The following is a 72,089-nucleotide window of genomic DNA, read 5'->3' as shown; positions in this document are numbered from 1 at the left end:
GGAACGTGAGCTTGGCTTGACTGAGCGACGACAGGCTCTCTCTCCGGTGAAGCAGGAACAGCTGATGAGACGCTGGCGGGCGCCGCGCGCATTCGCTTGATCACATTCGTGGGGAGGGTAGGTCTCCGGCCTGCCATCCATGTGGCCCCAGGCAGGGACCGCAGCTCCTCCCGAGCCCCGCCCAACCCCCCCAACCCGGGGGAGGCAGAGGGCAGCAGAAAAAGGTGCCCCAGAACCCTGCAACCCAGCTTGGACGTGAGTGTGTGGAACTAAAGTGCACTGAAGGGGGGTGACACCTCCAGGAGCACAACCGCTGGCTGATGGTGTGTCCCCCGGACAGTGCCCCCCCTCGCCCTAAATGTCTTTTTGCAGTTAAAACTGGGTGGTGATCTCTCCACCAGGGCCAGTGGGCGAGGCCACAACTGACCTCAGCCCCAGGCCTCAGTGAAGGAGCCCACCCCCGGCCCTAAATGTATGTGTATGTGGCTAAGTATGAGGAACTTTGGGAGATAGCCAATACTCCGAGGGGTCCAGCAGACAGAGACATCAATGGGAAGGCTCCGTCTACTGGCCCCCCCGGAAGGAGCCCCCAGATTCCTAGACAAGTGTGTATGACTAATGCAATTAAAACTGCAGAGCATCCCACTTGGAAGGGACGGAACCACTTCCCAGTAGCCCCGGTCCCTCCATCAGCAGGACGCCCCTTGCAGACCTAAGTGGATGAATGCGGAGAAATGTAGTTGGAAAGCAGAGCACCAGGGTCCGCAGAGCCAGGTTCCCGACTGGCTCTGCTACCCATCCCACCACCCCCCACAACCCCCAGCCAGGAAGGGACAGCCGAGACCCAGGGACCGCAGTACTACTGCCCAGGCGCCACACGCAGCACAGCCAGAGCCATCCTCACCCTTCTTTCACACTTACCCATCCTCTCGCTCAAGTATGCCCATGCTCGCCCCGTGTAGTGCTACACTCAAACCCACACCCATACTCTGCGGTTGTGCATTGAGGGCCAGCCTCCGCCCAGGGCCCAATAAAGGTTCTAGCCTGAGTAGTCCGCCAACCCCCCCTGCAACAGGCCCGAGCAGTCACCAGAGGGCATCGGACCGCTAGGGCAGGCAGCGCCCCACCCGAGCAGGGGCAGCGCCCCAGGGGAGAGACACCCTTCCGGGCACAGGCAGGCACCCCCAGAGGGAGTCCCCTGGACGCATGTCACCCAGGTCTCCACCCCCAGGTCCGCCCCCGCACACCGGCAGGGAGGCCCACCTCCGGCTCCCCGGAGACAGGCACACGCCAACCCTCAAAATGGTCCCACCCCGGCACAGGGCCGCCGGTCTCAGCAGCCACCACACCCCCACCACAGGGGACCCATGCGGCCAGCCATGAGTCCACCAACCCGTTGTCCTGGTTCCTTAGGCAGACAGGCACCCCCAACCACTAGTCACCCCACCACCACTGTGCCAGACATGACGCAGTACCCGAGCCCCACGCATCCTTACCTGGAAATGGAATCAATCAGAGTATAGTTTTGGTCATTGATTTGATGAAGCAGACAATGTGTCTAAGGTGGTATAATCTAAAAAGCTGTTCAGGTACTGAGTAATGCTTAATTTTTTTTTAGTTTTCCAGTTCATGAGGATGATTTTCTTTGTGACACAGAGGGCAGAAAGAAGTGTGTGTGATGAGTTTGTCTCTAGATCAAGCCCACTTAGATCTTCTAGAAGACAAAGTGCGGGGGCCGCTGGGATTGGACACCTTAACTGGGTTGACAGGTGTTCACATACTCTTTGCCAAAATTGCTGCACAGGTGAACATGACCAGAATGCATGTAGGAATCTGCTGTGTTATCGGTACAGTGAGGGCAAATATTTGAGTTTGTGAGACCCATTTGGAACATCCTTTGTCCTGTATAGTGAGTTCTATGAAGAATTTTGTATTGTATTAGTTGTAAATTTGTATTTTTCGTCATTCTAAATAAATTAGAACATATGTTATTCCAGAACGTGTAATTAGTGGTGATATTGAGATCAGCTTCCCATTTAGAGATCGGAAGGCTCACTGTCTGGTCTACATTGGAAATTAAGATATATATTTTGGATATTGTCCTTTTCCCTGATATATCAATAAATCGCTCTATTACTGGTGGTGGTTGCATGTGGATGGTAGTATTCTTACTTTTTGCATTAAGTATTGACTTTAGTTGTTGGTATTCTAGGAAATTGGCACAAGTGATTTCATAGTGGGACACTAGTTCTTCAAAAGAGGTAAACTTGTCTCTTGTGAAAACATGTTTCAGATGTGTCATCCCTTTGATATGCCAAGTTGGAAAGTGTATTGCCTTTTTGTTTTGTATGATGTCTGGATTGTTCCAGAGAGGTGTGTTTTGGCAAAGAGTAAGCGAAGACCCATTAATTTTAAGAAACTCCCACCAGGCTTGCAGAGATGCTTTTATGCTAATGTTCTGGTAACAACTATGATGTTTGATTTTGGTGCTGATAAAGGGCAGATCTGCAACTTTAATATTTCCACAAAATGTTTGTTCAATGTCTATCCAGGAGGAGTCACCTGGCATGGGTTTTATCCATTTGTGGATATGGTTCAGTCTATTGGCAAGAAAATAGTGGTGGAAGTTAGGTAGTTCTAGGCCGCCGCAGCGTCTGGATTTTTGAAGAGTTTTTAAACTAATTCGTGGTGGCTTGGTTTTCCACAAAAACTGTGAGATGTAGGAGTCTAATGTCTTAAACCACGCCTGAGCTGGCTGTGTTGGAATCATTGAGAATATGTAATTAATTTTTGGCAGGATCATCAATTTTATGGTGGCAATTCTTCCCATAAGTGAAATAGGTAAGGACTGCCATCTTTTGAGGTTGGCTTCTATTTGTTTTAATAATGGATTGTGTCAGGACTCGGGCAGGCGGCGGACCCACATGCACAGCACCGAGGCAGGATAGTGATTAAACACGGGTTTATTGCAATAAGGAGAGTAAGGTCCAGGTCATACACAAAAAATCTCGGATTTAAACACAGACGGGGAGCAAGCGATCTCAGGTCCAGTAGACAGGCAGGGTTCGTACACAGGTGGTCACGGCAAAAGTACAGGCAGGGATAAGGCAAAACTCACGGTAGGTAGTTAGTCCAGGTTCGCTTACAGATGGCGGTACAACCGAGGGTCACCGACACGAAACACTAGAACGCGGAAACTCAGGAACTCAGGGAACTCGGGATATTCAGGAAACACAAACGACGATCTGGCGGGGAATTGAGGACACAGGTGGTGGTTAAATACAACGGGACTCGATTACTGATGACGTGCAGGTGTGAATAATGACCGGGTGAAACAAGAACAGCTGTGACGTGACATAACCCGGAAGTGAAGCTAGAACACAAAACAGAGACCGGGAGATTACCAAAATAAAACCGGAAATAGAAACTAGAAAACCCAAGACATGATAATGTGGCCAAATGAACAGAGTCCTTTCAAAATAAAACCAAGAACGAAAACCTGACAGATTGTAGTTTAGATCAATAAGCTCTGATAGCCTAGACGACAATTCAATGCCCAAGTATTTAATGTTCCCTGAATGGAGTGTGGTAGAAGAGATTTTAGTCACCTTAAGTTTAAGTGGTAGCACTATAGATTTGGTCCAGTTAATAGAGTACTCTGAAAGTCCTGAGAATTCATCTATGAGGCTGATAGTTGTAGGAAGAGACGTCTGTGGCTCCAGGAGAAACAGTAACACATCGTCAGCATATAAACTTATTTTATGATTTACTGATTTGGTCGATATTCCAGTAATTCCTTCATGCTGTCTTAGAGGTCATGCTAGAGGTTCAATAAATATTGCAAATAGTGATGGGGAAAGTGGGCAGCCCTGTCTTGTCCATCTATGCAGATTAAACTTTGGTGAGATCTGGTTGTTTTTTCTGACTGCAGGGTTTGCTGAGTTGTATAATATTTGGATCCAGTCTATGAATGTTTCCCCAATGCCGAATTTGTGCAGAGTGGCTAAAAGAAACTTCCAGTTTACTCTATCGAAAGCTTTTTCTGCATCTAAGGAGACGATGGCTGACTCTAGTTTATGGATGGTGACATAATCAATTAAATTAATTAGTCTGTTCATATTGTTTGTTGACTGTCTACCTTTAATGAAGCCTGTTTGATCAGGGTGAATTATATATGGAGTGATTTTTTCTAATCTTCTAGCAAGTGCTTTACACACTATTTTTAGATCTACATTTATTAGTGAAACTGGTCTATAACTCGATGGGAGTGTAGGGTCTTTTCCTGGTTTTTGGAGCAGGCTTATGAAGGCAGAATTCATATTTGTGGGTAATGAATGTTGCTGTTTAATTTCAGCTACCATTTTGTAAAAGCTGGGTGCTAGCATGGACCAGAACTCTTTATAAAATTCAGTTGGAAATCCATGTGGTCCTGGAGCTGTTTTATTGGGCATCTCCTGCAGAGCTTTATGTAGTTCTGCCAAAGATAACAATGAGTCTAGAGTTGTGGATTGTTCTACCTTTAGCTTTGGCAGTTCTAGTTTATTCAGAAACGCCTCTATGGCTGAGGTGGATGGATCTATTTGGGACGTATATAACTCTTGGTAAAAGTTTTTAAAGGTATCATTTATTTCATGGGGATCACGAGTAATGTTGCCTTCCTTATTAGTTATTAAATGGATGATTTGTTTTACTTTATTATTTTTTAATTGGTTAGCTAGAAATTTACCACATTTGTTAGCATGGTCAAAGTTCTCCCAGCGTAATTGGTCTATCTGAAACTGAGTTTTGCAATCAATTATATTATGTAATTTCAGCTTTAGATTCCTTAGGTCTTCTAGTATTCTATCATTGGTTGGAGAGGCAGCATATTTAATCTCTTGAGATTTTATTTTTTGCTCTAATTCTAATTCAAGTAACATGTCCTTTTTTTTCTTGTGTGATGAATATGAAATAATTCTACCGCGCATAACTGCCTTCCCAGTCTCCCAAAGAACACAGGGTGAGATTTTCGGTGTATCATTGATTTCTATAAAGGTTTTCCATTCTCTCCTGACATAACTGATGAAGTCTTGATCATTGAGTAATGATGTATTAAACCTCCAATTCCTGGTTGATGGTGTGGCTGTCTTAATCAACGAAATCGACATTGGTGCATGATCACTGATTGTGATAGAGTGAATATTGGTGTCAGAGACATCTTGTAAGACTGAGTTATTTACTAAAATATAATCTATACGGGAGTGAGAGTGGTGAACTGGTGAGAAAAAGGTATATTCCCTGGATGTAGGATGAAGAGAACGCCATGTGTCACAGAGACCAAAGTCATCCATGTACTGTTTTAAGGTCTGTACTGATTGCCAGTTCCTGTTGCTCACAGCTTTGCTTAGCCTGTCCAATTCTGGGTTAAATACTAAATTAAAGTCCCCTCCTACTATAAGTTTGGAACCAGAGTGAGCAGACAGTGATGTGAAGAAGCTGTGAAAGAAAGAGGGGTCGTCAGCATTAGGGCCATACACATTAGCTATGCAATATTCAATGTTTCCTATCAAGATATTAATGATTATATATCTCCCTTCTGGATCTACAATGGTATCGTTATGCGTAAAGTTAATCTTTTTATTTATCAGGATGGCGACCCCTCTTTGTTTAGAATTGTAACCGGCTAAGTAAGCATGTGGGAACTCTGCTGATGCCAGAGTGTAATTTATAATTTTGGGAAATGAGTTTCCTGTAGTAAAACAATGTCTGCTTGTAGGGTTTTCAAATGATTAAATATTTTAAATCGTTTCTCCTTCTTATTGATTCCACGTACATTCCAAGTGACAATCTTCAGTGGTGTCATATCTTACCTGACTGCTGTGGATCACTAGTCTTGTGTGTATGTAGTGTGACAGACTTTAGGTGTGTGGCTAACCTTAAGTACCTGTGTATTCTGAGTTGTGTGTTATCTATGTATGTGCACGTGTTTCCCCTGTGCAGTAGATGTTTGTGTGTGGCTGCTGGAGGGCTACATAGCTGGCTGACTACGTGGAGGAAGAATAGAGAAAAGGATGTAGACAGTGTGGAGTGAAAGTAGGTGAAGAAAAAAGTGTAAAGGGAAGGAAAATTGTGAAAGGAAAGTGAGTGATTACGTATGGTGAGCGCTTTGCAAAGTGAGTGAGTGAGTGACATTAGAATGACAATAAACATTTACATGAAACATCTGCGAGAGAACAAGTTTGAATACTGGATGTAAAGTTATAACACATAGTTGCATTGCATCTATTATTTTTTTAACAAACCTTATACATTAAACCATTGTTTTTACATACCACCTGCTAGTACAGCCACGGAGTTGCTTCCCGGTCCCGGTAGAGCTCTCCGTTGACGTACAGTTTGTTGACGCTGATGACAGCCCTGCAGCCTTCTGCCATGAACCTCTTACGGATGGGGAACAGTCGGCGGCGGCGGTCGAGGATCTCCTTGAGGAACTGGTCGTTGACGCTGTAGTCGGTTCCCTTCAGCTGTCTGCCCCGGCTCTTAACCAGTTCCTTTTGCTTAAAGTCATGAAACTTGGGTGGGTCGAGGGCGCTGGCCATCCGGTCGTCTTCCTCCGAGTCTGTGCGAACGGTGGAACGCCATCTTGTCCACTGCGTCCGCTGGAATCTTCATCTGTTGTTTAAGGAAGTTTTTAATTGTGGTTTCCGTGTTTTCCTCCGCCTGTTCTGGAATCCCCGAGAACACCAGGTTGTCCCTCATGCTGCGGGCCTGCAGATCGATGATGCCTTCTTTTATCTTTTTATTTTCGGCCGCTAGCTGAGCCACATCCTCCATCAGGGACTAAAATTTCTAACTGTCAAAATTACTGATTGTCGTGTGGTGTGTGATTGCTGCATAAAACACTCAGCTCCTTTACGAACCTAGAAAAAGAGGTGTCCCCACAGAGAGTGGGCTACACATGCATAGGTTTATATGAATGTATTTATTTATACACACACGCCTTAACATTTGTATTAGTATTAATATTAATTTAACCATTAACAACATTGCTGCAGTTGTTTACTTAAAGGGCTGTGGCTGTGTAATGGTCAAACCCTAGACACAAAATGCATGCGCTAAGACGAACCTCCCAACCTGTGGTGATCATCATTTTCAAGTCGTCTAGAAACGTTTTATTTTGAATAGAAGTTTTTGAAAAAGTCACAGATATTTCATTCTTCTTTTCTTTATCTGTTGTTGGTGGGCGGCACAACAAGACGGTTGTCCCTTCCAAGAGGCTCGATGCAGCTGTCTCTCTGTTGTAGGCTCAACTTTCAGTTGCCAATTCTTGGTCTATGGATGCAGGATGCTTTCTGTTTCTGTCGCTTCATGCAAGGTCCCAGCTCCCTATTGCGGCAAGAAGCCGGCAGCCTCGTACTTCTCCATAAGGCGTAACTCATCTGCAATTTACTCTGGCCCATACAAGGAACCATGAAAATCAGGCTGTACTAATGCACGGTAGAATTTGCTGTATCATAAATAATCCAGAGCAGGTCCTCCGGCCATTGAATATCAGTGTTGTATGCCTATGTGAGAAAAAACAATGGTGGAGAGAGCAGTTGCGCTCCAGCAGGCTGGCTTCGCCCCCCTCTCATCCTGACCGTTGCTGGGGCAGGTACAGAGAAAACCAGGATGCACTAGTTGTAGTCTGGAAGCCCAAGGAAAGTCGCCAGGACAGTTAGGAGTTACGTCATCTACAGTTGCCCTGGCGACTTTATGCAGAGGAATAAATAATAATTTCTCTTTATAGATATTATGGAGGAATCTGAGTGTCCCTTCATTTTTTAAAAAATTACTCAACATGTTTTGGTCAACCCCCCTTTAAAATTGGTGTTCCTGTAGTAATGTGTTAATTGTTTACCAAAGGTGTTACGTTCTGGGCAAACAGGGACCATGCTCAGAATGAAAGGGAGAACAGGGCTGCTAAGACCCACAAAAAAGACTACCTACACTACACACACTCACTCACCCACAGACACAAAACCTGTTCGCCAACTGCCAAGCTGACTATTCAGTATTCAGCTGACTAAATAAAAATAAAAACAAACATAAACCAGAAGTATATATTATTTATATACTCCTCTTGAAAAAGCAAAACTGTCCATCACAATGATATTCAGCCCAACACATGCAGCTTGTTAAACTGCCAAACAGGAGCGTACATAAACGAACGAATGAATGAATGAATGGATGAATGAAGAATTTTTTTTTTCTTTTTTTTTTTTTTCTCCGGCGCCGGTCGAGCTGGCTGCTGGTTACAACAGCTCCTGTCCTCTTACTTCTATTTATTACTTTCTTCACTTATTTAAGTTTACCTTTCTAGTGTGTTGTTAGTAACATTAGTGTACACAACCTGTACACAGCTTTTATATAATTTTTTACTAAGTTTGGCGCAGTACAAACGCTGTTTTTAAAGCTACGATGTGTGTCGGGGTCAGAGCGCGCATTATTTACACCGCGGAGCAGCTGATCGCGCTGCGCAGCGCCGTAGTTCTGCCCAGAGACAGACACGAGATCACCGCTGAGGTGCTAGTGAAGTCCCGACGGGGGCGCCGCGCTGGAAAACTACGACGGGAGAAAACGAGACGCTTCAGGCCCGCTGTCCCCTCCGTTATCATGGGGAACGTGAGATCTCTCCCCAACAAGATCGACGAGCTCGCGGCGCTCACACGGCACCAGCCGGAGTACAGAACGAGCAGCGTCCTGCTGTTCACGGAGACCTGGCTGACGTCACTCATCCCGGACTCGACTGTCGCACTGGCAATTTTCATCTGCTACGTGCGGACAGAACGGAGAACAGCGGTAAGAGGAAGGGAGGGGGTCTGGCTGTGTTTGTGAACATCAGGTGGTGTATGCCACAACATTGCACTGTCAAAATGAAGCTGTGTAACAGAGACATTGAGCTGTTAGCGGTGGGCATGAGGCCATTCACACACGTTATAATAATTGCTGTGTACGTCCCACCCTCCGCTAACGCTGACACAGCTTCTGAGACCCTGCTCTCATTCACCAGCAGGCTGCAAACACAGCACCCACAGGCCCTCTTCCTGATCTCTGGGGACTTTAACCATGCACCTCCTTCAGCTGCTCTGCCTACATACACCCAGTATGTGATCTGCCCCACCAGAGACAACAAAACCCTGGACTTATTCTATGCCAACACCAAAGAGGCCTACACCTCATCCTCCCTCCCACCGCTGGGCAGAGCTGACCACAACATCCTGCATCTCCTGCCTGTGTATAAACCTGTTGTACACAGGCAGCCGGTGGTGCCCCGCACAGTGAAGAGGTGGACAGCTGAGAGCGAGGAGGCTCTCAGGGACTGTTTTAACACCACTGTGTGGACGGAGCTCTGCGACCCACATGGGGAGGACATTAACGCAATAACAGACTGTGTAACGGACTACATAAACCTCTGCTGTGAAAACATTGTTCCCACCAGGCAGGTTCGGTGTTTCACCAACAGCAAGCCATGGGTCACTCCTGATATTAAAGCTCTGCTAAAGGAGAAGAAGAGAGCATTTAAATCAGGGGACAGGGAGGAGCTGAGGAGGGTGCAGAAGGAGCTGAGTAGGAAAATCCGTGAGGGGAAGTCCAGCTACAGGAGGAAGATGGAGGAGCAGCTGCAGCACAACAATGTCAGTGAGGTGTGGAGGAGCCTGAAAACCATCTCAGGCTTCAAAGCTCCACACCCACAGGCTGAGGGGGACCTGAGCTGGGTCAACGAGCTGAACTCACACTTTAATAGGTTTGACCAAGCACCCACTCACACCTCCCAGCAGCTGCCTCCGAACCTTTTGTCACCTCATACCACTGGATTACCAGCCCCCACAGCCCTTCACACCTTTACACAAAGCCCTCTACCCTCAGCCCTGATGACTGGCGACTCATCCCAACCACACCCCCTCACTTCACACCACACTGAGTCACTTCCTCAACCCCTCACTTCACACCACACTGAGACACTCCCTCAAACCCTATCCTTCTCCAGCAACCAGGTGAGAAGTGAGCTCAGGAAGATCAAGGCCAGGAAAGCAGCTGGACCAGACGGCATCAGCTCCAGACTCCTAAAGTCCTGTGCAGGCGAACTGTGTGGAGTTATGGAGCATGTCTTCAACCTGAGCCTCAAGCTGAGGGTGGTACCACAGCTCTGGAAGACCTCCTGCGTGGTACCAGTGCCCAAGACACCGCACGCCAAGGACCCCAGCAGCTTCAGACCAGTGGCTCTGACATCACACCTGATGAAGACACTGGAGAGACTGGTCCTGGGTAACCTCCGCTCTGCAGTGGGAACCTACCTGGACCCGCTGCAGTTCGCCTACCGACACGGCATAGGAGTAGACGACGCCGTCATCTTCCTCCTACATCGAGCCCTTTCCCACCTAGAGAAGCCCGGCAGCACTGTGAGGATCATGTTCTTTGACTTCTCCAGTGCCTTCAACACCATCCAGCCGTTGCTTCTGAAACACAAACTGGAGGAGGCTGGTGTGGACCTTCATCTGACGGAGTGGATTATGGACTATCTCACAAACAGGCCTCAGTTAGTGAGAGACAGGGACTGTGTGTCTGACACTCTGACCTGCAGTGTGGGGGCCCCACAGGGGACTGTACTGGCCCCCTTCCTTTTCACCCTCTACACGTCAGACTTCAGACACAACACGGACAGCTGTGTTCTGCAGAAGTTCTCTGATGACTCTGCGATCGTCGGACTGATCACCGATGATGACGATGCAGAGTACAGAGGACTCACTCAGAACTTTGTGGACTGGTGCCAGCGGAACCACCTCCTGATCAATGCAGGGAAAACGAAGGAGATGGTGGTGGATTTCCGCAGACAGCAGCCTGCTGTCATACCACCGATGCACATCCAGAGAAGGGATATTGAGAGAGTGGACTCTTACAAGTACCTGGGAGTGCATCTGAACAATAAACTGGACTGGACTCATAACACGGATGCACTGTACAGGAAGGGTCAGAGCAGACTCTACCTGCTGAGGAGACTGCGGTCTTTTGGAGTGAAGGGGCCACTCCTGGAGACCTTCTATGACTCTGTGGTGGCATCAGCCATCCTGTACGGTGTGGTCTGCTGGGGCAGCAGCATCACACCGAGGGACAGGAAGAGACTGGACAGGATCATCAAGAAGTCCAGCTCTGTCCTGGGCTGCACTCTGGACACGGTGCAGGAGGTGGGTGAGAGAAGGGTCCTGGCTAAACTGACATCCATCATGGACCAGGTCTCTCACCCACTGGAGGACTCACTGTCTGCTCTGGAGAGCAGCTCCAGTAGCAGACTGATCCACCCTTGCTGTGTGAAGGAGAGATATCGTAGATCCTTCCTACCTGCTGCTGTCAGACTGTACTATCAGAACTGTTGACCACATCCCACCACAGTCACTCACCCACTGCATCAATGGTTTATATAGCAACCTGCTCTAAACAATATTTGTGTAAATCTGTGAACAATCATGTATATTGTTACCGGTACAAATCTTATACCCATTACTGTGCAATAACCCTGCAATGACCTCATACTCACTTTTTTTTTTTTTTTTTTTGTTCTGTCCAGCAGTTTAGCAAGCAGCATATATTACGCTGAATGCCACATTGTGATGGACAGCTTTGCTTTAACAAGAAGAGTATATATAGAATATATAAGGGGTGCAACCAGCTGCTGAAACCAAGCAAATCTGTTAAGTAAACAATCGGAGCAAAAAAAAAAAAAAATTTTTAAAAATAAATAAGAAGCAGGGATGTACCTTAGGCTAACACATTCATAACTAAACAATTTTTGTACTGTGGTTTACCTTGGAGATTAATACTAATACCAATAATAGTGCTAAGGTATGTGCACATACTAATTCAAACATATACATACAATATACATACATATGTGCATTATTATACATATCCCTTACTACTTAATAAAAGTCATGACATACAACACCACAAATTCCATATTCACACATTATTCATATTGGTAGTGATAAGTATCAATAATACTTACAGTTGGATTTGGAAAGTGTCCCACTACAAGGTTAGTAAGGCTGTAGCTTAACATTATTCACCCAAAGGGTGAGGCAGACGTTGGTGCATGAACAATGCCACTTGTGGAAGCCAGGGTGATGTGAGGGGCTCCGCCACTACGCCCATCCAGCAAGCAGAGGAAGGAATCCCAGCAGCCAGGGAGCCCACACACCTTCAGTTCCAGGAGGGCAGGTGTTGCAACCCAAGCCGCCCACACAGAGCCCCCCAGGCAGAGCTGCAGCAGCCACAGAGACAGCACCCGAGGCCAGAGTGGGCCACCGGGGGTCAACGCTGTCCGCCCCATGAGAACCAGGGGCAAACACTCCCCCCGGCGGGAGGGTCGGCCTGAAAGAGTAGAGCCCGAGGACCCACGGTCCGTAGGGAGCCCGCCAGAAGATGCCCCCGCGCCCAGAGTGGGGCCCGCCCCCAGCCCATCACCCCCACATGGGCGGAGCGGGGCCTATCCCCTCGGCCCGACCTCATCCCCTGGCGCTACAGCGGCCTGCAGCACAAGGCCAGCAATTGGTGGGGTCAGCAGAAAAGAGACCACCCAGGCAGACGATCATCGTACCCCGGGCGAAAAACTGGACCCCCCACACTTCAACCGCACCACACGTATACCAACTCACACAAACATAGACGCATACACCCACCCACATGTGCAACACACATCATCACATCAACACATACAAACACCATAGACTCTCTCACAACAAACTAGTCAATCATACGTGAACCAATGCGCTCTCAGATACATTCTCGCACCCACACCATTCGCTTGATCACATTCGTGGGGAGGGTAGGTCTCCGGCCTGCCGTCCATGTGGCCCCAGGCAGGGACCGCAGCTCCTCCCGAGCCCCGACCAACCCCCCCAACCCGGGGGAGGCAGAGGGCAGCAGAAAAAGGTCCCCCAGAACCCTGCAACCCAGCTTGGACGTGAGTGTGTGGAACTAAAGTGCACTGAAGGTGGGTGACACCTCCAAGAGCACAACCGCTGGCTGACGGTGTGTCCCCTGGACAGTGCCACCCCTCGCCCTAAATGTCTTTTTGCAGTTAAAACTGGGTGGTGATCTCTCCATCAGGGCCAGTGGCCGAGGCCACAACTGGCCTCAGCCCCAGGCCCCAGTGAAAGAGCCCACCCCCGGCCCTAAATGTATGTGTATGTAGCTAAGTATGAGGAACTTTGGGAGATACCCAATTCTCCGGGGGGTCCAGCAGACAGAGCCATCAATGGGAAGGCTCCGTCTACTGGCCCCCCCGGAAGGAGCCCCCAGATTCCTGGACAAGTGTGTATGACTAATGCAATTAAAACTGCAGAGCATCCCACTTGGAAGGGACGGAACCACTTCCCAGTAGCCCCGGTCCCTCCATCAGCAGGACGCCCCTTGCAGACCTAAGTGGATGAATGCGGAGAAATGTAGTTGGGAAGCAGAGCGCCAGGGTCCGCAGAGCCAGGTTCCCGACTGGCTCTGCTACCTATCCCACCACCCCCCACAACCCCCAGCCAGGAAGGGACAGCCGAGACCCAGGGACCGCAGTACTACTGCCCAGGTGCCACACGCAGCACAGCCAGAGCCATCCTCACCCTTCTTTCACACTTACCCATTCTCTCGCTCAAGTATGCCCATGCTCGCCCCGTGTAGTGTGACACTCAGACCCACACACATACTCTGCGGTTGTGCATTGAGGGCCAGCCTCCGCCCAGGGCCCAATGAAGGTTCTAGCCTGAGTAGTCCGCCAACCCCCCCTGCAACAGGCCCGAGGCAGCGCCCCACCCGAGCAGGGGCAGCGCCCCAGGGGAGAGACACCTCTCCGGGCACAGGCAGGCACCCCCAGAGGGAGTCCCCGGGACGCAGGTCACCCAGGTCTCTACCCCCAGGTCCGCCCCCGCACACCGGCAGGGAGGCCCGCCTCCGGCTCCCCGGAGACAGGCACACGCCAACCCTCAAAATGGTCCCACCCCGGCACAGGGCCGCCGGTCTCAGCAACCACCACACCCCCGCCGCAGGGGACCCATGCGGCCAGCCCAGAATCCACCAGTCCCGTTGTCCCGGTCCCTTAGGTAGGCAGGCACCCCCAACCACCAGTCACCCCTCCACCACTGTGCCAGACATGACGCAGAACCCGAGCCCCACGCATCCTTACCTGGAAATGGAATCAATCAGAGTATAGTTTTTGGTCATTGATTTGATGAAGCAGACAATGTGTCTAAGGTGGTATAATCTAACAAGCTGTTCAGGTATTGAGTAATGCTTAATTTTTTTTTAGTTTTCCAGTTCATGAGGATGATTTTCTTTGCGACACAGAGGGCAGAAAGAAGTGTGCGTGATGAGTCTGTCTCTAGATCAAGCCCATTTAGATCTCCTAGAAGACAAAGTGCAGGGGCTGCTGGGATTGGACAGCTTAACTGGGTTGACAGGTGTTCACATACTCTTTGCCAAAATTGCTGCACAGGTGAACATGACCAGAATGCATGTAGGAATCTATCTGCTGTGTTATCTGTACAGTGAGGGCAAATATTTGAGTTTGTGAGACCCATTTGGAACATCCTTTGTCCTGTATAGTGAGTTCTATGAAGAATTTTGTATTGTATTAGTTGTAAATTTGTATTTTTTGTCATTCTGAATAAATTAGAACATATGTTATTCCAGAACGTGTAATTAGTGGTGATATTGAGATCAGCTTCCCATTTAGAGATCGGAAGGCTCACTGTCTGGTCTACATTGGAAATTAAGATATAGATTTTGGATACTGTCCTTTTCACTGATATATCAATAAATCGCTCTATTACTGGTGGTGGTTGCATGTGGATGGCAGTATTCTTACTTTTTGCATTAAGTATTGACTTTAGTTGTTGGTATTCTAAGAAATTGGCACTAGTGATTTCATAGTGAGACACTAGTTCTTCAAAAGAGGTAAACTTGTCTCTGTCAGCGTTTGCTGAGTTGTATAATATTTGGATCCAGTCTATGGATGTTTCCCCAATGCCGAATTTGTGCAGGGTGGCTAAAAGAAACTTCCAGTCTACTCTATCGAAAGCTTTTTCTGCATCTAAGGAGACGATGGCTGACTCTAGTTTATGGATGGTGACATAATCAATTAAATTAATTAGTCTGTTCATATTGTTTGTTGACTGTCTACCTTTAATGAAGCCTGTTTGATCAGAGTGAATTATATATGGAGTGATTTTTTCTAATCTTCTAGCAAGTGCTTTACACACTATTTTTAGATCTACATTTATTAGTGAAATTGGTCTATAACTCGATGGGAGTGTAGGGTCTTTTCCTGGTTTTTGGAGCAGGCTTATGAAGGCAGAATTCATATTTGTGGGTAATGAATGTTGTTGTTTAATTTCAGGTAACATTTTGTAAAAGCTGGGTGCCAGCATGGACCAGAACTCTTTATAAAATTCAGTTGGGAATCCATCTGGTCCTGGAGCTTTTTTATTGGGCATCTCCTGCAGAGCTTCATGTAGTTCTGCCAAAGATAACAATGAGTCTAGAGTTGTAGATTGTTCTTTATTTAGCTTTGGCAGTTCTAGTTTATTCAGAAACGCCTCTATGGCTGAGGTGGGTGGATCTATTTGGGACGTATATAACTCTTGGTAAAAGTTTTTAAAGGTATCATTTATTTCATGGGGATCACGAGTAATGTTGCCTTCCTTATTAGTTATTGAATGGATGATTTGTTTCTCTTTATTATTTTTTAATTGGTTAGCTAGAAATTTACCACATTTATTAGCATGGTCAAAGTTCTCCCAGCGTAATTGGTCTATCTGAAACTGAGTTTTGCAATCAATTATATTATTTAATTTCAGCTTTAGATTCTTTAGGTCTTCTAGGACATCATTGGTTGGAGAGGCTGCATATTTAATCTCTAGAGATTTTATTTTTTGTTCTAATTCTAATTCAAGTAACATGTCCTTTTTTTTCTTGTGTGATGAATATGAAATAATTCTACCGCGCATAACTGCCTTCCCAGTCTCCCAAAGAACACAGGGTGAGATTTCCGGTGTATCGTTGATTTCTATAAAGGTTTTCCATTCTCTCCTGACATAACTGATGAAGTCTTGATCATTGAGTAAGGATGTATTAAACCTCCAATTCCTGGTTGATGGTGTGGCTGTCTTAATCAACGAAATGGACATTGGTGCATGATCACTGATTGTGATAGAGTGAATATTGGTGTCAGAGACATCTTGTAAGACTGAGTTATTTACTAAAATATAATCTATACGGGAGTGAGAGTGGTGAACTGGTGAGAAAAAGGTATATTCCCTGGATGTAGGATGAAGAGAACGCCATGTGTCACAGAGACCAAAGTCATCCATGTACTGTTTTAAGGTCTGTACTGATTGCCAGTTCCTGTTGCTCACAGCTTTGCTTAGCCTGTCCAACTCTGGGTTAAATACTAAATTAAAGTCCCCTCCTACTATAAGTTTGGAACCAGAGTGAGCAGACAGTGATGTGAAGAAGCTGTGAAAGAAAGAGGGGTCGTCAGCATTAGGGCCATACACATTAGCTATGCAATATTCAATGTTTCCTATCAAGATATTAATGATTATATATCTCCCTTCTGGATCTACAATGGTATCGTTATGCGTAAAGTTAATCTTTTTATTTATCAGGATGGCGACCCCTCTTTGTTTAGAATTGTAACCGGCTAAGTAAGCATGTGGGAACTCTGCTGATGCCAGAGTGTAATTTATAATTTTGGGAATATGAGTTTCCTGTAGTAAAACAATGTCTGCTTGTAGGGTTTTCAAATGGTTAAATATTTTAAATCGTTTCTCCTTCTTATTGATTCCACGTACATTCCAAGTGACAATGTTCAGTGGTGTCATATCTTACCTGACTGCTGTGGATCACTAGTCTTGTGTGTATGTAGTGTGACAGACTTTAGGTGTGTGGCTAACCTTAAGTACCTGTGTATTCTGAGTTGTGTGTTATCTATGTATGTGCACGTGATTCCCCTGTGCAGTAGATGTTTGTGTGTGGCTGCTGGAGGGCTACATAGCTGGCTGACTACGTGGAAGAAGAATAGAGAAAAGGATGTAGACAGTGTGGAGTGAAAGTAGGTGAAGGAAAAAGAGTAAAGGGAAGGAAAATTAAAGTGAAAGGAAAGTGAGTGATTACGTATGGTGAGCGCTTTGCAAAGTGAGTGAGTGAGTGACATTAGAATGACAATAAACATTTACATGAAACATCTGCGAGAGAACGAGTTTGAATACTGGATGTAAAGTTATAACACATAGTTGCATTGCATCTATTATTTTTTTAACAAACCTTATACATTAAACCATTGTTTTTACATACCACCTGCTAGTACAGCCACGGAGTTGCTTCCCGGTCCCGGTAGAGCTCTCCGTTGACGTACAGTTTGTCGACGCTGATGACAGCCCTGCAGCCTTCTGCCATGAACCTCTTACGGATGGAGAACAGTCGGCGGCGGCGGTCGAGGTTCTCCTTGGGGAACTGGTCGTTGACGCTGTAGTCGGTTCCCTTCAGCTGTCTGCCCCGGCTCTTAACCAGTTCCTTCTGCTTAAAGTCATGAAACTTGGCAACGATGGGTCGGGGGCGCTGGCCATCCGGTCGTCTTCCTCCAAGTCTATGCGAACGGTGGAACGCCATCTTGTCGACAACTTCCGCTGGAATCTTCATCTGTTGTTTAATGAAGTTTTTAATTGTGGTTTCAGTGTTTTCCTCTGCCTGTTCTGGAATCCCCGAGAACACCAGGTTGTCCCTCATGCTGCAGGCCTGCAGATCGATGATACCTTCTTTTATTTTTTTATTTTCGGCCGCTAGCTGAGCCACATCCTCCGTCAGGGACTGCACCGTTCCTTTCAGGGCCTCGTTCTCGGTGGCGAGAGAAATCACCTGCTGCTGGCTAAATTCCAGGGAGTCGCGGAGGGCCATAAACTCTTTGTGGAGGAGTTCCACTAGCGCCAGACGTGCGTCGAAGCTTGATATTTTTTTTCTCGATTGACTCCAGGATGTCGGTGATGTTTTTATCCGCCGAGCTAGCTCCAGGTGACTCAGGTGAGTCAGACGGACGGGAACGCTTGTTGGGAGCCGTCTCCTTTTTCCCCATTACCAGACGCTCGAAGCACTCGTCGATATACTCAAAACTTTCTTCGGTGTTATCCAGAATGGTAGGGTGGTTGATTATTTTCCGTAAAATAAGGTAGTTATTTATTTAAATTGGCGGATAGTTTGTCGCGCTGTTGTTTACTACCGGTGTCGCGCCGCCTTGTTGAATTTCTCGTGCTGTTCTCGCAGAGTCTCGCGTTCTCTCACAGCATCGCGCCTCTCGCGAGTTATACTCACTCTAACTGTACTGTACTGCTTTGTACTGTGCCAACACAAACTGTTCTGTACCTGTATTCTTGCTCATCTGTACTGCTGTTGTGAGAGGTAATTTCCCCACTGCGGGACTATTAAAGGTTTTTTTATTCTTATTATTCTTATACAGTATATGCCAAAGTCATGACAGACAGATGATGCTGTAATGATTTCAAGAGCTGAGGCTAGTGATGAAGGAAGTGCAGGAGCCTGTGTAGGTTCTACTCAAAGTGGCTTTACTCTAGCTCACACAAGCATTTTCTTCCTGAAAGCCCAGAATGCTTTTTTCAACCTTCAAAGGATAGATTGTTAGTGTTTTTCCTTCTGTCACTTAGGGAGGAGTTGGCAAATTATACCTAAATTGCAGCGCATTCCGCCAGTTTTATTTACATGGCTGTCACTTTGACTTTATATGAGGCCACTCACAGACCTTTTTATTTCCATTTTTGCTGACAGCTCTGGGCACATCCCTGAACTGTCATAATTTGCTGTTTTGCCTCTCTGTGCTGTGTTCCTGTAGATGGGGCAGGCTTCAGCACACTTACTGACTTCTGACTACACACACCAACAAGTAGAATACATTTTGGAGATTATCTATTATTTCATATTTAAGGCAGTCCATAACCATTTATGATGGTAAACGTAAAAGAGATGCTGTGATTTAGATTGTGTCTAAAAGACAAGTTTACTTATTGAAGTTAACTCAAGTAAGATAGAGGATTTGGTAAATTTATTAAAGTTGTTCGATCTAGTGTAGTGGAAAACTTCAAATAAAGAAATCTACTGGAGATCATGAGTGTGATAAACAATCTCAAAGTTTACTCTCATGTTGACATGGAGTGGATCAGAATTACAGTACATCTAAGACATCAGGCACATCTTACTACAGTATGTACAAAGTATCCACTCAAGGACTGAGGACAGAAGCCCTGTATTTATACCCTGTTCCAAACCCCCCACATAAGCTGTTGACTATTCTTTGATTTGTGGGTCAGTAACCCACCCCCCCTTCTCCGTTTACGTCCATAAATAACAGTGTCCCCGTGGTCACCACAGTGAAACCCCCACCAATTGATAACTAAATGCTTTATGACCCCCAGGAAGTACCCTCAGCCAGAAGCACAGCACGTCATGATAAACACAAAATTTTCCACACTAGACAGGGATTTCTGTCATTTGGATTATTTTATTAGTAAAGAAGTTCAGAAGGTCATTGCTGCTGAGATTTAAGGGGAGGTAGCAGGTTTAACACAGCTATAACTCTAAGTCAGCCTAACTATAGTGCTGATGTGCGGATTTCTGAGTTATACCACGGAGCTAACCTCCTCTGATTCACTGTCTTCTTCTTCAGAGGAACCACTGTGTCCAACATTGTACGTAGAGAAGTTGCAGCACCATCTACAAGACAGTCAACCTGTTCATAAGCATTAAGGTGACTGTTCTCCTTTGTGTAGCTACAGGACAATGAAGTAAAAGTTAATGGAATCATCTGCTTGAATCTGGCAACAGCGTTGTCAGAAAAACAAAGTAAGATTTCTTTCCAGTTGCTGCAAGGTCAATTATGGTAAATTCAAAAGTTAATAGGAAATGGTCACACAACAGGCTTTTGGGAAAAAATATTAAATTATGAATTTTTGACAAGATTGAGGGTATGGTTAAAATGATGAGTGGGTTCATTTACATGCTGACTAAAACTAATAGTGTCTATTAATGAGTTAAAAGCAGTGCTGAGACAGTTAACATTCAACAGTTACATGAATGTTAAAGGGTCCCACTACAATAACTTTATCTAAGTCAGAACTCTGAATATGGAGCAAGAGGACGATAAACAATACAAAACAGAACTGACTTCTGAGTTCAAATGAGTTACAAGTATGTTTAGGTTTAAGAGTAATAATAAGTTATAAATTGCTGCTGCTACTCCCCCTCGACCTGTACTTCCAGGAACATGATAATTGATGTGACTCATCGGAGTCGACTCATTTAAACTAACAGAATTATCCTGCTGCAGCCAGGTTTTAGTGAAACAGAACAGATCTATGTGATGGTCACTTATCAAGTCATTTCATAACAAGGATTTAGAGATAGATCTGATATTTAATAAACCACACTTCATTGACTTACTGTTACTTTGTTCTGTAAGAGGAACGGTTGTTTAATAAATTTTGGTACAGTAAGTCACTCTTATTTGATTTGATTTGTTTGGTTTTTATAGTTCAGGTGGTCGGGGAACAGACACAGTCGCTATGTGATAACTACAGTAAGTGGGTGATGGCTGTAGAGAACATGCAGAGAAGTGTGTAAGATTGCGATTCTGCGTCCTGGGCTCCACACATTACCTCAACTCTCACTGTTGAGTTGGGTGTTATATACCCAAATTTTACTTGCTCTTCCTTTTTGTCAGTTCTGAGTTAGACTTGGCAGTGCTTCCAAATCTAAATGGTTGATTTTACCTAAATGGAATGGTGAAGTCATATATATTTTGTGTGTGGGGAGAATACGCTGAGTGGTGGCTCAAAATGTGAGAATAAACATTAAGTAAGATGGCCAGTGAAGGGTAGAGGGTAGATGGGGTAAAAAAAAGCAGTTGACAAATGGCTCAGGTATTTATTACCCCCAATATTCTGACCGTGAATTGTATAGGATACCAAGCTATCACTGAAATTTGTGCTTACTTCTGATGCACATCTCTTTCCATGAGATCTTGGAGTGTTGTTATAATTATAAGGCAATTGAAGCACATTTTGTCTGTAAGACTTAAACATATAAACTTAACATATGATGCAAAAACAACTTTTCAGACACATTTCACTAATCACACATCAGCTGAGAGCTTGAGAAGGTAAAATTTAAAGATGTTTAGTTATGTTCAATTAAACTGGGGCAGCTTATAAACCAACCAAGGAAATCAAAAGCAAGATCAATAGCAGTTCGTATCTTGCCTTCCTACACATGTTAGCTATCAGGCCTGAAAATTACTGTGTTTGAGAAAGTCAGAGCGAGAGGACTTGATGCTGCATTTGTGTCAGCCTCATTGCATGAGTCAGAGCTGCTAGCTGTGACCCATAAACCTTTTCAGAGAAGGGAGGAGAGTCGGGCTGATAAAGAGCTACAGCTCTAGGGATGAAGGACGGGCCGACTCTCAGCTGCACACAAACACATGCATGAAGTCATTTCTACATTAACATTAACCCCAGTGCTATTACTGCTGTGAAGTGCCATTAAAAGCCAGACACAAGGCCAAGGAGAGGAGATATTACTAAACCTCTCCTCTCCTCAGTGTGCAACATGTTCACTGATTGATGATTGAGAGGGGAAACTATGAAAGCTTACCATGAGATTAGGATCGAGATTAAAGAAACACAGGCTTTCATAAGATTCTCAATAAAAGTTCCATGCCAGAGGTCGTTGAATCAAAAGAATGAGATTGACTTTTATTGTTTCATGGTAATGACGCTGTTGCTCCAGTAGTGCTCAGTGCCAGAGGAGAAATGATTCACTCTTTCACAAACGCACACACAATTATTGGTTTCAGTCATGGCAAAAAATAATCATAGCAGAAAGTCTTAATGTTGTGTAATCAGTCTCCATCAACGCAGATCCTGAATGTGTGATGCCACAGTTTCCATCTTTATCCCAATGGATTAAGATGACTTTCACCAGTGTCACCACGTCAAAAAGTTATCTTCTAGCATTTCTATCTCTGCTTATGTTTATAGAGGTTTAAGCAGCTGATATTTTGGTATGGGCCAAAATAATTTCAATTTTCAATTAAATTTTATTTATATAGCGCCAAATCACAACAAACTTATCTCAAGGCACTTTACAAAGTAAGGTTTAAGACCTCACACAACAAAACCCAACATATCCCCCATACAGCAAACATTTAATTTGACAGCAACAGTGGAGAGGAAAAACTCCCTCTCTAACGAGGAAGAAACCTCCAGCAGAACCAGGCTGGATGTGGGCGGCCATCTGCCTCGACCGGTTGGGGTGAGAGGATAGAGAGAGAGAAAAGCACAGCAACAGCAACAAGCAACAACAAGCAACAACAGAGCACAGGCAGGATGGTCTGATCCACAGCTGCCCATCACAGACACCAAACTTTGAGTCCAATGATACCTGTAGGTGAGGACAGAGTTGAGGAGAGAGAGAGAGAGAGAGAGAGAGAGAGAGAGAGAGAAGCACGACTACTGGAGAGAAAGAGACAAGGTTAGTTAAACATGGAACAATGATGGGAGGTTATTGGACAGAAGAGGTAGAAGGAAACAGAGGAGCTCAGTGTATAAATTAAGTCCCCCAGCAGTCTATGTCTATTGCAGCTTAACTAAGAGATGGTTCCTGTGACTAGCAATCATTGCCAGTGACCTGAACCATCTCTAACTATAGGCTTTATCAAAAAGGAAGGTTTTAAGCCTAATCTTAAAGGTGGAGAATGTGTCAGCTTCTTGAACCTGAAGAGGGAGCTGGTTCCAGCTTGGGTAGCTAAAAGCTCTGCCCCCCATTCTACATTTAAAAACTCTAGGAACCACAAGTAGCCCAGCGCTCTGAGAACGAAGCGTTCTGCTGGGAGCATAAGGAACTATGAGGTCTTTAAGATAAGAAGGAGCTTTATCATTGAGTACTTTGTAGGTGAGTAGGATCATTTTAAATTCTATCCTACATTTTACAGGCAGCCAGTGCAAAGAAGCTAATGTAGGAGAAATGTAATCTCTCTTTCTAAGTCCTGTCAGAACTCTGGCTGCAGCATTTTGAATAAGCTGTAGGATTTTTAAGGAGCTGTTAGGACATCCTATGAGTAAGGAGTTACAGTAGTCGAACCTAGAAGTAACAAATGCATGGATCAGTTTCTCTCCATCGATCTGAGAGAGGATGCTTCTGATTTTAGCTATATTTCTAAGATGGAAGTAGGCGGTTCTGGAGATTTGTTTAAAGGGCTCGTATCATGCAAAATCCACTTTTTAGACATTTTGGAGCGTTCCTATGACTCTATGGGTCACATATACACACACTGAGCACGGTAGAATGCATTTCCTGCTTTTTTCACATTTTGAAAACGTAAATTTTCTCATCCAATGGAGAGAGACATCTACTACTCTGAGACCGTGTCCCAGGTGTCGTCACACTGGTAAGAAGTTCTCAAATCCAGAACCACCACCCCCACAATGATCCCGAACCAAAACTGGACTTCCGCCATTTCCCCCCTCTCACTCACCATGAACAGACAAGCATGGCAGCGTCCAAGTCCTCCCATAGAAATAGTTCGGTTCTCGGGTGTTCTAACCAACACCAAAGTCTATTCACTTTACCAGGGGATCAACAAGTGAGGACTTTGTGGGTCACTTTTATTTTTAACGGACCGGTGCCAGAAACACTGCCTCAGCATTTATACAATTGGCATTTCAAACGAGGGTGCGTGCAATGCTGGATTTGTTTCACGGCTCCTGTTGGAAAAAAGGGATCTATTCCTACAGTCCGTCATTCACTCACTGAAGTAAGTAAATGCTTGATATTTAAAATGTTTTAAAATGTTAGTTTGTCTGTTTAAAATGTAGTAACCTATGTGTGAGGCAAGTTACTAGCTAGCTATGCTAACGGCTACAGCCAATCGACCGAGCCTTTGTCCCCTTCAAATGTGCTCATGTGGGCTCCTGCAGCCACACACCTGTGTGGAGAAAAGCTAATGCTTATCGACATCAAGCGGCTACGGACAGTGGGTCTAGCTCGCTGTAGTAAGTACGTGCTTGATACTTACTATGTTGGTTGGTCTGTTTAATATATAGTAACCCACATGTGAGACAAGCTAATGGCTATCGGCATTCAGCGGCTACACGCAGGGAGCGGTGGGTCTAGCGTCTGTCCTTTTTCTGTAATCGCATACACCTGGGGGGAACAGCTGATCGTTATCGCCCTTCCAGCGGCGACAGGCAGGAAGCGGTGGATCTAGCTCGCTGTAGTAAGTTTGTGCTTGATACTTGTGATATCTGAATATGTTAGTTGGGTCTGTTTAAAATGTAGTAACCCACATGTGAGACAAGCTAATCGCTAGCGTTGCTAACGGCTACAGTGAGTCAACCGAGCCTTTGTCCCTTTCAAATGTGCTACTCTGAGTTGGTGCAATCACACACCTGTGTGTGATGGGCCTTCGATCGGCGACAGGCAGGAAGCGGTGGATCGAGCTTTTGTCCTGTTGACGTGCTGCCGCTCCTGTTTGTGTTGTTAGCCGTTAGCATGCCTTTAGGCCTTTGCACTTTAGAGCTACAGCTGGTCGATCGCTACAAAAAGAAACTGCATATGAACGTGGTTATGTTTGTTATTACCCCGTCCTGTGTCACAGCCTAAATCAACTTGTGATTTGGAGTTATGTCATTGTTCTATGAAATTCTAACATGATTAGTTGGAATGGTAACTGTGTTGTGTTGCAAGCTTAGTTGCTAATTAGTCACATCTCTACAATAACTGCTGCTTATCTGGTCAGTAACCTATAGCTTGTACCATAGCAATTATATTTTTAGGACCAATACAATTTACAGTAAATGTAAGAGTCTTTTCTATACTGTAGGGGGGCACATCCCAGTTACCCACATGCAAGGAGGCTGTCAAACAGAGAAATCACTGCAGAGTGTTGGTACACAGACATCTGCTGCCGAGCTCAGGAGTGAAGGTATGTAAGTTTGTATGTACCAACAGTAAGATAGGCAATAGTAGATTTTAATTGGTATATACTGTTTAGATTTTATATTTGAATTGTAACAACTGTTTATCTGTTGTTTTAGCACAGACAGGCCTGTCCTCTTGTTTGGTTTAATTTTTTGTCTGGTATTGTGTGTTCTTACATTAGAGAAGGTTTTGACCTACATAATAATAAGCATTTCACTAATCTACAACTCTGATCGCAGTACCTTTTGTTTTGATGAGGTGATGGTGAGGACAGCCACAGCTTCCATCTGGTAGAGGACTGCTTCCGCTCAGTCTTCCAAATAGTGATGAGAACAAGGATCACCACATCTCCCTGTTTACCCTACTTTCATGCATTTCGTCTGCAAGGCCCTGCAAAAGCTTCTGTCCTCAAACCCCCAGACTTCTTAATTAACTCAGTAACCTATACATTGCACATTGGAGTGTGAAGGTAACACTTTGTTCTAGCTTTGGAGTAGTGGTGCATTTTCTTGGTTGACAATTAAGCTGGCTTTAACTATTACGTATTTCACTGAACTCTGTTTCTGAAGGGAAAACACAAAAGGTAAAAGAGTTATTCCGCAGGTGGTCTACATCCATCATACAATGAGTGTTTTAGTGTTTTATCCATTAGGAAACTCTGCCTTCATCTACAACCCAAGCATGAAGAGATGGCAACTCAGATTCTTCACCCCAGGAATCCCCAGCACCAGCTCACTAGCCTCTGTAGACTAGATTCCTGGGAACAAAAAGCATTGGTTCAAATTGAACCAATGCTTTATGTTCCCAGGTACTGTAGGTCATGCGGTGATTGCTCTAAATATTAATGCACATTTTTAAATAGAATTATGTCAGAGCAGCAGCACAAGTAAGACAAAAACAGTGAAATGTGTAAATGTAAAATGTATTTATTTTATTTCAGCTATATTCTCAAACTTTTATTTATTTGTATAATGTAAGCTAAAGTAGTGTTATCTATTAACAAGAGTTTTCCAGGTAAGTCGTGTTGTGAATATTGAAGCTGCACAGGCCATTTTGCATATGCATTAGCAATCGCTAGTCGCTTTGCAAATTACGTAAATCAATTAAATTTAAGTAAATGCGACATTACCAATGAGAAACATCTTGCATCAGCCGAATAGGGGCGACTTCAACAGCCTCCTCTTCAGCTTTAGGGTCAGATTCGGGATCGTAGACGTATGGTTCTACTACGCTACGAACCAGCTGGCTGGCTAATGTCGTGCAGTCCTGTAGTGGGTTGGTCTTCTTTTGTGGAGGTTTGCGGTGGATTGCATTCTCAATGTCGCACTACTGCCACCTATTGTATCATAACCGTGCGGTGGCTCGTGTCCATGGAGCCAATTTTAAAAAACAACAACAACAAAAAAGGTATGCGCTTCCGCACAGAGGTGTGGTGAGCAGCTTCGCTTGCGACATACCCAGAAAACACAGCGTTTGCTGATGGGGAGTGAAAACCACATATTGACAGGGACAGTGTGGACGATCTAAAGGGTTTTATTGGATGAAAATTTACAGAGACCTTACTGAGACATTAAAGTCTAATATTTTTAGAATGAAAAGTATGATCAGTCTCCTTTAATGTATGATGTAAAAGAGAGATCCTGGTCAAAGATGACACCAAGGTTCCTCACAGTAGAATCTGAAGCTAATGTTATGCCATCCAGGGTGGCTATCTCACTCAATAGTGTCTCTCTCAGATTTTTAGGCCCAACAATAAGAATTCCAGTTTTATCTGAATTTAGTTGAAGGAAGTTTGGGGACATCCAGGATTTGATGTCTTTTAAACACCCCTGAATTTTGACTAGTTGATCTGTTTCATTTAGTTCCAAGGACATATATAGCTGAGTATCATCTGCGTAACAATGAAAATTAATAGAATGCTTTCTAATAATCTCACCTAGAGGAGACATGTAAGGGCTGAACAGAATTGGACCAAGCACAGAACCCTGTGGTACTCCATAGCTAATCCTTGTGCATGTGGAGAATTCATCATTAACATGAACAAACTGGAATCTGTTCAACAAATAGGATTTAAACCATCCCAATGCTGTTCCTTTAATCCCGATTCTATGTTCTAGTGTCTGTAATACAATGTTATGATCAATTGTATCAAATGCAGCACTTAGATCTAACAGGACAAGGACAGAAACTAGACCATTGTCCAAAGCTAATAGAAGATCATTAGTGACTCTAACCAGAGCTGTTTCTGTGCTATGATGTTTTCTAAATCCTGACTGAAAATCTTCGTACAGGTTATTCCCACTCAGGTGGTCAGATAATTGTTTAGCCACGATTTTTTCCAGAATCTTGGAAATAAAGGGTAAATTTGAAATGGGCCAATAGTTGGCTAGTTGTCCAGGGTCCAGGGTTGGTTTTTTCAATAGAGGTTTGACCTCAGTCACCTTAAAAGCCTGTGGTACATAGCCTAGTTGTAAAGATTGGTTGATTTGATTTAATATGGACGAGCTGATTAAAGGTAGAACTTCTTTGAGTAATCTGGTTGGGATTGGATCTAAAAGACAAGTGGACGACTTGGAAGAGTTGATTATTGAGGTTAACTCCATATGAGTTATGGGGAAGAAGCTGTCTAGGTAAGACAGAGGATTTGGTATATTTAAAGTTGATGGATCTAGACAGTGCTTTCTGTCATATGGAAGAAGTCGCTGCTGAATGTTTTTTCTAATGATAATTTTATTAGTAAAGTAGTTCATAAAGTCATTGCTGCTGAGATTTAAGGGGATAGTAGACTCAACACAGCTATGACTCTTTGTCAACCTGGCTACAGTGCTGAAAAGAAACCTGGGGTTGTCTTTGTTTTTCTCAATTAGGGAGGAATAATATGTTTTTCTATTAGACTGTCCTTCTATGCAATGCAGTTTACATTTATTTTGTTGGAACGCCACTGTCTTTCTAGTTGTCTGGTCCTCTGCTTTAGGCTGTGGATTTCTGAGTTATACCACGGAGCTAACCTTCTCTGAATCACTGTCTTCTTCTTCAGAGGAGCCACTGTGTCTAACATTGTACGTAGAGAAGCTGCAACATCATCTACAAGACAGTCAACCTGTTCATAAGGATTAAGGTGACTGTTCTCTGTGTATCTACAAGACATTGAGGCAAAAGATGATGGAATCATCTGCTTGAATCTCAGCGTTGTCAGATAAACATCTACTATAGTAACATTTCTTTCCAGCTATTTTAAGGTCAATTGTGCTAAATTCAAAAGTTAATAAGGAATGGTCAGATAACAGAGGGTTTTGGGGAAGAACTATTAAATTATCCATTTCAACCCCATATGTCAGAACAAGATCGAGGGTGTGGTTAAAACGATGAGTGGATTCATTTACCTGCTGTGTAAAACCAATAGTGTCTATTAAGGAGTTAAAAGCAGTGCTGAGATAGTTGCTGTCAACATCTACATGAATGTTAAAGTCTCCCACCACAATGACTTTATCTGTGCTAAGAACTAGGTCAGATAAGAATTCAGAGAATTCAGTTAAGAACTCCGAATATGGAGCAGGAGGACGGTAAACAATGCAAAACACAACTGGCTTCTGAGTTTTAGAGTCTGGGTGAGAAAGGTTCAGAGTGAGGCTCTCAAATGAGTTATAACTATGTTTAGGTTTAGGAGTACTTAATAAATCTGATTTATAAATTGCTGCTACTCCTCCACCTCTATCTGTACATCTTGGAACATGATAGTTGATGTGACTCTTTGGAGTCATCTCATTTAAAGTAACATACTTATCCTGCTGCAGCCAGGTTTCAGTGAGACAGAACAGATCTATGTGATGGTCACTTATCAAGTCATTTATTAACAAGGATTTAGATGAGAGAGATCTGATACTTAATAAAGCACACTTTATTACTGCTATTTTGTTCTGTAAGAGGAACTGTTTTGATGTTTATTAAATTCTGGTAAGTCACTCCTCTTTGATTTCTTATCTTGTATAGTTTAGGTGGTCGAGAAGCAGACACAGTCTCTATGCGATAACTAAGACTAAGAGTGGGTGGCGGCTGTAGAGAACGTGCAGAGAGGCGTGTAAGACACATGTATTCTGTATTACTAAGACTGACTTTCATGCCTCTTCTTTCCAGAGCAAACCTCCACCTCTCCAGCTGTTCCTCCACCTGCTCGCTACCCTCACTGCAGATCACAATGTCATCTGCAAACATCATTGTCCAGGGAGATTCCTGTCAGACTTTGTCTGACCTTCTTCCTAAGCCTGGTTTCCACTACTCTTTCCCACAGCTTCATTGTGTGGCTCATCAACTTTATTTGTCTGTAGTTGCTGCAGTTCTGCATCTCACCCTTCTTCTTAAAGATTGGCACCAGAAAGGTTCTCCTCCATGCCTCAGGCATGTTCTCGCTCTCTAGAATCCTGCTGAACAAGCTAGTTAGAAACTCCACTGCTGTCTCCCCTAGGCACTTCCACACCTCTATAGGTATGTCATCAGGACCAACAGCCTTTCCACTCTTCATCCTTTTCAGAGCCTTCCTAGCATCATCTTTCTAATCTCTCCTAATTCCTGCTCCACAGCCTCCACATCTTCCTCCCTTCTTTTCCTGTCCATCTCCTCATTCATCCTTTTAGCGAACCTCTTCCTCTGGATGAAGTCCTGTACTTTCTCATACCACCACCAAGTGTCTTTGTCTTCTTTTCTCCTTCCAGATGACACACCAGGCACCTTCCTACCTGGTTCCCTGATAAACCTCTGCTGTAGTTTCACAGTCATCTTGAAGCTCTTCCTGACCACCCAGAGCCTGTCTCAGCTTTTGCCTGAATTGCTCGCAAGTTTCTTCATTCTTTAGCTTCCCCCCATTTGGTTTTCTTTTCTGTCTTTCCACTTCTCTTTTTCCTGACCAACAGAGTCAACTTACACACCACCATGTGGTGCTGTCTGGCTACACTCTCTCTTACCACCACTTTGCAGTAATGAACCTCTCTCAAATTATCTCGTCTACATAGGATGTAGTCCACCACTCCAGAATCTCTCCTTCTGACTACGTTCACCATTACCACTTTAATTTTCAAGCTTTAGGCTCATCACCCTGTCTGAGATTATTTTAACCTCTAGAACACTGTTCACAAACTCCACCTTCAGGATCACTCCTACCCCGTTTCTCTTCCTATCTACACCATGGTAGAACAAGTTGTATTCTACTCTAATATAACGTGTTTTGCTTGCCTTCTGCCTTGTCTCCTGCACACACAGTACATCTACAGTCATAGCACTTAAAGGTGTCAGCCTTTACGGCAATTTGTTTGCATTTTCAGCGCGGTATCACTGGGTTTTAGCGCGTTGGAGCTGTGTTATGTCTATTTGGCCTATAGGTGGCGTTCAGCCCCCACACTGGCCTTTATGACGCTGTCCTATTGTTAGAGAAAATATATTTTCATCTATTACTCATCTCATTTATTATAATTTATCTAATCATTTATATGTATCATTCACCTTTTTACATTTTCCATTTATGGTTTGCATTTGCTGTGCCTTATAACCCCATTGACAGGTGCACAGACTTCTAACCACAGGTTTTCAAGTATTGTCATATACGAAGAACAATTTTGTCACATTTGCCATTTGCTCTGTGCTCCTACGCAGGCGTATGGGTTGAAAACACTGATGATGTGATGATGAAGGCGTGTACAAGCTTCAATAAAATGTTGTGCTTTGGGGAAGTTCGTTGGAGTTGGTTGGTCTCTGAGTGAAGCGCTTACAACGCTAAGATCTCAGGCGAAGTAAAATCTCTGGTTGGCTCTCAGTGTGCTATATTGTTCTCGTCTCTGTGTGTATCATGGTTTGTTCATTGTTTAACAGCCTTGATGTGTCAATTTTTTACCCCGGGTTCGAATCCCGGTGGAAGCAGAAGTTGTAATTACTGAACATTTTTATATTTTGGTATACAAGATAATAACAAATGATGAATAGGGCTGGCTGCCTGTATTATTTGGAACAGCTACAGCCATGTTCCCAAGAGGTTCACCAGCCGCTTTCGGCAGTGAGTCATAGACGGACGTTGTTCTGCCCGCTTTCATGTAGACACGGAACTCTTTACAGTTTTTTCAAACGTAGATTTTGTTAATTTCATTATTCATATACAACAACATGCAAATGCTAAAAATTAAGAAAAGAGGATGTTTACCCATCAAGTTTGGGTGAACAGAAAACGCTTGAAAGCGTTTCCGTTTTATATTCCGTTTATTTCGTTATTACTCCTTTTACCTGTACCACATAAAGTCATTGCAGAGCTACAGCCATGTTCCTACAAAGCTAACCAGCTGTTTATTTCGTTACTCCCTCTTTCATGTCCGTCTGTTGAATGAAAGTGGGCGGGGCCATCCACGTCCCAGAGCAGGGACACTGGGGGAAGGGGAAACACGCATCAACACGCAGGACAAAGATCTGCGTTTCTCTGCTGCTACAGCCTCGGCTGCGTTGGGTTGTTAGTGTCCCTTTCACCTGTACCATATGAAATGTGTTCCTACGAAGTTGATCAGCCGCTTTCAGAATCAGAATCATTTTTATTCCCCAGGTTTGAACAGGGCAAACATTATTTGTATTTACAAAAAAAATGTAAACGTTCACATGTGATTTGCCCGCTTTGATGTAGACAAAAACTGTGTTTTACTTTACATTCCGTTTATTTCGTTATTCCCACTTCCATATCTGTCTGATATTTTTTTTGATTTTGTAAATAAAAATAATGTTTGCCCTGTTCAAACCTGAACTTATGTAACCCAAAACAGATCACAACATACAGCAGGGGTTGGCAACTTGCATGCGGTTCTTTCGTCCTTATACTGCAGCTCCACGTTGCTTGAAAAAAAAAAAAGATTTTCATCACTCAAAATCAGTTGAAGATGTTTCTAGATTGACTGGTGATCGACTTCCAAATGCGCACTGTTTGCTCTTAGTTACGGCAGCTGTTTGGAGCAGAGAAAAACAAGTTGTGTGAGTGCTGGAGGGACACAGAAACTGTGTCCACAGAAATTTTTTTTCAATAATTAAAACTGATTGTCAATTGTAAATCTAACAGAGCTACTTGTGCAGAATTTACATTTCTTTAGAGTACATTGAGTATGTCTTTTAGAAATAAATGAAAACCTAAAAAAATGTAACTGCTGCATCTTAACAATCTTTAAATGAAAAGTCCATCCATAAACTAATTGAAATAAACTGAAAGAGTTCAAGGCTACTCAGATGTGACTGCATACTGTGGCATTATCCAGGAAGGCTTCAAAGCAGAGAGTTCGGTTTAATGTGCTGATCTGAGGAGAGCGCTCCAGAGACAGCAACGCAAGCAGGGCTCCAGGCCAGGCTAAGAGCTTGCACTAGCCGACCATTGGCCACTTGTTAGCCAACGAGTGGTATTTGGAAAACTGGATGAATTGATGGGAAATCAGAGAAGGCTGCTCTCTCATTTTTACCATTCAACTACAGACTTACTATCTATCGAGGAGACCGAACTGCAGCTTCGGGTAAGGATAGAGGCTGAGGGGTGTGTGTGTTTGTAACTCGTGGTGTGGAGACGTACAGACTGTTATAAAGCACTGCTCACCAGACATGGAGTTTTTATTACTGAAATGCCGACCTTGTCTGGGTACATCGGCACATTTTGACAACATCGTATCCACCATACAAGTCAGGGATTTCCCCAACCAGAAGGCCTGGAATATTGAATAACATTATTTTTTTTTTTTTTAGTTGTAGTATTATTATTACTTTTGCTATTACTGTATAGTTTGTATTATAGCATTTATAAATTTAGTTTCACTGTATATTCAATGTGTATATATGTATTATTTTAGTAAAAATATTATTTTACTAGTATTCTAGTATTCATTGTGGGCAGGCAATGTAAGAATTTCATTAAACAGGAAAACCTGACAATAAACGCTTTTGATTTTTGATTCAGATGGGGTTTTAGGCAACTGCAGGAAAAGCTTAAAGATCTAAAAATTATGAAGCCAACGAAAATTGCACTTCCATTTAGTTTTACCTGCACAGCTTTTAACAAAATGACTGTGATTTTCTCTCATCTCCAAGAGCAATTTTTATAAAGTAGGGGCCCTGAGGTGTGCTTTATAAAATAAACTGAAAGGTTGCAGTTGGAGTTGGCATTTGGACTAAATAACAGTGGCTAAGAGGTGCGTACCTTTGCCTTTTAGCACTACCTTGTCTTTGTGAGCCCAACAGTCCCTTTTAAACTAGTAAATGCAGGAACAAGGTTAAATTAAACATAGCTTAATAACGCTCAGTGTCCAGAGTACATTGAAATATGGCCTATGAACTGTAGAGAATTGAAAAGATTCAGCTAAAAAGTGTATATATAAAGAAACCTACACAAATGTGGAAGAATTTGCTACACTCTTGTCACTTTTTGGACATTCTGGTACATTTATATGACTTCCTGGTTCATGGTAAGACACTCCTGGTGTGTTAGAAGTACACTCCCTACTTATTTCAGATTTAGCGACTACATCCAATCCGGCCCAGGAGCCATCGGGTTCAAATTTTCCAGACTGTCTACGTCTCCAATCTTTAGACCACTCACAGAACCAGCTCTGGTCCCGCCCAGACAAACTTGGATCCCTAAATTTACCTGCAACATTGCGTTTCAGTCACTCATTATGATACAAACTGTATCCACTTGCTGCTTCCCCAAATGTAAGTACATGCTTGATACTTATTTGATGTATGTACTCCAGAAGTTTCTTTGTTTATAATCTAGCTTCCCTCCTGTGTACGGAATGCTAATGGCTAGAACAGTTAATGCTAACAGCTACAACGACAGAGAGAGACAGTGTTGCAAGGTGCTGCCATGCAATTTGGATGAGTCCAAGCCTCTCCAGCATTTGTTTGGTTTGAAACGTGTGATATATGGTACTGAGGTCATTCACTCATTTACCGCCATGTTAGCCGCTAGCATTAGCGGCTAGCCACTTGAAGTTCAGTACAACTTGGGTTTGTCTGCAATAGTAATTTCTGAGAGACAGCTGTGTTTCTAATTACTACTGAGCCTGTCATGTCTATATTGTAGCCCAAGTAGGTCTGTGAATTTGGGTTATGGCAAGTTCTATCTAAGTCTAACATGTATGTTGTTGCTGTATGTATGTGTTGTTTATCTAGTCAGCCAGTTGTAAATTTCACATTGTTTTTTTATATACAGGCTGGCACATCCCAGCTACCAAAACGCAAGGAGGTTGCTTCTCAAACTGACACGCCACTACAGGCTGTTGGCACACAGCTACCTTGTAGAAGAGTTGTTGCTCACCTCATTTAACAGCAGTATGATAATATGTTGGCCAATGGGCAGTTTTGGTTGAGATTTTGGTTTTCACATTTGACTATCTATTCTCTTTACCTTCTAGAGTGGTGTCAAGGAAAACAGCTGCATCCTCCATCTGTACAGCAACTGCACTGCTTCCAATCAAAATGTCTTCCAAAACGTAAGGGGTACAACAAAGAACCCCAGCAAACTGCCCAAGTCTGTACCTGTTCCACTCCAGACACTATGCTTTCAATATAACTACAAATCTTACCTATTCATTCCGTGGTCTGCACATTGAACTGTGAAGGTAACGTATCCAGCATTATAGTGCTGGTGCATTGGTTGACAATAAAGTTGGCTTTGACTATTGCTGTTTCACTGAACCCTTTTTATGAGAGGAAACAGACAAATGTTTTATAATATTTCAACTTTTATTCAGATATTGCAAAGAAAACAGTAATTTAGTTATTTTACAGGTGGTCTAAGTCCAACATAGGTGCCTTGTCCCCCAGGAAACATTGCCCTGATCCACAAGACCAGGGAAGATGGGATGACGACTTGGACTCTTCACCCTAGAAGTCCCCAGCACCAGCTGACAAATCTTCTCTAGGCTAGATACCTGCAACTACTTGAGATACACACAGATTTTGCAGTGATTAATCTGTAAATAGAAAAATGTTCTAAAATTGTTTATGAAATTCGGAGATACTGATTTATTCCATGCAGGTGTAATTGTCCATAGTTTGTGTGATATACTGTATAATAAATGCGTTCTGAATGAATACACATTCAAACATACTGTCTCCAGTCCTGGATCATCAACCATACATGACAGTAGGTCTGGCAACTGGTTCAGGCGTCTTTAGATAAGGGTTATCGAAAATTTAATATCAAATATTTCACATTAATAAAACTATACTATACAATATATCTATATATACAATATCTATATCTATATTGCACTACATGCAATATCTTGACAGCAACATTTGCTGTCAGACCATCAGTAGGCATTCACTGTTCCCACATTGGTACTTAATTACAGACAAATACGGCAAAATTTAAGCTGCAGCTAAAGACCCCATTATGGAAAAATTATTTTCACGCAGCAGCAGCACAAGAAAGAAAAAAACGTTTAGGTTACATTAATTTATCGAGCTATGCTCCCAAACAAGCTATAGTCGTCGTTAGGAATATTCTGTTGTATTAATTCAGGCTGCATATTGACAACCGTTACTATTAGCATTAGCAGCCGCTGATCAACTTGCATATTATATAAATCAATAAATTAAATTAAATGTGACATTGTTAGACGTACAGTTAGACGTACCTTGCACCAGTTGAAGTGTAACCACTTCAACAGCTATCTACCGACCGCCTAAGAAACACCCAGACTTCATCACAGAAATGTATGTATGGTAATTTCCCCATTGCGGGACAATAAAGGTCTTCTATTCTATGAACTTCTTTCATCTTTTTATGTTTTGTCATCCAGCATGTTGAGACTTGGAGACCTGAACAATTATGTGGACACACCCTCAAATCACAATGTTGCTGAGTTCTTGGAACTACTGGACTCCCTAAACCTGAAGCAGAACGTTGAGGTCCCCACTCGCAGCAAGGGTCACATCCTTGACTTAGTCATCTTCAATTCTACCGCTCTCTCCAACCTCCAAGTGTATGACCTAGGTGTTTCTGACCATAAAATCATTTCATTGGATCTCCCTTCACTGCCACAATGCCATATCCATTTTAGGAATCTAAAAAACATAAATCGTTCCTACTTAAATGCTGCTATTATTAAGCTCTCCACTCCTCCACGACTCTCTTCGGTCAGTGAATTAGTGGGCTACTACAATACTGGCCTCCAGAATATTGTCGTGTATTTCGCTGCTTCAACCTCTTTAGAGATTTCACACTGACGCAACTTTGAAGTTTAAATCAGTAGCATACGGATTTATTACATATGGTAAATCAATACAATCAGAGAATAATTACAAGAGAGTAATTGCAAGAGAGGCAGAGACCAAATTCACCTGCTTGTTCCTCTGCAGAGAGAACTGAGAGGTCGGAAAAGGTCAGCTGTGTGCTTCTAGCGGACCCTCTGCGAAGCGCTCTGAAAACCCCAGCCTGAGAAGGCCTGCTTTTAACCACTACCTAAGATCTTTCCTCATGACCAAATAAGGACGTGTAGATGTTTACTCCGAGGAAGAAAGAGCCTACGTGGCCACTCAGAAAAGTCCTGGCAATTGGCCATGTTCAGTTCAGGGATCCTTCTGGAACACCATCAACCTCCTAGCTCCTTTACCAGGTCGGCGTGACATTTTGAATGTTTCCTTAAGAACAGCTCGGATAAACATCATTAGGCAACACCAGACTCTTCAAACCCAGTTTAAGCAAACTCTTTAACCCCAGTAACTGAGAACGCACACAAACCCATCTACTCTCTGTATTTCTCCCATAAGCAATGATCAAATTTACTACAATATCTTTGAGACTCACACCCTTGTTCAATCACGAGTGGTGGTTTCTAAATCTGCCCCATGGTTCACCAGGGAGCTCCATCAGATGAAAACAGCCGGACCGTCCCTCGAATGGCGTTTTCTCCCAACCAAACTAACTGTCCATTAAACAGCCTACAGAGAACATCAAAAAACTACTTCGGAGCACTTGCCGCTGCCAGACAACCATACTTCTCAAATATAAAATATAAAAGTCCCGGAAACTCAAAACAACTTTTTTCTGTAATAAATCATCACCTTAAACCCAAAACCCATGCTGGCAGTAATCTAACAGAGGAGTGCAACAGCTTCATTGCACATTTCACCGCCAAGGTAGTGTAGCAATCCACCTCTGGACAGAGGTCACCTAACCTACAGTGGTAGCAGTTCAAAGTGACTAGGGTTTTTACTGCAGTACCGACGCGTCGCCACGATGCAGCGAGTGCGTCGCTGACTAAAGATTTTTAATCCTGCAGCCAGAAAAAAAACAGGACGCTAGTCTCGTTTTAACCACCAGGTGGCGCAGCGTTGATTAGAAGCCTCCAAAGCACTACAGCGTAACTGAGGTCCGACTGTTCATTTCTACCTGTAACACACATATATTACACCAGACCTATTTTACTATTAGTTTTTACTATTAAGTATCTGTTGTGTGCTCAAAAGTGGGGAGTATGAAGGGCAACAACTTGTTGATGGCTTAGTTATTTTCTGTTCACGGCAAAGTTATAATTGTTCTGTGTGGTTTAAAACAGGTAGCGTCACAGCAGCAACATGTTCTTGTTTTCATTCTCCTCAGCTTTTTTGTGTCTTTAAATAGCAGGCGCCTCTTAAAAATATGTACACACCCATCGCTCTAACATCTGATACAACATTTTGGCTTCACATAATTCCATGATTATGGGTCGCAGTTTAATTAATATAATTTGAATGCACATGGCCAAGTAAAGACACAGAGCGCAGTCCATCTGCGACTACAGCCGCTTATTTAGGTTTTAAACTTCCACAACTTGTTAATGAATGTTTTCCAATAGTCGTAGATTTCACATAAATAACCGTAATAATGATAGGAATTTGTTTTACAGCAGTTGTCGATTTTAATTAATAATAAATATCGATAAATAATAAAATAATTAATCTTGACAGGACAGCAGAAATCAGCACATCAACACTGACGCATTACAGCAACATGTTTGTTCCTACGCGTTTACTCTGTGTCTGCAGAACTGCAGTTTGACTTGTTTTGACTGTGCGTGTCATGGTAACTGAGTGGCTGAGATCACTTATTCTGCCCGTGTACGTTTCAACATTTTCATTTCCCATCCGTCCATCAAACCCTTTTCACCGGCGTTTTCGTTTCTCCTCTGATTATAATTTGGTGGAGACATCAACCTCTTACACAAACACGTGACGTGTTTCGGAGTCATGTGTCCAGACAGAGAGTGACCAATACACAAATGTATGGATGTGCAAATGCGGGCTACGAGAGAAACGGGGGAGTGGTGCACTAGATGTAGCGAGAATTTGTTTTGACTGTGCGTGTCATTGTAACTGAATGAGTGGCTGATGTGACTTATTCGGCCCATGTACGTTTCAAAACTTTGATTTCCCATCCACCCATCCATCCACCTTCACCGGCTTCTCCTTTCTCTTGCTATGGGCGGCAAACAGATTTGAATAAAAGCACCGCCTTACAAACCAATAAACGGAGCAAAAATATTTTTAACAAAAACACACAGAATTGGATTGAAGACTGTTTTTTTCGTTTAGAGAAAAACGAAAAACAAAAAATCTCTGCTTTTAATTTTTAATCGAAGCTCATCCGTGGATGGGTCGTAGGGCAGCAGTCTTAGCAGAGCGCTCCAGACTGCTGCTCGAATGAAACACGAGATCGAATGACATGTGATGTGTTTCATACTCAGATGACTTGGATCTGAGTTCGACCAAGCTTTTGTTTGTCTCATGTTTGCTCATAGTCCCAAAAGGCAAACTTCTCATCCCTCCCCTCCCCCGTAGAGGCGCATAGACATGCTAATGTGTTGCTACCACTCGATCACCAGGTGAGAAATACTTCAGCCCTGGGACAAAGCTCCATGGGAGACTGGGCAGCATCGGGCGGCGTGATCAGCTGCAGGTCTAAGACTCATTAATGCAGCAAGTAGTTTGTTCTACTCTGCAAGAGTAAACGTATGTATTTATCGTAGCTTTCTGGTCTAATTTATTTGTAGCACTTCGACATTCGTTTAAAATATGCAGTGCATTTTAAAATTAAAATGCTATTATTATTATGTATTAACTTTATTGTAAACACAGTATTAATTGCACAATTTGGACTGGCGATGATTTGCGCTTCTTCCATAATAATCATGGATAATCAAGGAAGAAACTGCTGTTCATAGATGTTATTCAGGGACGGTTTGATAATGATTCAGTGTGTTTTTCAACTGAACTGTCAGCCAAGGTGCGTGCATTATCAAATAAATGCGCCTGTCAGCGGGGAAGACATCAACTCTATTCAGTCGCTCTTCAGTCGCTGCTGCCGTCTCCTCCCCAGTTCACACACCTAAAGTGTCCTGACCAATGAATGCGTTTCCAGATTGACTGGCGATGCCGCACGGGTTGCTCTCAGTATTTTATGTTTGGGAAACGTGGCATTTCAGCCACTGTGATTTTATTTGTAATTAACATTAGTTCCTACCTGCCCTTGTTGACGGGGGACAGGAAAAAGGTGACGCGCCTTGGGTAAGAGCGGCGTAAAGAAAAAAAGTGTACATGTGCCGTACTGTCTTGCCGTGTGGTGCATTAAAGAAGAATACCACATAAAGAAAATTGTAGCCCGTACCAACAGCGAGAAATCAGGGTTATAGTAGCTTGTCTGACACAAATCGCACCATTCAGCTTTTTATTTTCGGTTTTAAACTGCCATAATTTGCCATAACTTACTTACGTTCATAACTATACTAAATACTATAACGCGACCAGCTGTTCATGGTCTTGGCGATCCATGCACTAAGTAATACTACGTTGTCATCTCGTGATCACATGATGATGATGAGACGCTGTTTTTGCAATAATTAAAAATTAAAAAACTGCTTCCACTTAGCCTCGAACCCCGGACAAAAAGTTTTGCAGCTATGCATCCTAACCACTAGGCCACTCAAGACCTGATCATTGATTGTTATACAAGAGGCTATATTACATAATCAACTACGATGTTTTAGGATCAAAAGTAGGAGTCAATCGCCACCTACAGGCCAAAAGGACGTAACACACTCTTCCGGCAGTGCAAACTGGGCACTCACGCGGCAGATTTGGGTCCCAAAGGCGGTGGGGGTAGACACTTTTACCGACTGCCTCTGTACTTGTGAACTTAACTCCCTCATTGAAAAGCCTCTTTGTCCTTTCCATTCCCCAGAGATAAGGAACCCGTGAATCTTTCTCCAACACAGGAATGTGACTCTTAACATAATTAACTCACATATGGAACACCGGACTCTTTTACATTCCCACAGGAGACTGGCTTCTATCACAACAGGCACCAATTGGCGCCAAACTTCTCACATGTCCATATCAAAGAACCATGAGCCCACTTTGTTGATCTACCTGTAAATCTCACAGGATTCCACCTCTGCTTATCATGCCTGCCAAAAGGACAGGCTGTCACATTTATCACTGAGAAGCTGTCTCTCCCAGAACTGGGACCACCAGCCATAATATGTAGAATGTGCTCATTAAGAGAAGGAGACTTTATTTGGACACAAGTTCTGGTTCAGATGCACCAGAACTTCCAACTTCAATGAAACTGATGCCATTTTATTCTGTGAACAAGATGTTATCATTTGATATTAGATTGGTTTCTGTGTGATGTGTAATGCCTGATCTACAGGTTTGCCAAGAATATTCCTCAAGTTACAAAAAGGACTTCCACTTATCACCATGCTTTCCTTTGTGCGAACGTACAAAGTTGAAATACAGATACTCACCTGCTTTACTTCTTTTAATCTGTGCAACATGCATATAGGCTCTGTCCACCAGCAACACTTAGGTATCCTCATTATTGTATTACATTTTTAAGTGTTACAATTGTTTAATTAGTAATGTCCAGATTAGGCCATTTATAATTTGATTTTGCTTGCATTTATTATTCGTGTATGTTTTAGTGTTTACTGGCTGTTACATAAGACAAGACCAGTCATCATGAATAATATTTCATTTGTTACAGCGTTGTAAGGGACCACGTATAAGATCTTAATATTCTATGCATTTTAGATTGCTGTTTAACCATTCTGACTTCTCTGCTTGTTTGAGTGTCAAAGTGATCGTTACACGCGTACTGTGTTATGGTGGGATGGAACTTTGAGCTTGATAAAAAGAGTAAGCTTAGTTATCCCAGATTTAGGAGCAATCCAAATCCAATAGTTTGATACTTGATCTGAAGAGGTGGAACTCTCACCACTGGTTGAACTAAATTCTCCGCCCTGCAGTGACCACTGCCCCAGGGGTATTTAAACCAGTGACACCCTAGGCGAATCGGCTTTCCCTCTATCTTCAAACTTCTTTCATCTTTTCTTTTTGCGTCACATTACTTTTCTTTAATTTTCCTTTGTTCTTAAATTTTGTAAACCTAAGTTAAACCTAGAAACACGAACGAACAACGAATTTTGTAACGTCAACAATCTTTTTTTGTTTGTTTTTTTTTGTTCTGTCCAGCAGTTTAACAAGCAGCATATCTTACGCTGAATGCCATATTGTGATGGACAGCTTTGCTTTAACAAGAGGAGTATATATAGAATATATATATACTCTTCTTGATTTATGGTTTATTTAATGGTTTATTTAGCTAACAACCGGCTGCTGAAACCAAGTTAAGTAAACAATTGGAGCAAAATAAATAAGAAGCAGGGATGTACCTTAGGCTAACACATTCATAACTGAACAACTGTTGTACTGTGGTTTACCTTGGAGATTAATACTAATACCAATACTAGTGTTAAGGTATGTGCACATACTCATACAAACATATACATATCATATACATACACATGTGCATTGTTATACATATCCCAAACTACTTAATAAAAGTCATGACATACAACACCACAATTTCCATATTCACACATTATTGATATTGGTAGTGATAAGTATAAGTAATACTTACAGTTGGGTTTAGAAAGCCTGTTTTTCAGCTCAGGTGTTGAGTGTCCCACTACAAGGTTAGTAAGGCTGTAGCTTAACATTGTTCACCCAAAGGGTGAGACAGACATTGCTGCTTGAACAATGCCACTTGTGAAAGCCAGGGTGATGTGAGGAGCTCAGCCACTACGCCCATCCAACAAGCAGAGGAAAGAATCCTAGCAGCCAGGGAGCCCACACACCTTCAGTTCCAGGAGGGCAGGTGCTGCGACCCAAGCCGCCCACACAGAGCCCCCCATGCAGAGCTGCAGCAGCCACAGAGACAGCACCCGAGGTCAGAGTGGGCAAACGTGGGTCAACGCTGTCCGCCCCATGAGAACCAGGGGCAAACACTCCCCCCCGTGGGAGGGTCGGCCTGAAAGAGTGGAGCCCGAGGACCCATGGTCCGTAGGGAACCCGCCAGGAGATGCCCCCGCCCAGAGTGGGGCCCGCCCCCAGTCCACCACCCCTACACGAGCGGAGCGGGGCCTACCCCATCGGCCCAACCTCATCCCCTGGCACCACACCGGCCTGCAGCACAAGGCCAGCAATTGGTGGGGGTCAGCAGAAAAGAGACCACCCAGGCAGACGATCATCGTACATTGGGAGGAAACCCGGACCCCCCACACTCCAACCGCACCACACGCATACAAACTCAAACAAACACAGACGCATACACCCACCCACACGTACAACACACATCATCACATCAACACACACACACCATAAATTCTCTCACAACAAACTAGTCAATTATACGTGAACCAATGCACTCCCAGATACATTCTCGCACCCACACCATTCGCTTGATCACATTCGTGGGGAGGGTAGGTCTCCGGCCTGCCGTCCATGTTGCCCCAGGCAGGGACCGCAGCTCTTCCCGAGCCCCGCCCAACTCCCCCAAACCGGGAGAAACAGAGGGCAGCGGAAAAGGCACCCCAGAACCCTGCAACCCAGCTTGGACGTGAGTGTGTGGAACTAAAGAGGTGGGGGACACCTCCAGGAGCACGACTGCTAGCTGATGGTTTGTCCCCTGGACAGGGCCCCCCCTCACCCTAAATGTCTTTTTGCAGTTAAAACTGGGTGGTGATCTCCCCACCAGGGCCCGTGGGCGAGGCCACGACTGGCCTCAGCCCCAGGCCCCAGTGAAAGAGCCCACCCCCGGCCCTAAATGTATGTGTATGTTGCTAAGTATGAGGAACTTTGGGAGATTACCAATTCTCTGAGGGGTCCAGTAGACAGAGACATCAATGGGAAGGCTCTGTCTACTGGCCCCCCCGGAAGAAGCCCCCAGATTCCTGGAGGAGCGTGTATGACTAATGCAATTAAAACTGCAGAGCATTGGGACCCCACTTGGGAGGGACGGAACCACTTCCCGGTAGCCCCGGTCTCTCCATCAGCAGGACACCGCTTGCAGACCTAAGTGGATGAATGTGGAGAAATGTAGTTGAGAAGCAGAGCACCAGGGTCCGCAGAGCCAGGTTCCCGACTGGCTCTGCTACCCATCCCACCGCCCCCCACAACCCCCAGCCAGGAAGAGACAGCCGAGGCCCAGGGACCGCAATACTACTGCCCAGGCGCCACACGCAGCACAGCCAGAGCCAGTCACCAAAGGCTGTTGGATCGCTAGGGCAGGCAGCACGCATAGTTTTGGTCATTGATTTGATGAAGCAGACAATGTGTCAACAACAATTCTTAATTGACTCGCTATTTTTGATCGACCTAATTTAATTAGATTCCAGCCCGTTTCCCTTTTGGGCTAATTTAAGTAACGCTGACGTTTTGAAACACCTTGGAAAGTCCAGCCTGGCTGACTGTTACTATGCTGACCCTGAGCTGTCATCATCACCACGGGCGACGATTTCTGGCCCAGAGGCCGTGGCACCTAGACCAGAGAGGGCACGCCGGCTCAACCCACCGGTAACGGGAGACGCTGCACAGCGGCCTACAGCTCCAAACTAAGGCAAGACAAACATCTCTAATCCACTGAGAAGTCTGGTGTTCCCTTAAAAGCGCTAAAATTGAACATTTCAAATTCATTAGTTGTCCTTAGATTTGAATTAGTTAGAGACAAGTACTCTTTTTGCTTGATCAAAGCCATCACACACTCAGGTCTTGACCATTCTTTGTGCTTTCACACATTGATTTATTCACTGTTGATCATCTCATTCTGATTGTTTTCTCATTTTCTGTTCTGTTTATTTGAGTATTTCCATACTATGTTATTCATATATTCAGTAGTGTTAGATTAATAAAACGTTAAAAGGAATCTGGTTTTGTGTGCATTGTTCTTCAGATTTAAACAGAGGTCACTGAACCGCGACAAGAATTCACGACATTAGAGACTGATTTGGTTTTAGCACAAGAAAGTTGTTATTGTTGTCCATAACTGGTAACTCATTGAATTGACATCTGGCGTTGACTAGATTGATACAAGTGTGGTTTCAGCTTTAAAACAAACCTGGTACACTTCGAGGAATATTAATGTTTCTGCATTAATATCAAACTATTAATTTGAATCTGCTCCATTCGCTCCATACTGTCTTTTCTCCACCCCTCCAACCCTAGATCCACTTACAGCAAAACCGAATTTCTGTTTTTCACAGTATTCCTTCAAGACGGTGACAGAAGTTAAAACTATCGTACAACTACACCGATAAAAGCAAATATCTCTGACATAAGCGCTCTCATTGCCAGCACAATTAACCACTCTCCAGAATGGGTAAGTCCCAACATCATTGAAAACTGCAATAATCAGGCCACATTTAAAGAAAATATCTCTGGATCCTGAAGTTGTGGCAAACTACCACCCAATTTCAAACCGTTCCTGTCTAAGGTGCTGGAAAAAGTTGTTTTAGCTCAGCTTCAGGATCACCTCAAAAAAAATTTCAATCTAGTTTTCGGTCTTCCCACAATACAGAGACATCCCTGGCCAGGGTCACTAATGACCCTTTGATGACTCCTTTTGATGAACTTTTTGTAACTGAACTAACACTAAAACCAAAGCCCTAACAGGAACTCTCCACCAGCTTCACATAAACTGCATCTCATTTCCTGGCCACAGGAAACACGTTCATGTTTTTACTGTATTGTTTTATTGTTTTACACATTTCAATCATTACAGGACGCTACAATGGCTTCTTGCTGGGGGATAAAAGGTGCCCTGTTTGATGACACCCTACCCTGAACCTGAGCCTGGACCACAGTTTCGGTTCAACTGGGCCCACAGCAAAACATGGCCAAGGTGGAGATGACCACAGGCATCCTGAAGGCGAGGTTTTAGTGTCTGCGTGGCCTCAGGGTCAGTCCAGATGGGGTATGTGACATTATAGTGGCTTGTGTTGTCCTTCACAACATTGCCGCAATACGAGGAGAGCCACCCTCCTTGTCCTGCTGAAGATGACCATGAGGATCCAGTAGTGAACCAAGTAGACCACAGAGATGGAAGACTCTTATAACACATGATTTGTCAGAATAACTTTTATTAAGGTTTCTGCACCAAAGCGCTCATCATTCCTTCATGTCCTGAAAAATAAAATGGAATATTATTTACATTGCTTCACACAATGTCCCAGTCTGTGTGCTTTCTGGGGGGTCCAATTATACACTCCGTCCATCAGTTACTGCAAGCAGTGCAACCCATAAGATCAATGTGAAATAAAGTCAGAATACTACAACATTGTAGAAGTCTATGCAAAATATAGATCCTGTAATGTGTAATCAAATCTTACCTTTTTGTATGATTTTGTGTTTCATTTTGACTTGGGACAGAGTTCCTCCTGCTCCAGAAGGATTACACTTTTTCACAAGAATATTACTATTATTATTATTATTATTATTATTATTATTATTATTATTATTATTATTATTATTATTATTATTATTATTATTATTATTATTATTATTATTATATTCTCATGGAATTAATAGTACAAAACGATGCAGAAGTTATGTTCAATTTCCCTTTACAATAAAAGAGGAGGGGCAACATAACGGTACTTAAATAAACTCAATGTAATTTATTTTTCTTTTTTTTCCTTTGCCGATGCAGCTGTGTTGCTTTTTCTATTAATAATCGGCCCCAATTCTTCATTCTCTGCATACAAAACTCCAACTCCGCCGTGGAAATACGCTGCCATTATAGTGTCGCTTCGGATTTCCATGGTGACTCGTGAATTCGGCGATCCATTGACAATGTCTTTATATATACGCCGTGCACGTGCGTTAACTCTGGGTTACCGACAGGAGGTAGATTTACCTAACTCTTATCAGGTATTTTGGAACCGACATACTCAGGGTAAGCAGGTTCTGGGTTAATCAACCCAGAGTTCAGGGTTTAGCAGAAGGTTAATCAACCCTGCTTTCTGGAACACACCCCTGATCCCATATATACAAGTTTATCTGTAAGACACAGTTGTAACCCGATGTAAATACCTGGATATAATGGCCGAAATGTTGATTTCTTGTTTCGTATTCATTCCTGTTGCGATACCTAAATGTTTTCAGTCTACAGTTAATGATATAATAATATAGGAGTGGAAGTATGGAATGCAGGACCACTGTACATGAAGAACAAACATTTGTCTTCCGGACAACAACAGAGAGATAATGCTGGGAGAAAAGTAAAAAAAATGTCAAAACAGAGATGACTTTGCAGGTCCACAGAGGAAGGAATCCTAGCAGCCAGGGAGCCCACACACCTTCAGTTCCAGGAGGTGTTGCGACCCAAGCCGCCCACACAGAGCCCCCCAGGCAGAGCTGCAGCAGCCACAGAGACAGCACCCGAGGCCAGAGTGGGCCACCGGGGATCAACGCTCAGCGCTCAAACCGGACCCCCCACACTTCAACCGCACCACACGCATACCAACTCACACAAACACAGACGCATACACCCACCCACATGTGCAACACACATCATCACATCAACACACACACACACACAATAGACTCTCTCACAACAAACTAGTTGTGAGTTGTACTACTCGCACTACTGCCACCTATTGTATCATAACCGTGCGATGGCCTGTATCAATGAAGCCAATTTAAAAAAAAAAAACAACAAGAAAAAAGGTATGTGCCTCCGCACAGAGGTGAGGTGAGCAGCTTCGCTTGCGACACGCCCCCAAAACACAGTGTTTGCTGATGGGGAGTGAAAACTACATATTGACAGGGGCAGTGTGGACGATCTAAAGGGTTTTATGGGATGAAAATTTACAGAGACCTTACTGAGACATTAAAGTCTAATATTTTTTAGAATGAAAAGTATGATCAGTCTCCTTTAACTGTGACAGTAACAACACCAAGCAAGAATTGATGATTTAATGTTCTAAGGGTCCACGAGCTTTGAGGGGCACACAGAGGACACCTTAATTAATAATTACAATATTAGCAGTAATATATTAGATATTACATATTTATCTATAAAATAGTTACAAATAAAACTAAGTTACGGCTTATTTCTGCCTCTCCGGTCATATTGCACCCCTCCTCCCATTTACTGCATTGTTCTGTCCATCCACTTCGATCCTATAGACGCTACTGAGTGTGTCAGGGTTTCGTTCTCAGTTTTATTTTGAAAGGACTTTTCTGTTTTACCTTGTCAGGTTTTGGTTCCAGTTTCCGGTTTTATTTTGTAAGCACTTCCGTTTCTGGTCACACCACAGCAGTTCCAGCTTCACTCCCGGTCCTCATTACACACACCTGTTTTAAATCAGTAATCAACTTCTTGTATTTAACCACCACCTGTTTCCTTAGTTCTTCGCCAGATCGTTGTTTCTATGACCTTCACGTTCCAGCAAACTCTCTTGTTCAGCGCATCCTGTTGTCGACCCAGTTTTCTCTGACCATCGCTTCTCGTCTGACCCTGACTGGTTTTGTAAGTTTCTCACTCTGTTGCCGAACCCTGCCTGTTTACCGGACCCGATTACGCTTATCCCTTGTGTGCCGCGAACCTGTGCCTACCCGTGTATGACTTGGACTGTCTGTGACCTGGATTATTACATTAAATATCACTTTAATCATACCTCCCGTCTGCTGCGTCTGCACTGCGCATTTGGGTCCTTTCTCTGCCGTTCCGTGACAGAGTGATATAGTCAGATGTCAAAGATTAAATCAGCAACATCTTTATGGTCTACAAAGCATACAGCATATATAAAACGACTGGCTGAAATATACACCAAAATGCTTTAAATCAGAAGCTCTATGTTTATTTAATTTGGCAGTACAGGCTCCAAGGAAAATGGCCACCTGTTGTTTTCCTTCAGGTTTCAAAGGCTTCTGCTTTGAAAGATTAACTCATTCTGCTGGGAATGTTGCAGAACATGATGATTATTAAATTCATTTAATCCATTAAATCAGTTCTGCATTACTTAAATTGCTTTTTTTTTTATTAGGGATCAGGTTGGCACCCGGGAAAATGTACAGCACAAAAAGCAAAGGAACATAACCAGAGCCAGACAAGGGAACCTGACCGGTTACTTCCCTGCAGTGGATCCTGCATTATGTAATTTTAATATCTTAAATCTCAACGCTATGCCAGGGCTGCCTCTTATTAGGCAACTATTCAGTAAAGGTAATTCAATAAAGATAGACTTTAGAAGAAAGTAGAAGAAAGTCGAAGTTAGAAGAAGACTTAAAATGCTGGTAGATTGTGGACAGGGTGATTCTGTGAGCAGTAGCAGGCGTTATAGGCAAATAATTCTGAAGTAAATGTAGAAATATTTTAAGAGCTGAGTTGTGTTCATGCAAACACGCTTTAATCTTAAAACAGTGAATTGGGCTATTTTTGTGGCTTTTGTAAAGTCTACAATCTTATCAAAGCTTTTACATATGTGTTGTAATGGAAAAAATATTCCTCTCTAATCCCATACTGTTATGATACAGTTTGTGACTTATGATTAGATCGAATGTTCCTATGTAGGCAATTAATCTCTTATGTCTTGCCGTACATCATTTTAATATATATGACATTTCTCTAAGTCTGCTCTATGGTTTTCCCTGCCTGGCTCTCTGAAACTGGGAACTGATACTTTGCATTGGAGTATAGTTGAGGGAATGTGATTTTTAAATTATTTTCATTCAACTTTCAATAATTAAATTTGATTCAATTCAATTCAATTCAATTTTATTTATATAGCACCAAATCACAACAAAGTTATCTCAAGGCACTTTACAAGGGGTAAGGTTAAGACCTTAACTAAATCCAACAAATCCCACATACAGCAAGCCTTTAATTGTAATAATTACTATTTAACAGCATCAGTGGAAAAGAAAAACTCCTGAAGAAAACCTTCAGCAGAACCAGGCTGAATGTGGGCAGCCGACCGCCTCGACCGGTTGGGGTGATGGGATAGACAGAGACAGAGAGAGAAAAGCACAGCAACAACTAACAACCAACAACTCTGAGTTCAAGGATACCTGTAGGTGAGGACAGAGTGGGAGAAAGAAAAGCGGGGGAGAAGCACAACAACTGGAAAGAAAGAGACAAGGTTAGGTAAACATGGAATAATGATAGAAGTTTATTAGATAGAAGAGTTAGAAGGAAACAGAGGAGCTCAGTGTATCAATTAAGTCCCCCAGCAGTCCATGTCTATTGCAGCTTAAGACATGGTTCCTGTGACTAACAATAATTGCCAGTTACCTGAACCATCTCTAACTAATAAGAATAAGAAAACCTTTAATAGTCCCGCAGTGGGGAATTTACGTCTCACAACAGCAGTACAGATGAGCGAGAATACAGGTACAGAACAGTATGTGTTGGCACAGTACAAAGCAGTACAGTACAGTTAGAGTGAGTATGAGGTCATTGCAGGGTTATTGCACAGTAATGGGTATAAGATTTTTACCGGTAACAATATACATGATTGTTCACAGATTTACACAAATATTGTGCAGAGCAGGTTGCTATATAAACCACTGATGCAGTGGGTGAGTGACTGTAGTGGGACGTGGTCAACAGTTCTGATTATACAGTCTGACAGCAACAGGTAGGAAGGATCTACGATATCTCTCCTTCACACAGCGAGGGTGGATCAGTCTGCTACTGGAGCTGCTCTCCAGAGCAGACAGTGACTCCTCCAGTGGGTGAGAGACCTGGTCCATGATGGATGTCAGTTTAGCCAGGACATTTCTCTCACCCACCTCCTGCACCGTGTCCAGAGTGCAGCCCAGGACAGAGCTGGACTTCTTGGTGATCCTGTCCAGTCTTTTCCTGTCCCTCACTGTGATGCTGCTGCCCCAGCAGACCACACCGTACAGGATGGCTGATGCCACCACAGAGTGATAGAAGGTCTTCAGGAGTGGCCCCCTCACTCCAAAAGACCGCAGTCTCCTCAGCAGGTAGAGTCTGCCTTGACCCTTCCTGTACAGTGCATCCGTGTTATGAGTCCAGTCCAGTTTATTTTTCAGATGCACACCCAGGTACTTGAAAGAGTCCACTCTCTCAATGTCCCTTCCCTGGATGTGCATCGGTGGGATGACAGCAGACTGCTGTCTGCGGAAATCCACCACCATCTCCTTCGTTTTCCCTGCTTTGATCAGGAGGTGATTCCGCTGGCACCAGTCCACAAAGTTCTGAGTGAGTCCTCTGTACTCTGCATCATCATCATCGGTGATCAGTCCGATCGCAGAGTCATCAGAGAACTTCTGCAGAACACAGCTGTTCGTGTTGTGTCTGAAGTCTGACGTGTAGAGGGTGAAGAGGAAGGGGGCCAGTACAGTCCCCTGTGGGGCCCCCACACTGCAGGTCAGAGTGTCAGACACACAGTCCCTGGCTCTCACAAACTGAGGCCTGTTTGTGAGATAGTCCATAATCCACTCCGTCAGATGAAGGTCCACACCAGCCTCCTCCAGTTTGTGTTTCAGAAGCATCGGCTGGATGGTGTTGAAGGCACTGGAGAAGTCAAAGAACATGATCCTCACAGTGCTGCCGGGCTTCTCTAGGTGGGAAAGAGCTCGATGTAGGAGGAAGATGATGGCGTTGTCTACTCCTATGCCGTGTCGGTAGGCGAACTGCAGCGGGTCCAGGTAGGTTCCCACCGCAGAGCGGAGGTGACCCAGGACCAGTCTCTCCAGTGTCTTCATCAGGTGTGATGTCAGAGCCACTGGTCTGAAGCTGCTGGGGTCTTTGGCGTGCGGTGTCTTGGGCACTGGTACCACACAGGAGGTCTTCCAGAGCTGTGGTACCACCCTCATCTTGAGGCTCAGGTTGAAGACATGCTCCATAACTCCACACAGTTCGCCTGCACAGGACTTTAGGAGTCTGGAGCTGATGCCGTCTGGTCCAGCTGCTTTCCTGGCCTTGATCTTCCTGAGCTCACTTCTCACCTGGGTGCTGGAGAAGGATAGGGGTTGAGGGAGTGTCTCAGTGTGGTGTGAAGTGAGAGGGTGTGGTTGGGATGAGTCACCAGTCGTCAGGGTTGAGGGTAGAGGGCTTTGTGTAAAGGTGTGAAGGGCTTTGGGGGTATGAGGTGACTATAAGCTTTATCAAAAAGGAAAGTTTCAAGCCTGATCTTTAAGGTGGAGAGTGTGTCAGCTTCTCGAACCTGAACAGGGAGCTGGTTTCACAGGAGAGGAGCTTGGTAGGCAAAGGCTCTGCCTCCCATTGTACATTTAAAGTGTTGTGTACTTCATGTTCCGACCTTGCTAGAGATTTCACACGGACTCAACGTTAAAGTTTAAATCAACAGCATATGAATTTATTACATATATTGAAATAGTACAATCATAGGATAATCATGAGAGAGGAGGTGGCCGAATTCACGCATTGGTTCTTCTGCAGAAAGAACTGAGAGGTCGAAAAAGGTCAGCAGGGTGTCTGCAGCAGACCCTCTGTGAAACACTCTAAAAACCCTTCCCCTAAAGCCCACTTTTAAAGCTCCATGTTTACGCAGCCAGCGAGACCTACGTGTCCATCGAAAGTCCATGTTTACTTAGCGCCAGCAGTGTAATCAGCCTGACTCAGGTCAACTTGAAATTAGTTGCAACTCAAAAACAACCTAATTTCCCCCAGTCACTGAGGACAGACATAACCCCATGAAATGATCAGAATTCACCACAAAAGACTCTGGGAACCACAAGTAACCCAGCGCTCTGAGAACAAAGTGTTCTGCTGGGAGCATAAGGTGAGCAGAAGAATTTTAGCAGCCAATGCAGAGAAGCAAATGTAGGAGATGTGATCTCTTTTTTAAAGTCCAATCAAAACTCTGGCTGCAGCATTTTGAATTAGCTGGAGGCTTTTTAAGAAGCTGTTAGGACATACGAGTAAGGAATTACAGTAGTCCAGCCTAGAGGTAACAAATGCATTGATCAGTTTCTGAATTTTGACTAGTTAATCTCTTTCATTTGGCTCCACGGACAGATATAGCTGAGTATCATCTGCATAACAATGGAAATTTATAAAATGCTTCTTAAATGATATCACCTAGAGGAGACATATTTAGGCTAAACAGAACTGGACCAAGCACAAAACCCTGCGGTACTCCATAGCTAATCCTTGTGCATGTGGATAATTTGTCATTAACATGTACAAACTGGAATCCGTTCAACAAATAGGATTTAAACTATTCCAGTGCTGTTCCTTTAATTCTGATGCTATGTTGTAGTCTGTCTGTAATAGAATGTTGTGATCAATTGTATCAAATGCAGCACTAAGATCTAACAGGACAAGGACAGAGACCAGACCATTTTCTGAAGATCATTAGTGACTCTAACCAAAGCTGTTTCTGAGCTATGATGTTTTCTAAATCCTGACTAAAAATCTTCACAAAGGTTATTCAATAGTCATAGCAATAGAAAGGTAAATAAAGTTCAATAGTATTCAATTCAAATTCAATAGTAATAGCAATACTAATATAAATAAAGTAACGCTATTGGTTATGTAATATGTTAACACTGGTTATTTCTGGGTGGGACTCTTGTGGTTTCATGTCAAAAACAAAAGTTGACTTTTGCATATTTGTATTATCTAAATGTAACCCTTTTTCGTTATGAAAAAAAGGGAATAACTAATACTTATGGCCCCTTAAACATTTAAACCATGAATGGGCAAAAGAGACATTCCGATATATAAAAAAACAGTCTAGGGTCAAGTATGATTATCGCTTTACCAAATGCTTATAGTAAAAAAAACAATACACACCTCAAGATTTTACATATTGTATTAAGTAAATATAACTATAAACGTACCCAGTCAAACATGCAAATAATATTTTTAACCACAACGGTTAATCTCACTGTGAAATGAGAGTCTCATTCAGGCCTGCGTTGGCGCGCGTTGGAGCTTATTCCCATTGAAATCTCCTCCTTGTTTATTCTGAATAAATTGTATTCAGTCTTACCACCCAGAACTCCACTGCCCTGTCGTCCTCCACGCAGGGGGAGAATGTACGCCGACAACTTATAATAAAGTTATAAACCTAATTATTTCTCCATAGAATATAGTACAAGCAACATTATGATAAAACATGTAAATAAAAGAAACAATATTCTAATTCGTTAACGAATCAGATTGCTACACTCTCCCCCTGCCCAAATAAAGACATTCCCTCATGGCTTGGTAGGAAATAATGTGAAGCAACCTTCAAAAATGCAATAAAGAGGGGCCTATCCACTTGTATGAACAAGACACATATTTGATCGGAACAACAGGAACAACAAGACTAGGACTACCTAGTGTGTCATATGTAAATCGGGAAGGAGCTTTCTTGAGTCGGTGAGATTCCCTGATCTTACTGTCAGCCCGCAAGTCACCTTGTGAGTCAGGTTCTGGCTCTAGAGTCCTAGTGCCGTGGATGTCTGTCTCTACAGTACCTCCGTCTTGCAAGTCAAACTGCCTAACACTATCAGGTCTAGTCTCCTCTTCATCAGCAGTTTGCAGCCGTTTGGTCTCGTCTTCAGCTTGAATATCGAGATCTAGACTGAATGGTTCCGACGTATCTTTGTTTCCCGCAGTATCTTGCATTGTGAATGGCATGTCATACCATACACCAAGTTCTTCATCTTCTGAATCAAAGTTTTCACCATCACTTCCTTTCTCCGACATGTCCGGTTGCACAACTGAGTTTCTGTCATTGTCTCAGCTCTTTGATTGTTGGGTCCTCCTCCTCACTTTCCTCTTTGGAACAGTGTTTAGATTAGGTGTTAGGATGTGGTTGTGATAGAGTATTTTGACAGGTCCAATTCCATCTTCTGGTTTCAACCGAAACACAGGCAAGTGTGACATTTGTCTATCCACGACATAGGGTGCTGAAACCCAATGGTCTGCTAGTTTATGTTTCCCCTGTATACCCAAATTGCGAAAGAGAACTCGATCTCCAGGTAACAAGTGTGTGAACTTTATTTTCTGATCATACCTTCGTTTGTTTCCTTCATTTTGTTTAGCAACAGCAGACTTTGCAAGTTCATAAGCAGCTTTTAGTGCTTTTCTCATGTCTGTTACATATTTAAGGTAAGTTTCTTTGCATGTGTTGTCACTTGATGTTCCAAAACATAAGTCAACAGGCATCCTCGCTTCACGCCCAAACATAAGGTAATACGGCGAAAACCCTGTGGCATCGTTTGGTGTGCAATTGTAAGCATGAACTAGATGTGCAATGTGTTGACTCCATTTCCTTTTCTGATTAGGCTCAAGAGTTCCAAGCATATCTAATAGTGTCCTATTAAATCTTTCAGGCTGTGGATCCCCTTGATAATGGTAGGGAGTGGTCCTTGATTTATCAACACCCAGGGAACTTAACATCTCATGAACAAGACGACTTTCAAAGTCTCTACCTTGGTTGCTAAGCATTCGTCTTGGCAAACCATAGTGGACAAAGTATTTCTCGAGCAAAACTTTGGCCATAGTCACAGCTTTCTGATCTTTGGTAGGAAACGCTTGCGCATAACGGGTGTAGTGATCTGTAATGATCAGAACATTCTCTGTGTTAGCAGAGTCCGCCTCAATGGATAAGAAATCCATGCATACTAAATCCATTGGACCATCACTTTGCATGTAAAACAGTGGAGCTACTCTTTTGGAAAGTGTTTTCCTGCTTATGCACCTCGCACAGTTCTTGCAGTGCTCTTCGATGTCTGATTTCATTTTAGGCCAATAAAACCTCTCTTTGATAAGTCCGTAAATCTTGTCGATGCCTAAATGACCAGAGTCATCATGAAGTGCTCTCATCACTGTTGTTCTGAACCTTTCAGGCAAAACTAGCTGTGAACGGCGATTTCTGCCAGGTGGAATGGTAAGTCGATACATGACATCCTGTTGTAGTTTCAGTCTATCCCACTCTCTTAGCAGTAGTGAGATAACGGGATTCTTTGACTTGAATGTATGTGTATCTCCTTGCTTTAGAACTTTCCATACCTCATTGAGCGTGGGATCCTCTTGTTGAGCTTTTGCAATCTCAGTTGGACTGAAAATGTGCATTCCACTGAGGTTGAGTGTGGATAGATTACAATAGGCTCTGGGTATGGCATGCATGGATAAGCTTAAATGATCAATCGCTCTTTCAGGACAGCTATACTTCTTGGTCACGTCAGACAGTTGACACATAGCTCTAAAACTATCTGCACAAATGTCTGTCCACTGACTCTCAGGAATGTGATCAGGGTGTGGGCGCCTGGATAAAGCATCCGCGTCAATATTTTGGACTCCTGACCTGTACTTGAGGCTAAAGTCATATGTTGACAAAGCTGCGAGCCAACGGTGACCCGTTGCATCTAACTTGGCAGACGTCAACACATAGGTCAAAGGATTGTTTTCAGTTCTGACCTCAAACTTTGCACCATACAGATAGTCATGTAGTTTGTCAACTACGCCCCACTTTAACGCAAGGTATTCAAGCTTATGTGCTGGGTAGTGGCACTCAGATGGAGTTAGGCTGCGACTGATGAAAGCAACTGGCCTAAGGCCTTCACCTTGGTCTTGATATAAAACTCCACCAAGCCCTTCTCGGCTTGCGTCAACATGTAGCACATAGGGTATCTGAGGATTTGCAAAAGCTAGCACAGCAGCATTTGTTAGTCTTTGTTTTAGTTCCTCAAAAGCATCTTCACACTCGTCATTCCACCGACAACCAAACGGCTCTGACGGGTTGAGATAGTTTTGTTGGTGCTTTTTCTTAGATCTTATCGCATGAGGTGGGTAACCGGACAAAAGCTGGTTCAGAGGGAAAGCAACTTTGAAATAGTCTTTGACAAAGCATCTGTAATAGCCACAGAAGCCGAGGAAAGATCTCAAAGCAGTTACCGTGGTTGGTCTGGGCCAGGTAGTTACTGCCTCCGTTTTCCTTGGATCTGTAGACACACCTTCTGGCAACACAATGTGACCAACATAGGAAACAGACGGTTGACAACTGGCATTTGTCTAACGACAACTTGAGGCCCTCCTCTTTAAGGCGGTCGAGCACTTTCAAAAGCCGTTGCTCATGCTCTTCGAGAGTAGCTCCACACACAATAAGGTCATCGAGATAGACCAAGACTTCCAGCAGATTCATGTCACCAATGGTCCTTTCCATGAGTCGCTGAAAGGTAGCCGGAGCACCAGACACCCCTTGGGGCATCCTGTCAAATTGATAAAAACCAAGAGGACAGATGAAAGCGGTCTTCTCTTTATCAGACTCCCCCATGGACACTTGGTAGTATCCACTTCTGAGATCTAGAACGCTGAACCATTTGCTTCCATTTAAACAAGCAAGTGCATCCTCAATTGTAGGTACTGTGTATTGATCAGGAATGGTGCATTTGTTTAGTGTTCGATACACACATGCAGATCTTTCCATCTTTCTTTCGTACAACTACTATAGGGGATGCATATGGACTCAGTGATTATGCCAGCTCCCTTTAGGTCTGAAAGGTGCTGTCCGAGCGCTTCGAGGTCTGCAGCTGGCAAGCAACGAGATCTTTCTCGAAATGGCTTGTCTTCAGTAGTTTTCACAGTATGTTGCGTGCTTTTACTGCAGGCCACATCAAACTCATGGGTGGAGAAATCATCAGTTAGGGCCAACTAAGCCTTTTGGGACAGTGTCTTCCACTACTTTCTCTGTTTTGACGCTCTTGCAATGTGTCTCTAACTCCGGGACGCCAGGCCGTTCCTTTACTGGGCCCCGTGCTAGTTTCCCGACTTCTTTGTGAGTTTGATAAGCCGCTTGTTAACTCTCTGGAGATTTTCTTCACCTTGACATTCTCTCATGTAGTGTCCGTCTTCTCCACATCGATAACAAAATAGTCCAGGTTGGTCTCTGCTCTCTTGTCTTAGCTGAGCTGTATGTCTTCTGTACTTGTCTTTGGTTGCATGTTCAGAGTTGGAATTTTTTTTCCCAGCTTGAGCTGATGTCGCTGCTGCAACAGTTGCAACCTTGAGATTATTCATTTCAGCTCTAATTACACTAAGCTCACTTTTGAGTCGTTCAATGTCAGGATCAGGCTTGCTGTCTTGCAATGGTTGGATTACTGAAGCAACTGGTTTTGACATGACTGCCCTTTTCACATCAGTTCTATCTTGTAATATGTCCTCTTCCTCTCTGACTTCTTTTAGCAGATCACTGAAGGAAGGTGAGGTCTTAGTTTCTGAGTCATGCGTAACCGCATTGCAATCTTGTCATGGGATAACGAACAACTTGTTCCATGCGGAGTCTGTTCATGTCAGCTAGCTGCAATCCTCCTTTCCTAAAGATAGAGTGCAAAATTCTGTCAAATCTTAGCAGATATGTGGACAGCTTTTCTCCCTCACCTTGAAACGTGTGTCTAAACTTGACTAGGAGATCGGATGAACTTTCAGTTGCTCCAGAAGTCGTTTCAAGTGCTTGCATATAGTCATTTGCAGTAGCATTGGGAGTTTGTAAATCTAATTATGTCAGCAGCTAGACCTTTTAGACTTTTCACTATTCTTTGTTTCTTTATATTGTCACTGCATTGCCACTCTTCTAACGTGGGTAGTTTGCTCTGCCCAAGAGTCATACTCTTCTTCACCACTGGGTGTCGGTCGCACACCAGAAAACATCCTTAGCTTCCTGTAGCTTTGAGTATAGGTTGGCATGGAATTACATTTTTCAACAAGAGAACCAATGGCGTTGATAAGAGCAGTGTTTACGTCGAGTGACTGCGGGTTTAACAGTCCCTTGATGTCAGCAATACTTTTGCCTTCTTGCTCAAGAAACGACAGTAGTTTTGTCTGAAAGTCTTCTGAATTTATGGTTGCTGCTGGAACGACATGAACAGGCCAATGACCAATTTCACCAGGCACGCCAACTAAGTCAGGTAAAGTCTGTTCAGTCACATTAGCTAAAGTCCGAACTAACACAAGGTCAGTCTTAGAAGTCAAGTCCGGGCGCCTGTCTGTTATTCTAGTCTTTCCCAGAACTTTAACTGAGCTAAGAACTTCAAGTAGGACATTGTCTGTAACATCATAAACACCACTTAAGACTATTGCATTAGCGGGATCCAACTGATGTCTTTTACACCAAGCTTCAATCTCTACTGCTTCCATTTTGTTGGAAAAGCTCACAAAAGATCAAAAAAACTTCACTGTATACAATAGTTCAATAAAACATTCACTATCACAAACAACTTAATTCTATGCAAAATGTATACTAACACAAACATCCCGGACGAGCCCCCAAAAATGTAACCCTTTTGCCACCTGGCTCGTTATAAAAAAGGGAATAACTAATAGTTGTTATGGCCCTGTTGGGGATATGTGAGGAGCACAAATTAAATTAAATTAATTATTAATTAATTAAATTAATAATTAAATTATGAGGCTTTTTAAGCAAATAATATTAACTCTAGTGTCAACACTATCCTGAATAACACAGGAAATCACAATTTATTTTTTGGTGTGTTTGTCTGGAAGTACCGTATGTGTATGCGTGTTGCCTGAGGTAAAAGGGGTGTGTGTGTGTGTGTGTGTGAGTGAGTGAGTGAGTGAGTGAGTGAGTGAATGAGTGAGTGAGTGAGTGAGTGAGTGAGTGAGTGAGTGAGTGAGTGAGTGAGTGAGTGAGGAGGAGTGCACCCCCCCCTTTAGGGGCATGGTGAGGTGGCACAGCTGCACGCGTGTGCCTGTGAGCCCTTTGAATGGAGCGCGCGTGTCTGGCGCTCACAGGGAAAGAAGCGTGTAAAGGAGTGTGAAGTGGGACTAGCGTGAATAAGGCTTGTGGTCACACAAACACGTGGGGCTATATTCTGTGATATAGTCACGTGATCGCGGAAGCGTGCAGTGGTTGAAACGTGCACTTGGCGTGGTCACAGAAGAGACAGAGCACCGCACAGTAACACAATAAAGCACCTAAGATAGCAAAATCACAGATTATAACACTTAAATGTGCATCTCTTAGATTCACGCGGCTCTATAACCAGCGTTATAGTCACGTGAAATGCACAGTGGTCAGATCGTGTGTGCAGGAAAAGAAACAACACAACAATAAAACAATTACTGATACCCTAAAAGTTCTACTCTGCTCAGACCTAAGAATGCCTCTGCCTTACTGCTTAATCTTGCTGGGAAGATCTGGCGTGGTGTTCGTGCTTGCGCTGTTGCGGTCTGGTTTGGTCCAGGTGTGCGTCGCGGTGATCGCGTTGTGATCAGCTGATGCGGCGGCGGGTGAGGCGGTTAAGCTGGCGGTTTTCTGCTGGATGGCTGTAAGTAGATGTGTGATCAGGCCCGTTCTCTGTGACGACGTCTCCGTTAGTTCAGTTGCTGTCTACGGTGGAGGTTCCAGGCGTGCCGGTGCAGAGGGAAGCTCCAGGTGGACGGAGAGAAGAAAAGTCTGCAGTGGTCTTGGGTGCGAGGAGAGAGGGGGCCGGGACGAGGTCGGAGAGAAGAAGGGAGAAGGGACCAGGGACAAGGTCAGAGAGAACAAGGGAAAGGGACCGGGACGAGGTCGGAGAGAGAAAGGTCGGAGAGAACAAAGGACGAGTCTTCGGTCACGGCGACTTTTATTTATTTTTTTATTTATTTTTTTTTCTTTTTTTTTGTTCTGTCCAGCAGTTTAGCAAGCAGCATATATTACGCTGAATGCCATATTGTGATGGACAGCTTTGCTTTAACAAGAACAGTATATATAGCTGAGCTGAACTCACACTTTAATAGGTTTGACCAAGCACCCACTCACACCTCCCAGCAGCTGCCTCCGAACCTCTTGTCACCTCATACCACTGGATTACCAGCCCCCACAGCCCTTCACACCTTTACACAAAGCCCTCTACCCTCAGCCCTGACGACTGGTGACTCATCCCAACCACACCCCCTCACTTCACACCACACTGAGTCACTTCCTCAACCCCTCACTTCACACCACACTAAGACACTCCCTCCACCCCTATCCTTCTCCAGCACCCAGGTGAGAAGTGAGCTCAGGAAGATCAAGGCCAGGAAAGCAGCTGGACCAGACGGCATCAGCTCCAGACTCCTTAAGTCCTGTGCAGGCGAACTGTGTGGAGTTATGGAGCATGTCTTCAACCTGAGCCTCAAGCTGAGGGTGGTACCACAGCTCTGGAAGACCTCCTGCGTGGTACCAGTGCCCAAGACACCGCACGCCAAAGACCCCAGCAGCTTCAGACCAGTGGCTCTGACATGATGAAGACACTGGAGAGACTGGTCCTGGGTAACCTCCGCTCTGCAGTGGGAACCTACCTGGACCCGCTGCAGTTCGCCTACCGACACGGCATAGGAGTAGACGACGCTGTCATCTTCCTCCTACATCGAGCCCTTTCCCACCTAGAGAAGCCCGGCAGCACTGTGAGGATCATGTTCTTTGACTTCTCCAGTGCCTTCAACACCATCCAGCCGATGCTTCTGAAACACAAACTGGAGGAGGCTGGTGTGGACCTTCATCTGACGGAGTGGATTATGGACTATCTCACAAACAGGCCTCAGTTTGTGAGAGCCAGGGACTGTGTGTCTGACACTCTGACCTGCAGTGTGGGGGCCCCACAGGGGACTGTACTGGCCCCCTTCCTTTTCACCCTCTACACGTCAGACTTCAGACACAACACGGACAGCTGTGTTCTGCAGAAGTTCTCTGATGACTCTGCGATCGTCGGACTGATCACCGATGATGACGATGCAGAGTACAGAGGACTCACTCAGAACTTTGTGGACTGGTGCCAGCGGAACCACCTCCTGATCAATGTAGGGAAAACGAAGGAGATGGTGGTGGATTTCCGCAGACAGCAGCCTGCTCTCATCCCACCGATGCACATCCAGGGAAGGGACATTGAGAGAGTGGACTCTTACAAGTACCTGGGAGTGCATCTGCACAATAAACTGGACTGGACTCATAACACGGATGCACTGTACAGGAAGGGTCAGAGCAGACTCTACCTGCTGAGGAGACTGCGGTCTTTTGGAGTGAAGGGGCCACTCCTGAAGACCTTCTATGACTCTGTGGTGGCATCAGCCATCCTGTACGGTGTGGTCTGCTGGGGCAGCAGCATCACAGCGAGGGACAGGAAGAGACTGGACAGGATCATCAGAAAGTCCAGCTCTGTCCTGGGCTGCACTCTGGACACGGTGCAGGAGGTGGGTGAGAGAAGGGTCCTGGCTAAACTGACATCCATCATGGACCAGGTCTCTCACCCACTGGAGGACTCACTGTCTGCTCTGGAGAACAGCTTCAGTAGCAGACTGATCCACCCTCGCTGTGTGAAGGAGAGATATCGTAGATCCTTCCTACCTGCTGCTGTCAGACTGTACAATCAGAACTGTTGACCACATCCCACCACAGTCACTCACCCACTGCATCAGTGGTTTATATAGCAACCTGCTCTGCACAATATTTGTGTAAATCTGTGAACAATCCTGTATATTGTTACAGGTACAAATCTTATACCCATTACTGTGCAATAACCCTGCAATGACCTCATACTCACTCTAACTGTACTGTACTGCTTTGTACTGTGCCAACACAAACTGTTCTGTACCTGTATTCTTGCTCATCTGTACTGCTGTTGTGAGAGGTAATTTCCCCACTGCGGGACTATTAAAGGTTTTCTTATTCTTATTCTTATAGAATATATATACTCTTCCTGATTTATGGTTTATTTAATGGTTTATTTAGCTAATCCAAAATGTGATGTTGCTGTGTTGGTGGACAGGTTAGGTTTCTGCTTTAGGGTGTGTATGCGGGAGGGGGGGGGGGGGGGGGGGGGGGGGTGCAACCAGCTGCTGAAACCAAGTAAATCTGTTAAGTAAACAATCGGAGCAAAAAAAATAAATAAATAAATAAGAAGCAGGGATGTACCTTAGGCTAACACATTCATAACTAAACAATTTTTGTACTGTGGTTTACCTTGGAGATTAATACTAATACCAATAATAGTGCTAAGGTATGTGCACATACTAATACAAACATATACATACAATACAATACATACATATGTGCATTATTATACATATCCCGTACTACTTAATAAAAGTCATGACATACAACACCACAAATTCCATATTCACACATTATTCATATTGGTAGTGATAAGTATCAATAATACTTACAGTTGGATTTGGAAAGTGTCCCACTACAAGGTTAGTAAAGCTGTAGCTTAACATTATTCACCCAAAGGGTGAGGCAGACGTTGGTGCATGAACAATGCCACTTGTGGAAGCCAGGGTAATGTGAGGGGCTCGGCCACTACGCCCATCCAGCAAGCAGAGGAAGGAATCCCAGCAGCCAGGGAGCCCACACACCTTCAGTTCCAGGAGGGCAGGTGCTGCGACCCAAGCCGCCCACACAGAGCCCCCCAGGCAGAGCTGCAGCAGTCACAGAGACAGCACCCGAGGCCAGAGTGGGCCACCGGGGGTCAACGCTGTCCGCCCCATGAGAACCAGGGGCAAACACTCCCCCCGGCGGGAGGGTCGGCATGAAACAGTAGAGCCCGAGGACCCACGGTCCGTAGGGAGCCCGCCAGAAGATGCCCCCGCGCCCAGAGTGGGGCCCGCCCCCAGTCCACCACCCCCACACGAGCGGAGCGGGGCCTACCCCATCGGCCCGACCTCATCCCCTGGCGCCACAGCGGCCTGCAGCACAAGGCCAGCAATTGGTGGGGTCAGCAGAAAAGAGACCACCCAGGCAGACGATCATCGTACATTGGGAGGAAACCCGGACCCCCCACACTCCAACCGCACCACACGCATACAAACTCAAACAAACACAGACGCATACACCCACCCACACGTACAACACACATCATCACATCAACACACACACACCATAAATTCTCTCACAACAAACTAGTCAATTATACGTGAACCAATGCACTCCCAGATACATTCTCGCACCCACACCATTCGCTTGATCACATTCGTGGGGAGGGTAGGTCTCCGGCCTGCCGTCCATGTTGCCCCAGGCAGGGACCGCAGCTCTTCCCAAGCCCCGCCCAACTCCCCCAAACCGGGAGAAACAGAGGGCAGCGGAAAAGGCGCCACAGAACCCTGCAACCCAGCTTGGACGTGAGTGTGTGGAACTAAAGAGGTGGGGGACACCTCCAGGAGCACGACTGCTAGCTGATGGTTTGTCCCCCGGACAGTGCCCCCCCCCCGCCCTAAATGTCTTTTTGCAGTTAAAACTGGGTGGTGATCTCTCCACCAGGGCCAGTGGCCGAGGCCACAACTGGCCTCAGCCCCAGGCCCCAGTGAAGGAGCCCACCCCCGGCCCTAAATGTATGTGTATGTGGCTAAGTATGAGGAACTTTGGGAGATACCCAATTCTCCGAGGGGTCCAGCAGACAGAGCCATCACGGGAAGTCTCCGTCTACTGGCCCCCCCGGAAGGAGCCCCCAGATTCCTGGACAAGTGTGTATGACTAATGCAATTAAAACTGCAGAGCATCCCACTTGGAAGGGACGGAACCACTTCCCAGTAGCCCCGGTCCCTCCATCAGCAGGACGCCCCTTGCAGACCTAAGTGGATGAATGCGGAGAAATGTACCAGAGCCAGGTTCCCGACTGGCTCTGGTACCTATCCCACCACCCCCCACAACCCCCAGCCAGGAAGGGACAGCCGAGACCCAGGGACCGCATTACTACTGCCCAGGCGCCACACGCAGCACAGCCAGAACCATCCTCACCCTTCTTTCACACTTACCCATTCTCTCGCTCAAGTATGCCCATGCTCGCCCCGTGTAGTGTGACACTCAAACCCACACACATACTCTGCGGTTGTGCATTGAGGGCCAGCCTCCGCCCAGGGCCCAATGAAGGTTCTAGCCTGAGTAGTCCACCAACCCCCCCTGCAACAGGCCCGAGCAGTTACCAGAGGGCGTCGGACCGCTAGGGCAGGCAGCGCCCCACCCGAGCAGGGGCAGCGCCCCAGGGGAGAAACAACCCTCCGGGCACAGGCAGGCACCCCCAGAGGGAGTCCCCCGGACGCAGGTCACCCAGGTCTCCACCCCCAGGTCCGCCCCCGCACACCGGCAGAGAGGCCCGCCTCCGGCTCCCCGGAGACAGGCACATGCCAACCCTCAAAATGGTCCCACTCCGGCACAGGGCCGCCGGTCTCAGCTGCCACCACACCCCCGCCGCAGGGGACCCATGCGGCCAGCCCAGAGTCCACCAACCCGTTGTCCTGGTTACTTAGGCAGGCAGGCACCCCCAACCACTAGTCACCCCACCACCACTGTGCCAGACATGACGCAGCACCCGAGCCCCACGCATCCTTACCTGGAAATGGAATCAATCAGAGTATAGTTTTGGTCATTGATTTGATGAAGCAGACAATGTGTCTAAGGTGGTATAATCTAACAAGCTGTTCAGGTATTGAGTAATGCTTAATTTTTTTTAGTTTTCCAGTTCATGAGGATGATTTTCTTTGCGACACAGAGGGCAGAAAGAAGTGTGTGTGATGAGTTTGTCTCTAGATCAAGCCCACTTAGATCTCCTAGAAGACAAAGTGCAGGGGCTGCTGGGATTGGACAGCTTAACTGGGTTGACAGGTGTTCACATACTCTGCCAAAATTTCTGCACAGATGAGCATGACCAGAATGCATGTAGGAATCTATCTGCTGTGTTATCTGTACAGTGAGGGCAAATATTTGAGTTTGTGAGACCCATTTGGAACATCCTTTGTCCTGTATAGTGAGTTCTATGAAGAATTTTGTATTGTATTAGTTGTAAATTTGTATTTTTTGTCATTCTGAATGAATTAGAACATATGTTATTCCAGAACCTTTAATTAGTGGTGATATTGAAATCAGCTTCCCATTTAGAGATCGGAAGGCTCACTGTCTGGTCTACATTGGAAATTAAGATATAGATTTTGGATACTGTCCTTTTCCCTGATATATCAATAAATCGCTCTATTACTGGTGGTGGTTGCATGTGGATGGCAGTATTCTTACTTTTTGCATTAAGTATTGACTTTAGTTGTTGGTATTCTAATAAATTGGCACTAGTGATTTCATAGTGAGACACTAGTTCCTTAAAAGAGGTAAACTTGTCTCTTGTGAAAACGTGTTTCAGATGTGTTATCCCTTTGATATGCCAAGTTGGAAAGTGTATTGCCTTTTTGTTTTGTATGATGTCTGGATTGTTCCATAGAGGTGTGTTTTGGCAAAGAGTAAGCGAAGACCCATTAATTTTAAGAAACTCCCACCAGGCTTGCAGAGATGCTTTTATGCTAATGTTCTGGTAACAACTATGATGTTTGATTTTGGTGCTGATAAAGGGTAGATCTGCAACTTTAATATTTCCACAAAATGTTTGTTCAATGTCTATCCAGAAGGAGTCTGCTGGCATGGGTTTTATCCATTTGTGGACATGGTTCAGTCTATTGGCAAGAAAATAGTGGTGGAAGTTAGGTAGTTCTAGACCGCCGCAGCGTCTGGATTTTTGAAGAGTTTTTAAACTAATTCGTGGTGGCTTGGTTTTCCACAAAAACTGTGAGATGTAGGAGTCTAATGTCTTAAACCACGCCTGGGCTGGCTAAGTTGGAATCATTGAGATTATGTAATTAATTTTTGGCAGGATCATCATTTTTATGGTGGCAATTCTTCCCATAACACTAGAACTACTAAGGGACGTACACCTTTTCATATGGTACAGGTGAAAGGGACACTAACAACCCAACGCAGCCGAGGCTGTAGCAGCAGAGAAACGCAGATCTTTGTCCTGCGTGTTGATGCGCGTTTCCCCTTCCCCCAGTGTCCCTGCTCTGTTACGTGGATGGCCACGCCCACTTTCATTCAACAGACGAACATGAAAGAGGGAATAACGAAATAAACATCTGGTTAACTTTGTAGGAACATGGTTGTAGCTCTACAATGACTTTATGTGTTACAGGTGAAAGCAGTAATAACGAAATAAACGGAATATAAAAAACGTTTTCAAGCGTTTTCTGTTTATATTTTTTATTGCACATTTGTTAAAACTTGATGAGTGTACTGTCATCTTTTCTGTAATTTTTGATGACGTTACAGTGCAAACAATATTTGAACTAGTTTTTTTTGTAAATAAACAAAGCTTCGCAACATTTGAGAAGGATCTAAAACTGTCTTATTGTATTATTGATGATGATATCTTATTGCTTCCTTCGGTGAGACCGCAACAATGACACTCGTCCTTTCACGTTGTAAATCCAAGCACATAGCGGTTGAACATTGTAACAGTGGATGTCACTCTTAGACTCATAGGAACTGTGCAGCCTTGCAGACAGGAGCAGGGTCAGCAAGCCCACACAACCCACCACCTAGAGTGCGTCAGTGATGGCCCTCTTTACCTAACAAAGGCAGCTGTTCACAAATGATTCAGGGTCTCAGCTAGCCGAGCAGATCATTTGACCACCTTCTAGTGGGAATGGGTATATTTAGAAAACCCAGTAGTTCTAGTGTTAATCACACAATAAACATGACATCGTTTTTTTGTCCTTAATAATCACCACACAACGGATATTTATCTGTACAGATACAGATAGAAATTAACAATCCTCACATCTTTGCGCCACTCGGTGGTTAAAACGAGACTAGCACCCTGATTTTTTTTCAGCTTGCTGCAGGATTAAAAATCTTTAGTCGGGGACGCACCTGTTGTGCAGTGGCAACACAACCGTACTGCAGTACAAAAGGTGGTCGCTTTGAAGTCCTGCATGTTTAGCCCACCTGCATCTACTCACTAATAAACCCCAGCATTTAAGCACCATGTCTGCGATTACCTCTTGCCAAATTGTTTGACCACGCACCTGTGTCAACTCTCCAGCGTTGCAGTACGATACTCCGGTATGTGTGTTTCTGATCTTAGCCTGTTGTTCACCTCGTCTCTGCTTCATCCCCGTCTGTACCTCTGCCTGGATTTATGCTTTATTGGGTTCTGATCATTGCCTATCTGACTCTGAGTGTGCTTAACGTTTCTGGGTGCGACTGTTCTCATTCAAGGACAGTTTATTGAAGCTCCATCTCCTGGCTATGCATGTGGGTCCTTCGTTCCTTGCCTCCCTGCCGGTGCATGACACACGGGGCCGAATGATATGTGATGTTTATCGTACTCGGATGACTGAAGCTAGTGTTTGTCTCATGTTTGCTCATAGTCGCAAAAACAAACTTCACATCCCTTCCCCCTACTCCGTAGAGGTGTCTAGACATGCTAATGTGTTGCTACTACTCGATCAGCAGGTGAGAAATACTTCAGCTCCAGGACAAAGCTGCATGGGAGATTGGGCAGCATCGGACAGCATGATCAGCTGCAGGTCTAAGACTCATTAATGCAGGTATAATTTGTTCTACATATGTGTAGTAAATTTAATCATTGCTTATGGGATAAATACAGAAATTAAATGTTCATGTGTGTCCTCAGCTACTGTTAATTAATCATTGCCTATGGGATAAATACAGAAAGTAAATGTTCATGTGTGTCCTTCGTTACTGGAAGAAAAGAGGTTGCTTCAGCTAGGTATAGAGTTTGGTGTAGACTAATGATTATCCGAAGGTTTATCCGAGATGTTCTAAAGGAAACATTCAAAATGTCACGCCAACACGCCGGAAGGAGCTAGGAGGTAGATGGTGTTCCAGAAGGATCCGGTAACTGAACAGATAACACGGCCAATTGCCAGGTCTGTTTTGAGTAGCCACGAAGGCTTTCTCCCTCTGAGTAAACAGCTACACTTCATGCACGCCTTATTTGGACGTGAGGAAAAATCTTGGGTAGTGGTTAACCCTCACGCAACCTTCGAGGAGGTCAGTCTGACTCCACGAGGCACCTACACGTCGCAGGATCCATGGCGGCTCGGGTCACCTCTCCCTTCGTCTTCGTCACAGGCTCTTGTAGCCCACGCCGACATAGCCTTCCACAGCCTCCTCCAGCATCAACTCGGGAAAATGCCACATAGCCCCTTCTGTAACGCTCCTTGCCTACCATAGATTTTCGGTTGCTTTCTTTGCCAAAGAACTTTCTCGCTAGGAAGCTGCACTCCTCCACTCCAGCGACGTGTACGTGATACACGTGCTCTCTCAACATGATGTCACCCGCTACAAAACGAGACAGCCCTCTCGGCTGCCGAGCTCCTTGAACATGTTGTTGTTGCGTTTTCGTGTACAGTCGAGCCTTGCGCCCGTAGTCGCCGTCCAGCTTGGTGTCAGTCAGGTACGCCGTGAATCTCTCACAAACCTCTTTGCATCTGACGCCTGGTTGTCCCCCCGCGCCGGCACAGGTCACGCATCGGTTTACGTTTAGCAGGTAATATTCGCCACCGCAAGGCAAATAAGAGGGCATCTGGAAACGCCACCATGCCGTGGGCAAACCTGAGTTCGCCCAGGTCCAAGGCCAATTGATCTGTTGGCATGTGACGTTTTTTGTAATGAGCCTTGACATGAGCACACCGTCCATCGCTGGCCAGGATGTGTTTGTCCAACAAGGTCCTCAAGGCACCGCCTCTCCGTTCTGGTTCACGCCCGACGCTGACACCTGCGCTGTCGCACCCTATGCCCTCAGCGACAAGAGCATTCCAACGCAAACAGTCACACTCCAGACCTTCATCTAGGCCTCCTTCCGGGTCTGAGAATCCGCTACGATCTAATGGGCACGGGGTCCCTCTTCTACACGAAGGTGCAGACATTCTTTGGTCTGCTCGAGCCGTGGCACAAGCACCTCGCAGCCGTCGGTTTGCGTGTCACCTTCTTGAGAGGCCATAGCGTTGGGACCTTTCGACGAGACTGAAGTTTGTCAGGTGAGGTAGTACAGATGTATTCTCTCTCTGGGAGTTTTATGTTTGCCGCACGTGTGTGTTTTCACAGGCAAATTCTTTACCATCCTCCCGTCCCACGTACTCCCTGGGTCCGACGCGACCCCCCCCACACACACACATTATTTGATTATCATTATATTATGAGGGGGAAATAAAGACCAAATAAGCAATACCTTTGATTTTCTCACCTTGATCACCTTGATCTGACTGTTGGTAAACGCATCGCGTCACTTTCGGTTACTGAGGTTTGCTGCCGCTGTGTGTGTACAATGTTACTCTCCACTCTTTTCTAAAGATTATCGTTTTATATCTGGTAGCGACTGCTAAAAGTTGCAAACAAGCTTGTAACACTCAAGCATCCTTTCCTTTCATTAAACGTCCTGCTAATTTTCACTGTTATCTTTTTTTTCCGCTAGCGTAGCTCCTAGCTTACTTTCCTGCAATGGCTTCCCCCTTTTCCTCTCCCTCTCGCTCTGTTCGGTGCTCGGTGTGTCTTATGTTTAGCTTATCCTCTGCCTCCTTTAGTGATGGTAATGGTATCTGTAATACAGTGTTAGCGGTTCAAAGTGACTAGGGTTTTAACTGCAGTACCGATGCGTCGCCACGGTGCAGCGAGTGCGTCGCTGACTAAAGATTTTTAATCCTGCAGCCGGCTGAAAAAAAATCAGGACGCTAGTCTCGTTTTAACCACCAGGTGGCGCAGCGTTGTTTAGAAGCCTCCAATGTACTACAGCGTAACTGAGGTCCGACTGTTCATTTCTACCTGTAACACATATATTACACTAAACCTATTTTACTATTTAGTTTTTACTATTAAGTATCTGTTGTGTGCTCAAACGTGGGGAGTGTGAAGGGCAACAACTTGTTGATGGCTTAGTTATTTTCTGTTCACTGCAAAGTTTTAGTTGTTCTGTGTGGTTTAAAACAGGCAGCGCCACAGCAGCAACACGTTCTTGTTTTCATTCTCCTCAGCTTTTTCGTGTCTTTAAATAGAAGGCGTCTCTTAAAAATATGTACACACCCACCGCTCTAACATCTGATACAACATATTGCCTTCACATAATTCCGTGATTATGGGTCGCAGTTTAATTAATATAATTTGAATGCGCAAGTAAAGACGTAGAGCGCAGTCCATCTGTGACTACAGCCACTTATTTAGGTTTTAAACTTCCACAACTTGTTAATGAAGGTTTTCCAATTGTCGTAGATTTTACGTAAATAACCGTAATAATCATAGGAATTTGTTTTACAGCAGTTGTCGATCGTAATTTTGACAGGACGCCAGAAATCAGCAGATCTACAGCGACGCATTACAGCAACATGTTTGTTCCTACGCGTTTACTCTGTGTCTGCAGAACTGCAGTTTGACTTGTTTTGACTGTGCGTGTCATTGTAACTGAGTGGCTGAGAGCACTTATTCCGCCCGTGTACGCTTCAACATTTTCATTTTCCATCCGTCCATCCTGCCACTTTCACTGGCGTTTTCGTTTCTCTTGCGATGAGCGGCAAACGGATTTTAATCAAAGCACCGCCTTACAAACCAATAAACAAGGCAAAAATATTTGTTTTTTACAAAAAGACACAGAATTGGAGTTAATGTTTTTATTGTTTAGAGACAAACAAAAACACAAAAAGTCCTTCTCTCGTTACCTCTGCTTATAATTTGGTGGAGACATCAAACTCTTACACAAACACGTGACGTGTTTCGGAGTCATGTGTCCAGACAGAGAGTGACCAATACACAAATGTTTGATGTGCAAATGCAGGCTACGAGAGAAACGGGGGAGTGGCGCACTAGATTAGCGAGAATTTGTTTTGACTGTGCGTGTCATTGTAACTGAATGAGTGGCTGATGTGACTTATTCGGCCCGTGTACGTTTCACCATTTTCATTTTCCATCCGTCCATCCAGCCACTTTCACCGGTGTTTTCGTTTTTCTTGCTATGGGCGGCAAACAGATTTGAATAAAAGCACCGCCTTACAAACCAATAAACCGAAAAAAAATTTTTAACAAAAACACACAGAATTGGATTTAAAGCTGTTTTTTCGTTTAGAGAAAAATGAAAAACAAAAACCTCTGCTTTTAATTTTTAATCGAAGCTCATCCGTGCAGTCGTAGCAGAGAGCTCCCGACTGCCGCTCGAATGAAACACGAGATCGAATGATTTTTGATGTGTTTCATACTAAGATGACTTGGATCTGAGTTCGACCAAGCTTTTGTTTGTCTCATGTTTGCTCACAGTTGCAAAGGCAAACTTCTCATCCCTCCCCCTCCTTCGTAGAGGCGCATAGACATGCTAATGTGTTGCTACTACTCGATCAGCAGGTGAGAAATACTTCAGCTCCGGGACAAAGCTCCATGGGAGACTGGGCAGCATCGGGCGGCGTGATCCGCTGCAGGTCTAAGACTCAGTAATGCAGCAAGTGTCACGGAACGGCAGGGAGAGGACTCAAATGCACAGCGCCAGGACACGATGAGGATGATAAAAAGGGATTTATTCCAGAATCGAAGTCACAAAACAGTCCGGGTCATACACAGGGTAATATCACAAGGCTCGGATCTCAGGGTTAGATTCGGCAGACTTAGACAGATCCACAAACAGGCAGGGTTCGGTAACAGAGTCAAGACTTACAGCACCGGTCAGGGTCAGGCGAGAACGATGGTCAGAGGTACGGAACGGGGTCAACAACAGATTAAGCCGAGCTAGGGAAATACTAGAACGTGAGGTCAAAGAATCAACGATCTGGTGGAGAACTAAGGCGACCGGTGGTGGTTAAATGCAAGAAGTTGATTACTGATACAAAACAGGTGTGTGTAATGAAGACCGGGAGTGAAGCGGGAGCTGCTGTGGTGTGACAAGAAACGGAAGTGCTTACAAAATAAAACCGGAAACTGGAATCAAAAACAGAAAAG

The sequence above is a fragment of the Betta splendens genome, chromosome 21, assembly GCF_900634795.4.
Source record: "Betta splendens chromosome 21, fBetSpl5.4, whole genome shotgun sequence".
In the NCBI taxonomy this organism is placed as follows: domain Eukaryota; kingdom Metazoa; phylum Chordata; class Actinopteri; order Anabantiformes; family Osphronemidae; genus Betta; species Betta splendens.
Note: the sequence above shows the minus strand (reverse complement) of the source record.